Source organism: Lepisma saccharinum, chromosome 28, assembly GCF_977018435.1.
Source record: "Lepisma saccharinum chromosome 28, izLepSacc3.1, whole genome shotgun sequence".
In the NCBI taxonomy this organism is placed as follows: Eukaryota; Metazoa; Arthropoda; class Insecta; order Zygentoma; family Lepismatidae; genus Lepisma; species Lepisma saccharinum.
The window spans coordinates 30,764,909-30,836,997 of record NC_139256.1 but is presented as its reverse complement, the minus strand read 5'-3'; positions in this window follow the sequence as shown (position 1 = coordinate 30,836,997).

Genomic DNA, 72,089 nt, shown 5'->3' with positions numbered 1-72,089 from the left:
TAAACAACATGGCGAAAGGTGATAACTTAGCCAAGGGCGCCGTTGAATTAAAAGAAAATTATACTATAAGGATAACTTTTCATAGTCTTTCTTCCAAATTCGAACAATTTCTCACCTAGGAAGAAACCTAATATAGGAAATATTCTAGTGTTTTATGGGAAAAAGACCACTCTTGGCTCACAACTGCCACCTGTTGTTGTTTTTTGCATATTATTTATATTCATCCATAGTTGATAATAGAAGAGATGAGAAACTTTGTTGTAAATAGGGTTCTTTTGATTTCGTCAGGAACCAGTATAGTTGAAAATGTTACTTTCCTTTCATGAAACCCTTGAAAATTAATTGTAATGCACTTTAGATTGTCTACGTAGTCTATGTAAACTACAAACCAATGTAATTTACGCGTGGATTACGTGTAGACAACGCATGTAGACGTAAACGTATAGTGTACGGCACATCACTGACCCACACACACACACACATATTTATACATTTAAATATATATGGTGTATAATGGGTGACCCACAGACACCCGTCAACCTCCCTGCCGCGTAGTACACCCTAGAGTGCATTTTGCAGGCTAGCGAGGCTCTGACGTCTGGACCCAGAGCCAGTATAATCCTTTGGGGAGTTCGTGTTGTGGCCATATGTCTTTGTCATTGTCCCTTCATCCATTTCTTGCATCACCATTCATCCACATGTTCACAATAAGCCAAAAGTGGCAGAAACGCAAAGTAAAATAAACAGATCAATCAATATAAATACTTAACCATAAATATAGTTTTAATGTAAAACTATTTACTATGGTGTCTAATTAGTTCTATAATCTTTTAACGTTTCCTATCACTGGCTATTAATGTGCATATTTACAGAGTATCGTAGCTCGATGTTATTTTGAATTCAGAACTAAAGTATACAATGTACTGTTTCTGCATTATGCTTATGCATGTTCGTATATGTTTCTTTAATTTATAGCTCCATCTTTTGTTGTTTTTTTCAGGTATGTTTAACTGGAGGTCGTCGTACCTTATTCGTAAGTATTGTAAATACATTAGTATGTAATGGTAGCATGTTCAGTTATAATTTCTATTTTGATAATTTTTCTGTTATTTACCATGTTTGTATTCTACAGGGTGTCCCAGAAGTCACGCAACCGAGATTTTGAATGTACGTCTTAACGTTCTTCATGAACGTTCTGTATACGAAAAAAGTTACTAAGGTGTAAAAAAGTTTTTGTACGAAGTGAAGAAAACATGGATAAAGGGCAGCTGTGGAGACGCTTGCAATAATTGTCGATGTTTATCGATGGGCTGCGTGGGTATTTATCGAACTGATAAGAGAACGATGCATTACAGACGATTTTATGGGATTAGTTATGGCATATTCATAAAAAGGTATGTTTTCGAAATTACGAGGTGTACTGGCAACATTGGTCTTGTCAGAGGGCAGTTCCACGTGTCCCCGACTTCTGGCTATGTTATTCAAACAATGCCATAAACGATTTGAAATTTATCGTACAAAAAAACCTTAGCTACCTATCTTTCTGTAGATCCACTGCATGAAGGAAGTTAATGTAAACAAATCCACGTGACTTGAAAGAAATAGTTACATCCATGTGTGTTAGTTCTGGTGTCATATTGCCCATGAATACATTGATTGTAGTGTACAGCTCCTAATATAAGATTTAAATATAGCAGATGTATTGGATGGTATGGCTTTATCACGAGCACTATATTCCTGTTCGCAAGAGCCCTGCACAGCGGCTCTGCGAACAACCAATAGGATTTATCACAAGACACGAGTTTTGTTTACAGTGACTTCGTTTGTACAGCGAAGAGAGAATAGTATGTTCACTTGCTTGTCTCGGAAATGTACTAACAAGGGAGGTTATCTAAGTGTCCCCCTCCGATTTCCATGAAACTTGGCAGGTGTATAGAGGGGCCCAAAGGAAGAAATACGTGTTTTTGTGTTTCAGCTAAAAAACTGTTTTAGGGAGCAACCCCCCCCCCCTCAAATGTCAAGATGAGGACAAATTGAAGTGGGGATCTGACCCCTGTGTCCCCCCTTCCGATTTCCATGAAACTTGGCAGGTGTATAGAGGGGCCCAAAGGAAGAAATACGTGTTTTTGTGTTTCAGCTAAAAAAACTGTTTTAGGGAGCAACCCCCCCCCCCCCTCAAATGTCAAGATGAGGAGAAATTGAAGTGGGGATCTAACCCCGAAACCACGTATATATGGCATAGGAAGAAAAAGGGGGCATAGGACCCCTCTATACACCTGCCAAATTTCATGGAAATCGGAGGGGGACACAGGGGTCAGATCCCCACTTCAAATTTTCCTCATCTTGACATTTGAAGGGGGGAGGGGGTTGTCCCCTAGAAGAGTTTTTTAGCCGAAACAAAAAAACACGTATTTCTTCTTTGGGCCCCTCTACACACCTGCCAAGTTTCATGGAAATCGGAGGGGGAGACTTAGATAACCTCCCTTGTAAGTACCATTACGTGATGGGGATCAAGTGACGTGTATTCGGAATCCACTAATCCATGGCTATTTTGTTTATGTTTCAACTTTCGATCATCCATGGTGTACCAAGCCGAAATATGATAAGTGGTTATAAAGGTAGCGCTCTCATATTCGGTCAAGGGCGCCGACTTCCCAAAATTTCTGTGGGTGCATATCAATGGCGGTTAGATCTGTAATTATCAAGTATTGTATACTTTAAACAACTTGCATGCACAATGATTACAAGAGGCAATGATATTATCAACACGTTACTAAAAGAAAATACCACATTCATACAAATTAAAATGAAAAAATCTTCGTAAATGCAAATAATTTTAATTGTATTGCAGAAAGAACTATGCAAGGATTTTGTTGTGAACAGAAACTACAAAATGACTAACTTTATGTACCAAATAATAATAATAATAATCATGACATGTTAACTTTCAATATAAAACACATTCCTTCTTACGTCATTTGCACTTATGAATTTGTTTGCAATTTTGGTAATGTCAATATTTTTAGTAATTTCTTTATGAACATGCAAAATTGCCAAATCATTCAATCTTTTTTGGGTTATTGTTGACCGCAAAAACGTTTTCAATCGTCTAAGTGCTGAAAATGACCGCTCAGAGGTACAAGAAGTAACAGGTATAGTTAAAATCATCCGTACAAACTTCACAAATTCTGCGAACATTTCACGCATGGGACCACTGTTTTCTCTACTTAAAATATTTGTAATGTCTGACAAGTTGGCCACTTTTTCTTTGTTCGTTCTGCACACATCTAGAAACATGTTCCTGTGCAATGTTAGCTTGTCTTTATCAAAGTCTGTCCCGTAGAACTGCAGAATTCGATCAGCACCAATTTGACCGATAGCAAAAGCTTCAAGTGGTGAAATAAGTTCCAAAACCTTTGTTTGAAATCTACGATTTAGCGAATCCACAGCCACATCAATTATTTCAAAAAATATTTGTCTGTACATTTCCTCCGGCGTTTGATACGTATGAGGATCACTACCTTCGTCGTAGCGTTTTGACATCTTCCTTCTTCTAGGCAAAACTGGTTCATCAATGTTCAATTCCTCCGCATTCCTCATGGTTTCATTCCACAACTCAAAAAATAAATCCCTTTGTGAAGCTAAACTTGCAAAGTTTCCACCAAAGTTTTGATTTCTCGGTATGACAATGATTTCTTCTGAAAAGAAGAATGAAGTTGTTCAATCTTTCCGAAAACTGAAATTAACATTTTCAGGAAAATATGAAATCTGAATTGATGTAGGTTTGAAAAATATCCACTAGCCTTCCCGCCGACTTCACTTTTTTTCTTTTCTGACAGATCTTCCAAAAATTTCAAGAAAACGTCATAATTACTTTCCACCGATTGTAGTGATTTTACCCTCACACACCACCTTGTGGGACAGAATGGTCGAAAAGTCAGTCTGGGAATGTTTTTTACAACACCATCTTCGTTTTCTTGTAGCGATTGAAACACTGCTAGCCTGTTTGGCGAATGTCTTACAAATGATATTAATTCACGAAGAATCACCAGAAAGTCTCGCACATAACTGATACCTTGCATCGCATCTTGCACTTCCAAATTCAAATTATGCGGCGAACAATGAACAAATATAGCTAGCTCTCGGCTCCAACTGAGTAATCCTATTTTGTAATCCTGTTAAATGTCCACTGACATTACTCGCGCCATCATAACATTGACCACGACAGTATTTTATGTCGAGAGATAAACGTCTTATGACATCCTGGATGACTTCAAACAATGTCTTAGAACTTGTTGAAGCTACTTCATAGAAGCCCATAAACACTTCAACTTGCAGATTTTCATCGACAAATCTGAAGCATATGGATATTTGTTCCTTCACTGATAGAAACCCACTTATATGTAGTTCGCTGCAGCCAAGATTTCAACTCAGGAGCATCTTCTGCTCTAAGCAGCAGCAACTGATGAATATTTGATGCTTCATCGGTGTGACCCCGAATTGCTATTCCTTGCTGACTTAAAAATTGGAGGGACCTTATTATCTTTAAAATCGCCTTGCGTGCATTTTTCATATCTCTTAATTTATGTGTGTACTGGAATCAAAAGCGTTTTTACACACACTACGGAACACTTTGTCGTAATAAATCCAAGGAAATGTCTTTTTCCATCCTTCATGGTATAACCTGCCTGACGATTTCTTGACGCTTGCTAATGTACTACAGGAACTGGCAGAAGACACATTCTCGGGTTCCTTATTTTTTGACTGAACATGCATTTCACTATGTTCAGTGTCAGTAATATCCACCTGTGATGACGACAAACGTATGACGAATTTATCCATAGCGACTAGCAAACCTACTGTTCGAATTCGAAAGTATGTAAAGAAGCAATACTCAATATTGTGTTTCAGCTTTCCACACGCGTCCGGTGCCACGTTTGAAAATTTCAAAAATTTTTGCCCGGCGAAGAGCTTTTGCTCCACGCATCCGGTCAGTAGACCCTCTTCTTTGCACTAACTATTAACACGGTAACACCCCTTTTTTTTTAAAATGAGAACTTCCCAGTCTACAATCTAAGCTCCCGCGTCCTTCCAAGCCATTGTCTCTTGGAGAACAAACAAAACGATAACAATCCAGATTACATGAAAACAACTTCACTAAAATCGTAAACCACGCCGCTCTTATCTGATTGTAAACAAACAAATGAAGAAAAATCAACTATTGAGGTAGTCTGATGGCCGTGTGCACGAACGAAGATCAAATTTTAAACTCGGATCGGGAGACGATCACTGGAAAATTCCATTGCACGAAGACGGTTCAAAACTTGATCGCGATCTAGGAACATCAAAACGAGTTTATCTTCTGATCGGCCATTCGCGACCGTTTTGGTATCTGATCCTGGTTCACGATACTGACGCTTCGACTGCAGGCAGTTGTTTTTTAATATAAAAAGAGCGGAAAGTGATATCGAGGGCGTGCAAACGTTAGAGATGTTGGATGTACAATGCTGATAATTCGAGAACTATGTAAACTAAAAACTGCCAAAATAATAATAATAATTTGTGGTTCTGTGGTGCAAAGTCGTAATGTTTATAATACTGTACTTTCTATCCCAGAACACAAAACATATATAAATGTCATATATTACGTGTAAGGTAAATTATAACACAGCAATGTTTACGATATTGCTACATGCTGTTGGAAATATGATTGTATAAATTTACGAAAATACATGTTACTGGCTATTTACACCAGTGTACACGACACGACAATATAAATACATAAGAATTAAGAAATGAAAAATTCAAATACTTACCACAGTACAGTAATAATAGAAATAATAGTAACATATCTTTATTTAGCGGGCGAGGTTCACCATACGCTGTTCTCTCAAAATCATAGTCAAAATCGAATGCATTTGGTATGGCATTAAAGTCCCGTAGAAGAAGGTTCCATGTTTTCTCCTTCTCTTTTGTGTTGTACCGTCAGTTCTTTTTTAATATTATTATTCTTTTACACTCCACTACATCCTTGTACATATTGAGAAGGTTGATTAGTACATCTCTCAAATTCATAGAAGTTGGCAGCCCGAATTATTTTCTTCTCCTACATGTTGATACTTTAACACATCACATTACTCTATTGGGTTCTTGATTGTCATTTGTTTTAGCCAACCAATCAGGTACAGCCTTACAAATTAATCTCGGATCAGTTGAACGGAATCTCCTGAACGTCGTTTTTCGTTGGTGCAATGCAAATCTTTAAACCAAGTTCATTTAGAGTGGATTACAATTGATCTCGTTCATCTGAACTTCGAAATAATCGGCGTTGGTGCACGCGGCCATGACACAATCGGCTTCCTTGTGTTTCGGTTTATTCTTTATTAGTGCTCAATATCAGCAAGTAGTTATTTTAAAACAATTGTTGACGAATAGAGTGGGCGTATTGTAATGTGTCGCTTGTAAGGAAACATCAAAGCAAGCTGAAAAGACGGGATTCTATTCACAATACAATATAATTCCATTGTTATTGTGGGGACTGTCTTTGACTTGGCCAGAGACAAGCAAGGAAGGGGGGAATGTGTTGCTTGGTTGCCTTTGCACAAACACATTTGAAACAATTATGTTTTAGAGGTTAGAAATTTTAACTTCCATCTCAATGTTTTATTTGCTTATTATTTTTTTGATAATGGGAAGTGAGAAATATTTATTTTATTTTGTTTTTATCAAACTAAAAATCTTGTGGGTGCGGCGCACCCACAAGATTATTTATGTGGGTGCTCGAGCCCCGGAGCACCCACGTAGTCGGCGCGCATGTATTCGGTAAGTCACGGGTTCAAATCTCTTTACGGGTCGCACTGAGACGTAGACAGCCTTCTACAAACCTCGAGAAGAACGACATCACATCCTTTGACTCTTGTCAAGACGCGAATGAGGCAGGCCTCTATACCCTGCCTCGGGAATCTCTGGAGCAAACGAACGAAAACAAGGCTCTGCGCAGGTATTGACTCGAGAGCACTCGACCAATTAAGGGCATGCGAGACAGTCTCCGCCTGGCTTTTCCCTCCGAGTCAGTGTTGCCAACTTAGCTCTCTTGGAACCAGATCTGGCTCTTTCGTGCACTCGTTTGCCTGTGAACTGAAGCGCCCGCCCCGTGCCTCACTATGATACCATCACTGGTTCCGGCCCACATAGACCAACTTTTGCCATGATTATACATTTTGCACGTGATGTGATATTGTTATATTGGTTGCGTCGCCCTATCCCCTCTTATATCCCCAGCTACTTCTTTTATAGCGCCGTGTTGACGTAAAATTGGCATAATATTGATATCAGGGAATCCTTTATTTTCAATTTTGTACCACCATGAGATGGGTGATGCCGCCGGATCTAGATGGTAAAAACTAAGAATAAATTGTCATCAATTTAGAGTTAACGGTAATAGCAGCGCCCCACCCCTTTGACAACTAACATTACTCTAGGAAGCACTTCGCAAATCTAGCTCCTTTAAATCAGTTTTAACTCCATTTAAGGTGAAATTTAGCTCTTTTATGCGCACCAGGTTTGGCAACACTGCCAGGAGGCAAGGAGAAATGCATTGGGCATATGGGAGTATTTTTTGATTTGTTATCTTGAGAATATCAAACTTCCGATGGAATAGAAAAATATATCAACGAGAAGAGGACAGGTTGATGCTTTGACTGTCCTACGGACAAGTCGAAACTCCCAGTTGATTAGCCGTAACTTGATTCCCCATAAGGAATACATGGGATTCCGAAGAGATCTGCCACATGTGGAGAAATCCATACTGTCTTGTACCCCCACATTCTTCTTCAGTAGCATTGTCCACTCCGACGATATTCAGTTAAATGCACACATGGTGCGTAACTACATCTCCTCGCTTTAACTCGTGAGAAGGGAAGCGAGTGCAGCTACCAGCTGTTTGCAGCAGCGCCCACTCGCTTCCTCCTCTTTTCTTCCGTTACACGCTGCCGTGCTCCGCAGATTCCATATACAGAGCAATTTATACTGAATCGTCTAGCAGTCACGTAAGTATGCCACACTATTTGGCGCACTGTACACCGAGAGGTACAAGTAGCGAAATTAAACACACTTGGCCTTTATAGCTTCTTGTTTCATTATCTTGTACCATCAAATTCATTGCCGAAAATTAATTGAAAATGAGGGTGGGCCTATAGTTTAAAGTGGGATCCGAACCTATGTACGTCAACAGTGTATCGAACCCAGGAACCTTTGATTACAAGGCAATGGCTTTATCATTACGCCATCGGGGAGACGTAATTGGAGATTGAAATAATCTTGCCTTTGATTGGGAAAAAAAAGCGTCGTGTTTCTCCTTGGCTTGAGGCTTGCTTTTCTGTCCTTGCCTCGGCTTATTGGTGGAAACAAAACCTTGAAATTCCATTTAATGGGCATTGTTTCTCTGCATTACAGTCGCCATGTTTAATAGCAACTGAAGCGTGACGTTGCGCGCCGTTGATTCGCTTTGTTTCCGTTGAACACAATCTCCGATTTCGGGGAAAGTTTTCTTCAGCTTCTGTCAGCCATATCAACCACTCCTCCCCCTATCTCCCTCCCCCTTCCCTTTGAGCTTACGTAACGAAAAAGAGTGTTATTAGTGACGTCATTCTGTCTTACAGTGCGGTAAGATTTGTAACGGACGCTCTGTAAAAACATGGCTAAATTTGAAGTCAGATTAACCGTGAAGCACGATTTTGCGTACAGAGAAATCACGACTTGCTTCTAAGTGGACTGTCCTGCAACTCGAAAGCTTCTCAAAAGTCGAAATGCATTTATTTATTAATTTTTCTTTGTCCTATTTTGTATATTTGTAACCCCCCCTTTTCTAAATTAGCCCTAACTGGTAGAGAAGCGAAGTAAAATAAACTATAAATCAATCAATCAATTCTAAGCCTCCTATCCATAAGTTTTTGACTGTACTTGGATCTCTAAAGACTATTTGGTTCTCTGTAATCTTCAATATCTTCAGTACTCAATTTCTTTCCATTAAGAAGCTACTCTTTGCATTCTTTTCCTCTCTCCTCCTGTCCAGTTCCTGTTCCTTCTATCACTTTTATGATCTCTTTTCTTTAATTCTTTCAAGTACTTTTTCATTTCCACACATGTCGGTTATTATTTCCGATTTCCGCCAAATACATGTTTCAAACACTTCTAGTATCGCCCTATCTCGGCCACATTTCGCGTCCCTCCTCACATTTTCTCTCTCCGCATCTTTCGCCCTCTCTTTCTCTCTCTACATACACACACACACACACACACACACACACACACACACACACACACACACACATTATACGAGGGGAGGCTGGTAAGTATTGAGCCTTACCCAGAAGAAAATGAGCTATAACTGCCACACTATTCTACATATTCCCCCAGGAAGTCAATGCACTTACGACATCTGTCATGCAGCTTCTTAAGTACCTGCAAATAAAACTCTTCCGACTGTTTGTGTAACCACTCATTTGCAGCATTAGTTACCTCCTGAACACTCCCAAATCGTTGTCATTTAGGTGTGTTTTTTTCAGATGGGGAACAGATGATAGTCAGATGGAGCCAGGTCAGGAGAATAGGGTGGATGGGGCAACACTTGAAAGCCTAAGGAGATCAGTATCAGTGGCGTAGCGTTATAGTACGCCCGTACGCCCTGCGTTCCCATATTTAAAATTTCAAAAATGCTTAAATGCTGTGATTATAAAGTAAAACGTGACTAATTTCAAATATGTTTGACCTTCATGGCATTATAATAGCTATTTTTCGCGATCCGCTTGCAACGCTCCACTCTCAACACTCGTTCTAGCATCTCTTTTCAATGCCTTTCCCGGCCGGACGCCGAGCAGGTTCGGCGTACAGGACTCCTATATTCCTTGCTGCCTTTATGGAGGTAAAGCTTCGATTTCTACAGCACGCGCGTAAATGCTCTCGCATACGCCAGCGTACGGAGCAGAGAGGTCTACCGTGATTGGTTCATGTGACCCTTCCTGCCTTCTGAAGCAGACGACAGCGGTAGAATTCCTACCCGGTTCTTCGCTCTTCGCGCTCATGCAACTCGTGCTATGTGATGCTACAGTACGCAATATTGACTGACGTAACTTTACCAATCTCAAATATACTGCTTCTTAATGGCCACTGCATTGTATGATTTATCGCACGAACAGCGATGTGCATTAGAAACTAAAAGATCAATACAGTTTTTGTGAAGTAAGTTGGTGAAGTCCTCGTGGTAGAGCCTGTGGCTGCTCTACCACTTAACCCGCAAAACTATTATTTTTTTTTATTGCATTTTTTGTTATTATCTAACTACTTAATATTGTGTCAATGGGAATGTTTAGCATTCATTTGAAAACTCTTAACATCGAATGGTCTCTGGACAAAATTATTTTAAAATATTTATCAGCATTCTCAAGATGTAATAAACAGTGGTCTGAATTACTAATCGGCACTGTTACGTCAGTAGAGTGTACGATATTTGGAACTTCCACTCTGCTTTGCACAGTGCGCCAAGACGACAGAGGTCCCTGGTTCGAATCCCAGCGTGAGCATGGGTGTTATTTGTCAGTGTCCCTTCGTCAATATCATCACTCATATTCATATTCGCGATTAACCAAAAGTGGTAGAAAAGCGAAGTAAAATAAACCAATTCAATGAGTAGTTGGATCAACAACAACAATGACGTCTGCTGTCGTTGAAAGGCGCTTGTGATTCAGGTAGGTTTTCTAATGACTTGCGTCATGCAGAAAGGTATACAACACCAGAGTTCAAAACATTTGTGGCATAGTGAGGCATCTAATTTTCTAGCTAAAACATGCATGGATGATGTTTTATTGAAAACCCAGCTGACTTCAGGCAAATAAAAAATACCTGTGGCGACTAATACCAATAATAAATTATTAAGCAAGAAAGGGCCTACACTTCTTTCGGACTTGGCGTTCCCACCCGAAATGTCCATGCTACGCCACTGGTCAGTATCGCCATTGTTTCACCTGCAGTGTGTGGCGAGGGATTGTCATGCAACTTTTCTGGAGGTGCTGCCATTTTTACTTTGGACCTGAAAAACAAAGGGAAGTGAAAATCATAGAAAGTCGATTTTTGCATCATTACATGTAGAATAATTGACCAATACACCCTGCAAATATCAGAAGGCTCAATATCTATCAGCCTCCTCTCTCGTATATAGATATGTATCAGTGGCGTGCGGTGACATTTTTCGTTGGGTAAACAGATCCCGAAAAATTAAGAAAACCAAGAATTAATTGCTTCTACATGGCTATACTGAAATAATGAACACGCTACCTGATATTGTTTCCTTAACGTCTCTAGTACTTTAAGACTATCTTCAATCTCCGAGTATTTGAAGGGGAAAGATGGATGTCCAGGCGCGGTTGTTCATTTATTCGAACTTCATTTGGTCAAACGTATTTAATGCAACATACGAACGCGAATGATTGAAACAATTTTCACGATTTTCACACATCGCAATATTCACAAATCCACTTTGGTACCACGTAGTTCTTTCCGTAGAAAGTAGTACACAATGCCAACACTAAAGTTTCTGAAGCTTTGGGTTTCCACATTACTAGAACTACGAACAGTTTGAAATTTGGTTGCATTTGAAGCTCTTCTCTGTTGGTACAATTCTGGAATGTTTGGAGTTGGACGTTCACTTTACACTTCACATTTCACAACACACACACACACACCCACACAGACAGAGAGAGGGTGGGGGGTTACATTAACTCCAGATATCCACTAATTTATTTCAACTGTCTCATAAATAACATTATTGATTGTTCCAAAAAACCTTTTGATAATTGGTGGCTAATATTCCTACTATTAACTGAACTGAATACAATAGTATTAATTTCCATACTAGTAGCGAACTTCTTGAATCACTAGAGGTACTTAATTGGTACTTATCCGATAAGGCCCGAACACCTCTCACTCGTTTATTTCCTTAATTTTAGCATTGATACTTACCTGTTCTGCATTGCGGAAGATTCTTTAAGGTGTAGTTATGCCTTTTTCCATAAAATAGTGTCAACTTTTCATATTACGAGTCATTATTTGTCCTCCTTGTTATGCTTGGGTAACAGACAATATGGCGTGCACTCGTCATGGATCATCGCGCGTCGTGCTTGTGTTTTGTCGATTCGGAGTGGGTATGCAGTGTTTCAACCTTCTTAACCGAAAAATACCTACTTTCGTGTTCATTATGTCATCACAAACCATTCACGGATACCCCTAAAAACCATTCACGATAGCCCCAAAAACCATTCACGATAGCCCCACGAACCATTGACGGATAGCCCCAAAAACCATTGACGGATAGCCCCAAAAACCATTGACGGATAGCCCCAAAAACATTCACGATAGCCCCACGGACCATTTCCGGCAAGGTTAGATTAGGTTGGGTTAGGTTAGGTAAGCATAGTTGAAAAAAAAATTAAAAAAATTCTCGTAAAGAAAAAGGCACGTTTGGAAACACTGGCGAGACCTCGTGACTTTCGACGCTCGCGCCATCTGCAGGTACATAATGGAAACAACGGCCTAATGTTACAGAAGATGCAAGTTCCTTACGTAACAAGTGATTATTTCTTGTTCTGCAGAATTCTATGGTAAAGTTTTCAGTTTCCACAAAACAAAATACCTCCGTGAACTTCGACAATGCTACAGAAACTGATTTCAGTAAGTAGTTTCTCCTGTAAATTTGAAGAAATCTGTTCGGGCGATATCGGATAGTTACCATATTCGATGCTCCTTTGTCTACTACAACTAAAGTCTACCATATTCATCATCCTTTTGTTTTTTTACAATATAGCACTGTATCTAAATAACACAAAGATGGAATAAACAAATCGAAGATAATTTCCTTCAAATAAATTGCACTCCATTAGATATTTTAGTCGCATCAATATTAAACATGATGATGTTAATATCTTTGTAGAAATCTATGTGAATAATTATCGAAGGTATAGATAAAAACTTTCCTAAAAGAAAAAGAAACAATGATAAAATTCGTGTCGCTTGGATTACTTAAGTGCACATACATGTGTTTTCTGGTTTGGCAGTTTTAGATTTATTTCATTCGCCCCCTCTATTTTCACTCACTGAAGCAATCAGCATTAAATGAGACGCTACAAGTTATTGTTTCTTTTTCCACCTACCTTTTTTTTTATCCTTCTACAAATCTCTATTTAGGTGCTTCCTTCTATTTTTGTTCAAAGCTTTTAAAGTTTCCCCCCATTCTCACTGCCTGATTTGTCTCGAGTTTTTTTCTTCCCGAAAACAGCCTTGCTTTAAATCTGATCGTCCGGCTGTGGGGGAGAAACTTCCTTTTTTTTTGCCCCCCTTCCCCGATTCAGGAAAACTTTCGGAAGAGTTGTGAAGTTTTGTTTGCAGAATTTTCCCCTTCGTACTTCCTTCCGTGAACCGTTCCATTCAGCATAATCTCTAATGGAGAACCAGCTCGGATACAGGGACGGATCCACAGTATTTGCGTTTTTCATTCCGAGCACTGGAGGGGGTTGGGGGGGAGGGGGAGAAGTAGGATTAGAACTTGCCATTTACTTTTTTTCCTGCGAGAGGATGGAAGATGCATTGTTACTTCTGCGTCGGACTAGATTTCTTTTCATGCCATGATTAATCTTCTGTGGTACCGTTTAAGTTCGCCGACTAAACTTTCTTTTTTCCACAGTAAGTAGTTATGACTGATCCGTCATGCACTTCCCTTGGAAGTTTTTTTTCATTATTATTGTACGTTCAGTGTAAGTAATTTGTTGAAATTGTTGTACCGTTAGGAATAAAAGTCCGTTTAAGTCCACGTTATGCTCAGATCGGGTCCACAGTTTAAAGTGAGAACTGAAACACTGAATATATTATCCCCCCATCAGGGGTCGCGCAAAATCTCCCTTCCACAATGTAAACATTTCCTCGCTTCACTTCGAGTATATTATCTATTTTATTCACATGAATAATTGCAGAGTAAGCGCTGACCCTTTTCCAAGACACCCAAATGTCAATTGTCCACCCCCCCCCCCCCCCACGTTCCACATAGTACACCCTGTACTGCATTTTGCAGACTAGCGAGGATCTGGCGACTGAACTCGCAGCAAGTATGTGGGACTCGTGTTGTGTTCTGTTTGTGATTGATTTCATCTTACCGCCATTCATCCTCATCTTCGCGATTAGCCAAAGCGGCACAAAAGCGAAGTAAAATAAACCCAATCAATCAAATACATCATATTTTTTTGTACTTATAATCCGATCGAGTTGGTGTTTTAAGTCCACTTTCTGCACAGTAAGGCTAATCGGGACTTGACCTACAGTTGAAAGTGGGATCCGAACCACCATGTCCCTCCACCGGGTATCAAACTCGGTACCCCTTGATTACAAGGCGGCGACGCAACCACTGCGCGATCGGGGAGGCCCGTGTACTTATAACGCGTCACCTATACTGCAGGAGGCATTAGAAAGAGCGTTTCGCGGGCTAACAGCAGACGTCGCTCGCACGCTATTGCCGATGCTCTCGTGTCGTCTGCTCTTCAGCCGAACAAACAGACAGAGGTAAAGTCCGCGCGTTTATTATGTCCCCATCGGCAACCCTTTTATAAAACTTAACACTGACAACAATAGCAAACAATAGCCAAGCCGCTCCCGATAAGCGCGTGCACTCAGACGTTGTTGCCACATTTTCTTTACTTACATTTCTTGTAGTTGCAAGGCGCCTCTCATTATTTTTGCTCCATAACCACTTGCGGGGTTGATTCTTTTTAACTAGTTGTATGCTGTTTTGTTGCTTTGTTATAGTGTTGTGCTTTTAGTTTTTTCCTTAGACTTTGCATAATGCAAGTTATCACTCACGGCTGCTAGTGAAAATCCTAAGTATGAAGACAAAACTGCAGAATATTATTTCCTTCATGGAGAGCACAGATGCCCACCCCCCTCAAAGCCAATGGAGGATTCCCCCCAAAAATCATGTCATGCGTCCCCCCAGATTATATCATGTGCCCCCCCCCCAAAAACATCATTCGCGCCCTCAAACCATATCGTAATCCCCACAAAGTATTTAATTACGACAGTGTGTCTACCGAAATTAACTTTTTCTTAGCTTTACAGAACACTATACTTGATCTGCCCTTATTCCCTAAACAGGGGTGCCCATCACTCAAGACCACCCCTAAAATCGTTCATAAACCCCCGAAAATAGTTTGGATGAATGTGTAATAGATGATGTCTATTTGAATGAAATACCATGTTACATTGTCCATATTTTTTGATTGTTCGATTTTCGAAAAAACGTAAAGCTAGCACATTGATTGGTTAAATGTAGTAAATTAAAATATGTAAATATGCATATAAATAGTATTTTTGAGTGGGTTTATAAAACTCAATTTGAGTATTTAACACGTTCAATTCAGAATCCCGGTGTCAATTAAGGCCTAATATGTAAGAGTTGGATATTTCTCCCCCGCCCCCCTTCAATAATACCCTTAAACACTTCCTTTTTAATCTTTATCTGTATTTATTTTCTCTTTCCATATTCTTTAATCTTGTTTCTCTTTCTTTTTTCCTTACAATTTCCTTCTGCTTGGCAACATCGCTATCCTACTCCAGTTTGTTGCTTCTACCTCAAAAGAAAACCGCCAGCTTGGGTGTTTCTTTTAACAAAGAGTACCGCTCCCTTTGTTAACCGCTGGGGATATAATGAACGCGCGGACTTTAGCAAGAGGCAGAGAGAGGTCACTCACCCTTCAAGAAGGGTGCAGCGAGCTAGCTGTGGCAACAGAGCTCGCTCATTCGCGGACCTGATTGGTTCTCGCAGACACCCCCCCATATTGTCGTCTGCTGCAAGCCCGCGAAGCGATCTTTCTAAGGCCTCATGGAGTATAGTACTAAGAATGTGGATATCAAATTATTTTTGTTTGAAGATGTGGCCCACCCAACCACACACACGTTTTGCTACTTTTCTCCCCGCAGTATGCTACACCTTATCTACCAAGCAAGTATAAACTGTCCTTGCCCCTCAGTTTTGAACGCAACCGCTGCCACTGGCTACAGCCCGGCTCGGTCCCATCTGCTCCAGCATTACTTCCGCCTGTGTCGTGTTAATACTTAAACATGTGGCAGTTAACAGTCCAATTCATCGTAAAAGGAGGAAGTCATCCTGTGACAACGAGAGAACCGCTCCTTGGTTTCGAAGAATTTGTCCCGTCACGATCTCCCGCGGCAACGTGATTCACGCCGTCAAAAAAGAAAGCATAAAAAAGCAGCTTTGGACACATGAACGACTTCCGAAGTGTTGCAAACATTGTCCTAATAAGGGACTCCATCTTGTGGAAGCGGGGGATGCCCTGGCGTGCGGAGCTATGATTTGGCAGCCCACGCCTTCAGCAAGAGCTCGTAATTCAAGGACTGTAATTAACGTGGCGGAAAGGAAAGGAGAGCAAAAAATGGAAATGGCTTAGCAAACGAACTGTATTAGTCATCTCCGGGTGCTTACCGTTTTGGCGAACGTGGTTGCAGTGCTTGGAAGTTAGTTTTTTTGCCGCTTTCTTCGTTGCCAACGCGCTTCGTGTGTTGGAGGCACTGTTCTGTCAGCAACAGGAAGCTCACGCGTCTATAGAGTGTCTCAACCTTAAAAGTCAGTATGGAAGTAAATGGAGTATTTCCCTCTCTCTCTAATACATGAGTTTTGCCAATAGCTCTGTCCTTCTCTACCACCGCTGCGTTGCGAGATGTTACAAAATTTACAAAATGTATAAAAGTCAAAAATTTCAAACAGTGAAATCATTATCTGTAGAGTTTTTTATGCTCTATTTACTGACGGCATTACATAACCTGTCATAAATGCATGTGATCTGAATTTTTCATAATTATGCAATTTTGCAAAACGCTTAATTTTTTTCTAGTAAATACTTCAAAAGCCATAAATATCAAACCGCTTGAACAACTTCGCCAGTTTGTTTTTTTTCTACGGGATCTATGATGTTTGTAGATATGATATTCTTCGCCTGAGTGAATTAATTTGCTTACGAGGAGAGTTATATATATATAAACTTATATGAAACTTTTCGGTTTGTCGCGATACACATGCAGACCATGCGAGAAAAGTGTTGACCATTGTTTGAAGTTATTTTTAGAATGCATTGTTACTCCACAGCACCGTTATTTTTTCCGCAATCGTAGTTTGTTTATGCGGGCTGTCTTGCGTATCAAATTCATTGCGCGCCACCAAGGTTACAATTCAGTTATTGCCCCGGTTCGTAGAAAGTGCAGTGTGCTTTATTTTCCGTAAAAAATGTGAATGTTTGTTTTTGTATTTATTTAATTCTGTTTATGTAAAGGATACATCATTCAAAGAAAGAAGTTACAATAGTTGCGTGTATTACACATATAATGCAAATGTAAAATGGTAAATAGTTACGTCGAAATATAAACATTTACATGCAAATCTTGAGGTAACTGTCGTTTTTTTCTTCCAAAATGCATCAAATACATAGATTTTGATGATTTCCTATACGATATTAAGGAAGTAAATTTGTGGCAATCATTAGCGATTAACATCGACTCGATGCGACTCCGTTTTTTTCATCTGGCAACGCCGCGCTCCATTTAACCCATACTGACTTTTAAGGTTGAGACGCTCTATAGTTGGTTACACGGTGCAACACCGACTCGTCTACTGTGTTCATTCGCTGCCAAGTGGCGTATTTGGTGTCTGCACCGTTTACACTACGTTCTGGAGCGGTGTAGCGTTTGGTGTATGATCACTAATCAAACTAACGTTTAAAGCAGCTGACAGGCATTTGTTGAATCTTCTGAACTTGATCGCCGCTTTTCGTCTACTTGGTTGAAGGTCATTGTCTTGCTCTAGCCGGACACCGGGATACACCTGCACTACACCTAGTGTCAAAAAATGCAGTGGCGTCTCGTCTGCTCAAGGATTAAAACTGTCTCGTCTCTCGTTACAATAACGAGACGAGAGTTGGGCGAACCTTGCCTGATTGTAAGGAGGTGTGTCTTGTATCGGGTTGTTGGTTTGGTTTATTTTACTTCGATTTTCTGCTACTTTTGGCTAATCACGGAGATGAGGATATGTGATGATATGATGAAAGTGTTGAAAGGACACTCACAAAGAACCAGTATCGTAGCGCGCTCTGCTAACCACTCGGCAACGGAGAAACACCAGCCCATGCAGAATGTGGCGTCTCGTCGCGTCAAGGACGAGAGTTTGGCCGAATCCTGCCTAATGTATGAGGTCTGCCTTGTTGCCCGTCTCTCCAGGTACCATGGGTTTGAATCCCTACGTTTGAATGGATGTTCTTTGGGAGTGTAACTTCATCGATTTCATCATTCACCACTCATCGTCGCCATTAGCTAAGAGTGGCAGAAAGCGACGTGAAATAACATGAAATCACATGAAATCAGACGTTTCCGTCTCGTCTCGGGTTGTCATTCGGCCTCTCTGGGGTTCTATATCCGGTAGAGGCACACAGTGGTTCGGATCCCACTTTACACTGTAGGTCCAGTCCCGATTTGCCTTACTGTGCATAAAGTGGACTTAAAACACCAAATCAATCGATCATACAACCCAAAAGGGACATCAATTGCATATCCACAATGCCCCGATCAGATCCATGGATATTGAGGATATCCATTATAGTCCTTTACTGTTGGATGTACAATAGATATTGATTGGATGTCCATTCGATATCCATATTGGGTATCCTTTAAAAACGTCCAGTTGTGGATATCCAGGGGCCATCTTTTGGATATCCATGGACGTCTTTTGATGCCTAATATGGAATGTACCCTGTTTCTTCTTTCAGGTATTCCTCCTTTGCCAATACAGAATGCACACTGAACGAGATTGTAAAAGAAGACTAAACAAAGATTACATATTATATTAAATAATACATTAAAAGGAAGGAGGCACGCCAAGTCTTGTCTTGATGAAGCTGAAGTCTTGAACATAGTGCCAGTTCGGCATCTTTGACACAACCCCAGAGGAAGCTGACCTTAACCGTATCTGGTTTCGAGCCACCGCCTGTTTTTCTGTAAAGCGATGTTGTCACTTTTGCCTGAAGTGTTTAGACATCAATTCATTCACTGCCAGGTTGTACTCCCAAGGTCTTTATATTGTATAAAAAAGTAGCACAATACGATAACACAACCTAGCAAAGATAACGGAACCGCAACTTCCTGTTCAAAAATCTCTAAACAAACTGAATTAGCAACATCTCATTTACTCCACGTGGACTTGACGAGAGCTGTCATTTCTTGGACGAACGTTATTGGTGGGGAAGGTTTCAAGGGACGATTTATTGGACTCCACGTGGACCTGACATGTGGTTGTTAGGGGGAAAACTGATCTTTCGGAACTTTCTTTGAAGTGAGGTTGTAACTGCTGTAACTCCGCCCCTATTTCGACTAGGAAGCTCAAATAAAGCTTATTGTACAGGGAATTGAACAAGCTTTCAAGTGATATATAACAAGCCTACCTTTGGATAAAAATATAATTTTGTCACGTGACCTTGACTTTTGACCTTGAATATCTCAAAACATGTCATCACCAAAAATGGTGAAAAAAATCTATTTGGTCCCTCATGCCATACTATAAAACATATAATAAAATCATTCTGGGACTGCAATGGGATCAGAAGATACAAAATAATATGTGCAACTATGTGACTGATAAAAGACTCATTACATGAAGTATGACGAGTCAAATTTCCCTTAACACCCCCCTACAAAATGTAAAGGAGTTATCCTGGGTATAATTGGTCATGAAAGAAATAGGTTAGGCACAGGGAGATCCCTAGCCGTGTGTGTCAAGCGCAGGTCCGGCATATTGTTGACCGCCATATTGAATTCAACGCAAAAAAATTCAAAGGAAAGGGTGTGATGTGAAATATATGAAATCAGGCTAGAATTTCACGAGAAATGAAGTGACGAAGGTTTATCCAACATATATTTAACCAGCAAAAAGTTATTGCTGCATGCTTGTAATCATTTTCTCCTTTTCGAGGTGTTGTGTTTACGTGTTAACGTGTGTTCAGTTTCTGGCATGGTTTCATATCTGCATAGTGCAACACTAGCGCATAGATTTGGTCCCTCATACCATTTTTGGTGATGACATGTTTTGAGATATTCAAGGTCAAAAGTCAAGGTCACTTGACAAAATGATATTGTTATCCAAAGATAGGCTTGTTTTTATATCACTGGAAAGCTTCTTCAATTCCCTGTACAATAAGCTTTATTTGAGCTTCCTAGGCGAAATAGGGGCGGATTTACAGCAGATTTAGTATAGCTAAGCGGGCTCAAAAAGGGCAATTTACGCTAACTTTGACCTTGAATAATCTAACAATTAAGAGACGCACGAAACTAAAAATTTTCATAGTTACTAAGTTCCATTCATAGTTTCAACTCCCCAAATTTCATGAAAATCGGAGATGGTCAGGTTGTGGGCTGTGTTGATTTCATATGGAATGACTCAGATATAACATTGTCGTGATCGAACTATTTAAAAAGTTAATTCGTGTTTTAATCTTAAAAACTGCACATCATAAATATATATATATATACATGCTGCTACTATAGTCATGAAATTACACATGAGAGTTCTTTACAAAGCAAAATAATTAAAAAGACGAGCAGTAGTCTATTCCTGAGTTCAAAAGAAAGGGAAGGGTAGTTTAAAAAAAAGAAGAAGAAAAAGTATGAGAGGATCTCGACTTTCCAAATAGCTTCATGTTCGTCGCGTATTTATGTGCATTCCACCCCCTCAAGCGCTTGTTCAATTTCAACCCTTCTTCATCACCCCTTGCAACCCCCCCACTTCCCCCCTTCATGTGTGGGGAAGATGAGAAGGTGCAGGCAGCATAGAGACCAACCAGCTTGGGCCCATTTTTTTCCCCAGTGTATGTCGCTTGACTGAAGATGAATCACCACTCCTTTTTTTTTTCGGTTTTCAAAAAAGGGGGTGGAAAGAAAGGGATGAAATCTGGCGCAATTCCTTCCTCAATGAGTTTCCCGGTACATGAGGATGACGTCATTACCAAGTGCTTCCCCCCTGCGGAGTGTTCGTTGGAAGAGAATAGTAGAAGCGCTTGGTAAATCCATAAAATATGTACGCTTGTGCTTGTCATACCTCCAAGCAATTTGTCGTTAACTTAGGAAATTATTTTCGCTCTTAAGAGAAGGGAACCGTTTCGGATAAAGTATAGGGTTTATTTGAGACTGCCAGGAAATTCTGAGCAGTGTATAGAATATTGGGTTGTTCGGAAAGTAATGAGCTTTTCTGACAGCGTAGAATTGGCAGGCGATGAAGTCATCGAAGCTACGTTTGAAAGCGTTGGAGTCACGAAATGATTTTCCGTCCAACGAGTTCTGTGAAGACTGGAACAAGTGGATGTAAGATGACGCAATGTCCGGTGAATATGGTGGGTGGGTAATAGGTGTCAGCCTGACTCGTTCAATTTTATAGAAGCGGCCGAAGACATGCGGTCTCTCGCTAGTCTTGGTGGAACACAACGCCCTTCCCACTGACTACCTATGGCCTCTAATGCTGTGTTTTGCGTAATTTTCTCCAACTGACCGTAGTACACGTGTAAATTGATTGTCCGATTTTGTGGCAGCAACTCATAGTTACCGAATGTCCTTGAAATCCCATCAGACACAGAGCATGATCTTCTGTGAGTTGCGATTAGCCAAAAGTGGCAGAAAAGCGATGTAAAAATAAACAAATATATATAAACATATCATATTGATTCCAATGCAACCAAATTTGATTACAGATCTAAACATTACCATTATTTCTTGAAATATGAACTAAGTATTGAAAGTTTATGGAGAAGGAACATCCTGCGCCACCCCTCTTTTGCTGCCAAAACTTCGAAATAAAGAGACTAAAGTTTTCATCTGAACTAAATGTAATTGCCGATTCATGAAGGGTATACAGGAATTCCGGGCGACGGCCTTCTCGTCCAGACCATCTGGATGCCCTCTGGGTCTTCTGGAGAAGTTCCGTCTGTTTGGCTTCCAGTCCCAGCTACTGCGCATGCTCAGAATGTGGCGCACCTCGTAACAACAGAGAAGATAAGAGTTAATAATGAGCTTCACTAAACCTCATTCATTTAGGCAAGGGCTATCAGTACGAAAGTGTACCAAATTAAATCAGTTACATTTATTAGTATTGCAAGTAGCACCTCTTCCTTCATGTATGATTGCAGGTTTACGAGGCCATGGCGGCTGTATTGTTACCTCATCTAGATCCTTGTATTTCATCATAGACGCAGCAGCGTGTTCGAGGCCGTCGACTACAAGTATTGTACAGGGTGTCTATAAAGTCACTAACATTTCTGCATGAACAGGATTTATGGTACAAAATTCAATATGTACTGAAACATATATATCACAGTATAACTCAATGTGATCACCCCTCAAGTCTAGGCACATATGCCAACAATGCACCACAGCCCGAAACACCTTCTCCAACATAGCTGGTGTAATCTCAGCAACTGAGGCCGTAATGCGTTGTTTCAACTGGGCTATGCTGTGGATCCTCGCCCCGTACACCTTAGACTTGATAATTAAAAAGTCTAATGGGGTCAGATCGAGGGGGGGGGGGCAACTCCCCGTTGCGGGACACGACCAATCCATCTACCGGTGAAAACTTTGTTTAGGTGATCACGAACGATGATGGCAAGATGTGGTGGTGCCCCATCCTGTTGGTGCATAGTAAGAAGCTTGGTGTACCCCAATCCACCGTGATGTGAATCACAGTTGGTAGATACTGGGATTATGGATACTGAGTCGCGTGGTCGATGCGGTGGGGCTACGTGTGATCGCGTCCTGTACATTTTCCACAATTTGTGGTGTTATGGCTGGCCTACCAGGACGTTCTTCATCCTCAACAATACCTATTCACTTGAATTTGTTGACCAGGTTCTTAATAGCCAGCCTGGTGGGGCCTGGTTTTCTGAATTTCCGAGTGAAGTCCGTCCGCACCTGTTCATACGTCATTCCACATGCAGTAATAACTTTTTGCTGGTTAAATATATGTTGGAAAAACCTTCGCCGCTTCATTTCTCGTGAAATTACGCAGACGAGCACAAACAGCGGCTATTCTCTCTTCTATAGAGTACATTTTGTCAGATCACTTGGAAAAAAGAAAAGATTTGTCATTAGTTCATTGAAATGTTAAGTGACTTTATAGACACACTGTATTTCGTTAAGAGACAGAACGAGGGTAATATGGCTTAAGTATTCCAATATGGAAATAATTGTGGTTATTAATTATGCCATAGGGATTGAACCTGTACCTGAATAACTGATGTGAAAAGTTACATTTCTAGAGTGTCCGAGAAAAGATACATGTGACAAGCTGATTTATTTGTTGATTGGTTATACTGAATCAATTCAAGAAAAGTTCTATAAGTGTAATTTTATATTGGTGATGTGTAAAGATTGTAAACATTAACGATCCAACATGCATCATGTAATAGTTGGTATTAAAAATTATAAACGGAAATAACTGCCTGCTGTAAAATAGCATTTCTTGACAGCTTAGATTTGTTTACTAATATTTCTTGTCAAATGATGTGCCATTTTGATAGAAGCTCCCTCTATGCATAACCAAAATAAATTTATCTTTCGAATACTTGTATGGCAAATATTCATTATGAATTTAGATTATAATGAATAGATGGCAGACAAACTGCATTTTACATTGACTGCTAAGTTTAGTGAAGTGTATACTACTTAGAACTTATGAGTAGATTATTATTGACAGCATATTAAGTCTTAATCTACAGATATTTCTCATTCAACAGTGAGAGAAGGTTATTACTGTGAAGTGAACCTTTACTTACTTCTCGTGGTGTAGCACCTGGTGTACTTGCTCTTCAAAGAAGACTCCAAGTTACTGCAATATGGATGGAGTTGTGAATGATTTGCGTGTATACAGGATCTGTCCGGAAAGTAATAAGATTGGTTCTAGAAAACCCAATTTTATTCACAATACTTCCGAATACACTTAATAATCTTCACAATAGGACCCTTCCGCAGCGACACAGCGCTTCCAACGATCTTGCCATTGTTTGTATGCATGTCTTTTGCGGGATGCTGTTCAAGTTGTGTGCCACGACCTCTTGAATGTCATCTATGGTCGCAAAGCGGTGTCCTTTCAAGTCTATCTTCGGCCTGGGGAAGAGGAAAAAGTCGCACGGAGCCCGGGCTGTACGGTGGCTGTGGAAGCGTTGCTATGCCTTTTGCGGTCAGAAACTCCGTGACAACGATCACGGTGTGCGAGGACGCATTGTCGCGATGCAGGTTCCACGTCGTTGCGATCTACTTCCGTTCTTGGAATTCCCAACTCTTCTGCTATTACACGGACACTCAGGCGTCGGACAGTGTTCAACAACTTCCGCACACGATCCACTTTTCTTCAGTTGTCGTCGTCGAAGGGCGCCCGGATCATTGTTCGTCCTCCACGCCTTTCCTTCCGTTTTTAAAGGTTTTATGCCAGTTAAAAACTTGCGCTCTGGACATACAATCGTTGCCGTAGGCTGTTTTCAACATTTGCATCGTCTCGGATCCGGATTTATCGAGCTTCACACAAAACTAGAAGGCGTAACGCTGCTCCAACGTTCTCTGCATTGTTGTCATGACGCATCTCTCGCATAGAGCCGGCTGTCCTGTGGCTCTCACTGCTCGGAGAAGGAACGCGGTACCGTTGAAATGCTGAACTTCCCCTCTCTCTTTCTCCACCATCGCCTTCCCCTCCAAGTGCGTTTGCGCGCGACGCCAGAGCCAGTGTTATTACTTTCCGGACAGACCCTGTATACATGTACACAAAAACTTTTTTTGACTGGGTGTGGGATGCGCTGCCTGCATTTACTACATTTAATAGAGAGAAACTGCAATAATATCGTTCTGGCCACCCTGTTTCACTGGCACCGAAGGATCCAGGTTAGACCTGGGCGAGATTGTTCTTACATGAATGGGCGTTCATCTAACATCATTCAACTTCATTACCGCGATTAGCCTTGAAATAGAAAGAGAGCTGAGTTAAATTCGAGAAATGATGTAAGTCATCTGTGTCTTCTGTGACTATACTGAGTGACTGTGAATATGACACCACTATTGCATTCTGGTGATAAACATTGGAGCTAGTTTCTCTCTATTTGAGGGAGTCTCCACCGGGAACCCTTTAGTACAAGGCGACAACCTTAACCACTAGGCTGTCGAAGAGGCTCTAACTTGGGGTTTGTGTGTCTTCTTAGTGAAAGGGAAGGGCGTTATGTGAAGAATACAAGAGATGCTGCTATAATAATCAAATGGAGCTCTACGTACCTCTCCGTATGTATACTCACGCATTCGGTGCATTGTGAATGACCTTCAAGATGCGAGACCCCTAAGCAGTGAAGGAATCCTTTCCATTGAGTGGTTATGGAACGATTCCAGCTCCCCCAGGCGGTTGGGCCGATGACTTTCAGTGCTGAATTTGTGGATATATGTAAATAGAAATAAATATGACTCACTAGTCACCACCCGAAAAGTGATTCTTAGTTGATATTTTAATAAGATCAGTGAAATACCAACATCTCCACAGCAATGGATATGGCCTAATTCAGGTTAAGGAGGCCACCTTTCCCATACGTACCGTGTGGCCCACGGGACGACACCTGTTTTTTAACTATTTTTTGTAGTTCTAAATGTTTTCTAAATATTTTATTTACAGAAACTCTAATTGAATTTCTCTTTTAGTCTAAGAGGCTACGTTTACTATTTGGTAATCTTTCAGACTGTAGATTCGTTGATATCGAACCACGATTTCTAGTCGACCATCGGTACACACAGAAACATTTTGCATAGCTGAACTTATCCATGTTTCTTTTTACTTCGTGCAAGAAAACTTTTTTCCATGGTGAACGTTCATGTAGATAATCATTTTAATGTTTAAAAAATATCCACATGGACAGAGTTAATATACCCAGTGGAAGGTTCAGGCCTCTATCGCTTTTTGTACAAAAGTTACTTGACTTTTCCGGACACCCTGTAAAATCAAAGCGCATATGTATATGAGTGCTAATATACAGGGTTGTTAAGGGTTCATGAAACCATAAATTCTTCTCGCACAATTCAAATTCGGTCCAAGTTACATATTGTTTCATTTCAATGCGGAACTTGAACCGGATTTAAATTGGTCCGAAAGGAAAGGTTCCTGGACCGTATATAAATTCATGCGGAAAAAATATTCCTGGACCGTATTTAAATCGATCCGGATAAAGAAGGTTCCTGGACCGAATTGAAATACTTTACAGGTAAAAAGGTTCTTTACAGTCCAGAACCGATTTACGTTTGCTGATTTTCAAACTTGTACCGGAATTGAATTTATTTAAAATTCCTTTATTTACGATTGCTGATTTTCTCTCCTGTACCGGAATTGAATTTATTTAAAATTCCTTTAACAGCCCTGCTAATATATCTGCATGAAGTTTCAGCTTTATAGGGACACACACAGCACATGTAAATCCATATGAGAACCCAATAACCACGGCGATTACCCTAGCTGAAATGTGTCCCCTCTGATGTGCCGAGAGCATATGTTTTGTTCCTGGATGTACCCCTCATGCGTCTCGTTAAGGTCTCGCCTTCTTTTGTTTCGGGTGAGATGACTCTCGACCGCCTCCTCTTCGTTTCATTGACATTCCACCGCGTGTGTGATTCAAAGTTAAATATAGCATCGCGTGCCTGAGGGTGGGGGGAGTGAATGATCATTGAAGGAAAACAGCTGAAGCATGTGGAGCGTTCTCAAGGAATAACACGAGGATAGGATCTTTTTTGCCCGCTTGTGTCACGCGACCGCCTCGTTGTACGCGTTCAAAGAATGTGGTCTACGGGTGTTGGATCGTCTGTAGACAGTGGAAGGTTTTTGAAGATCTATTCTTGCTGGGATGTCCCCTTCAGATGTGAAATATGCTGCAGTCCTTTGTTCTTTTCCCGCCAAAACTTTTGTAGTAGCCAATCAGCTTGCCTTACTCATTGCTGAGCCGCGATTGGCACGCTCTGCTTTCCTTACTCGTTTATATCAATTGGCAATAAAAATTGTTTATTACTTCTATAAAAAGAAATTACATACATTCTTCTTCATGACAATTAGAAATTAAACTTTGTTATCTTCCTACATGTGGTTTATCTTCTCAATTTCAAATAAAATTCTAAATTCTGTAAAAAGATCAAGATATTGACTCATTTCCATCACAGTAAAATATTCAGAAACAATAAAGAAAAATGTTAGAAAAATACTCATAAGTCTAGAGCCATCTATTGTTCACCATAGCAAACCATATCCCAACATAGTTGCGATTTTTTTAAAATCTATTTTATTTCAAATTATTCAATAATAAGTTAAAATCAGACAATATTGTAAAAAAAAGCTATTCAAATTTGTTAATATAAAACTTTGTAGAAATTATGTCAACTTGTATTCGATTCTGGAAAGAAAAAATATCAATAAAGAATGAGGTAAAAATTATCATCAGCACTACTGAAATAAGATGGCTGAAGCCTGAAATCGAAAAATTGTAAGTAGTTTCTTATTTCTTTATCCCAGGTTGCGTTTGTGTTTTACCGAAGCAATGTGACGTGTAATATTTGTATACTACGCCTAGAGTGCTTGAAAAACGTCATACATTGCTGAGCCGCGATTGGTACGCTCCCATAGCTGAGGGAAGTTTTGGCGGAAATAGGGAAGCAGTTATCTCGTGGACTAAAATACGAATTTACTTATGAAGTTCGTATAAGTAAAGTCCTGGTAAAAAATAAAGTTCGTTGTAGGTGTCCTTTATGCTCAGATACACTAACTGGAACTGTACGTATAGTTAAAATTGGAATCCGAACCATTATGTGCATTCGCCAGGTTTCGAACCCGGTAACCTTTGAGTACAAGGCGGCTGCGGTCACTCAGACACTCAAAGGCCGGTTTTGTCTGGTTACCAAGGCCACAATTAGGATTTTTCTCAGTAGGGGTTGGGGGGGGGCAGAAATGCTTATAATGGGGGAAATGTGGGCTGATGCTTTCCGCCAGTTAAGAGAATTCTTATAAGCATCCCCAGCACTAGGATAATTTGCATGCGCACTTAATGTGCTGTCTTTCACAGTACCCCTCGTCCATATTTTCACGCTACAATTTCAAGATTTGAATTATGCAATGTCTTCCCTCCTGCCCCCCCCCCCTCTCTGCGGGTGTCCTTGCTGGTTACTAATTGGAGTGAACGACAGTACTGCTACGATTACGATAACAGTCCTTGCGTCGAATCCTGGAACCTACAGCCGGGAAGGAATAACCTGGCAGTGACGTCACTCCCTGCTAAGTCAGCGTTGCCAACTGCTATGAAAGGAATCATTGCACGAGTAAGAGTACAAGCAGTAAAGATCGCGGTGCAAACTAACAATCTTCAATTTAATGTTAGCACTTTTGTCTTTCTCCTTCAAAATTCTCCACACAGATCTTTCACTGACACCTGTCGCCACGGACGTTCTGTGAACAGCTGTTGTTTTGTTTTCATCGCAATCAAAGTACTTATACACATTGAGAACTATTTCTCTTGCATCGTTGTGCAAGGGCTTACCTTTCTTTAAGCCACTGCTCATTGCACAACAATGACAAAACCAGCACAAACAACTCACTTACAAAGAAACAAAATAGCCTGCAATCACTCGCTCGCAGCTGAGGATTGTTTCAAAAGACTAATGTAGCAGTGTGGGGGTTTGCACGCCTGCATCACCCCTCTCGGAATGATTTCCATTGGTTTGCACGTCACCTTGTCGTCCGCTCTAGCGAATGAGCCTTCGCTTCTGGCAGGAGAAGTAAAGGTGAGAGATGACGTCATTGCCAAGTTATTCCTTCACCGCTGTAGAATATGATTTTTTTCCATTTCACCATATAATTATTCTTTCTCATTGTCGAGATTAACTTAAAGAGGTGAAAAGTGACGTAAAATGAATAACTAAAAAGTAACGAAATACGTACATGAAGGGTTCGCACCTAATGTCTTCTTCTCTGCAGTGCAGTGTGAGATTTGTAACATGAGATGGGTTGACGACCGAAGCATTTCTATCTCGTGGTTCCACACCACATCCCTTTTTACTGTCTCTTCGTTCTGTTTTTTTCTTTCTTTTTTGCTTTAGTCTCATTGTTCTTTATCGTTTTTCCCACTTGGATTAGCTGTAGATTAGCTAATTGCTACCTTTCTCACACTGACGTCAGCAGAGAATTTCGCTACAGTGTTCATGGCTGCTAATCTATCTCCATCTCTTTTTCCTTTCTCTCCGTTTCTTGGTTCTTTTTCCGTGTCTCCCTTTGTTTCTTGTTTCTTAACCTCTTTTCTTTTTCTTTCTTTGATACGCTTTGTTTATTTTGACCATATGAAATATTTTATTTGTTTTCTGTTAATTTCACATTTGATTTATTTGTTAGTTTCAATACTATTGTTTGATATTTTGATATTGGCTTAAATTTGTAATTTTTGCTGTACATTTGTTACTCGCAATATCGGAAGCGGAAGTCATTTCCGGTTTGTGAAGATGTGTAGAACTGTCCAATCTTTTATTGATTCAGTTGCGAGGACAACAGTGAAAAAAGAGAAAAGAAATAAGTTGAGTTGCGGAAGATAACGTCTATTTTGTGAAAAACGCTGTTTTAAAGGAAAAGCAGCAACTTAATTCAAAAGCGATTGTGTTGGTGAATATTGTTATTAATTTGCAGTGATTGTTTAAAGGTAAAATGTTTTATTAAATTTGTAAAATAGTAAGAAGCTAATTTTTTGTTCAAATCGTTTCGTCCTGAGAACCAAGTGTAGTATACATTAAGGTTAGTCTCATAACTCCGCCGCACAGGGAGATTGGGTAGCTACCGTGACGTAGTAATCCGTGATCCAGTGGCGAACACCAGAAAGGAACGTCACATCTTGCTTACTTCGTTTCTTCGTCTCTCTGTTTCTTGACCTTCCTTCTTTTTCTTTCTTACTTACTTCGTTTCTTCGTCTCTCTCTCTCTCTGTATCTGTGTGTGTTTCATGATTTTCTTCTTCTTCCTTTCTTTATCCGTTTTGCTTCCTGTTTCTTGATCGCCTTTCTTTCTCCTTCTACCTTCGTTGCTCTCTCTCTCTCTCTCTATCATTTTCTTTATATTTCTGTGTTCTTTTATGACTCGTCTCTCTCTCACACTCTCTCTTCCTTGAACTCCTTTTTTTACATCCTTCCTTTCTTTGTTTCTCTCTTTCCTCTGTTTCCTTGTCATTTCTCTCTTTTTCTCTTTCTCTCTCTATCGCTTCCCCTTTTTGCAATTCTGCCTTCCTCTCTTTTATCTTATTATTACTAACTTTCTCCGTTGCTCTGTGTCTATTACTTTCTCTCTTTATTTCTGTTGCATTCTTTATGTTTTCTGTCTGTCTGTTTCTTTTTGCCATCTTTTCTTACAGTTTCTCTCTCTTTCTCTGATTCTTTGTCATTTCACTGACTCTTTCTCTCTCTCTGTCACTTCCCCTTTTTGTAATTCTGTCTTTGTCTCTTTTATCTTATTATTTCTATCTTCCTCCGTTTTTCTGTCTCTTATCACTTCTTCTCTCTTTATTTCTCTTTCATTCATTATCCCTTCTATCTCTCTCTCTCTGTCCGTGTGTGTACTCTTTTAGAAATAATTCTGATAATTTCTGACGAATTTTATTTGAGTAGGACTCAACACATCCTACCTTCCAGTTGCGACAACATCTGTCTCTTCGTCAATTTAACCCCTTTTTTGTCCCGTACTCTGTTCAAGATTTGAAATATTTCCTCTCGCGGTCCTGCCTCACCCGTGAACATTACCATATCCTGCACAAAACTGATATGAGTCGGCGATGAAAAGAAACATTTCCGCTTACTCCTGACTTACTTTACAGACGACACATCTTCATTGCAGAATCTTCCTTGGATCCTGACCTGCAAGTTTGAGCCAGGACCGACGTCAGGAGTGGAAAATTTGATTTCACACTCTGCGTCACTCGAGTAACTGTTCAAGAGATTTCGCTAATGGAATTAGGTGATTTGTCGGGACAGGGATATTGCAAGGAGGGGAGGACGCTGTTTCGAATTTTGACGAGACTTCCGGAGGTGCCTTGCGTAGCGTCTCCTGTGTCTCAAGGGAGTGTCACGGTGAAGTCATCGTGGTCCGTGGAGACCATAGTTGCCAGCAATTGTTGCCGAATCGAGTTTGAGGGGGGAGGGTGGGTTATGCTACAAGTGGACTCCTGTCTCTGAAGATCATCCACTAGTGTGCCCACTGTAAAATAGCTGAATCAGTGTTCCTGGGTAAGATTCAGATTTCTTATCGGTGCCAAATATATTATTTCCAATCTCAAATGTGTTTTGCCCTTTTAAAGAAATCTCCATTTCGGTTACACAACTACACCTCTTTGATAGTTTATGTTCAGAGAATATAATTGTAAACTTAAAAGAATACCATAGAAAATATGTATCTCTATCTCTCTCTCTGTTTATTTATCTCTTTATTTCTCCTTTTCTTTCTCACTCTGTTTGTCTCCCCTATCTCCTCTCTCTCTGTTTATTTATTTTTCCTTTATCTTTTTCTTTCTCACTCTGTCTCCTTCTAGGTCTTTCTCTGTTTATTTCTTTTTTCTATCTCACTCTCTTTGTCTCCCTCTATCCTGTCTCTCTGTATTTATTTATTTCTCACTCTCCCTCTGTCTTCTCTCTCTGTTTATTTATATTTTTATTACTTGCTGTTTGTCTCCCTCTATCTCTTTCTGTTCATTTATCTCTGTATTTCTCACTCTGTCTGTCTCCCTCACTCTGTTTACCTTTTTTCTTTATTACTCTTTCTGTCTTTCTCTCTCTGTTTATCTTTTTTACTCTGTTTGTCTCCCTCTATCTCTCTCTGTTAATTTATCTCTGTCTTTCTCACACACAAATAATTATATTCGGAATGCATGTAATTTCTGTCTTTCAAAAATACTGTTTGTGTGTTTGTTTTCCATTGTTGGCTAATGTGAAAGGGAACGTGTTGAAAAATGTTTCCATTCGTTTGTTCGAACACAAATGCTTTAAGCACCGACTTCTATTCCCTTTTTTGCGTGATTTACGAGGATAGGAACGTATTTCATATTAGCACCACTACTGCTACTACTACTCTACCACTAATAATGATAATAATTGCATTATTATTATTATTATTATTATTATTATTATTAATGGCATTATTATTGTTGGCACGTTTATCCTTGTGCTTGCCCCCCCCCCGACAAAAATTCGTGGTTGCGCCTCTGAGTATAGCCTGTAGCAACTGATGTACCAGTCTTGAACAATCCACAAACTCATACAGTTCATTAGGTTCACATTTACCCCCTGCAAAATTTATTTTCCAATCTTGCCAAGATTTCCACCACAGGAGCAGGGGAGCAAATAGATAGCTCCATCGATCGATTCTAAACCATTTGTCAGGGACGACAAGTGACAAAGGGAAACCAGATATACACCATGTAATGTGAATTGGTGGCTGTAGAGGAACGAGAAAAATATCCGTGATGATCTTGCCATTGTGTATGGACGTTTCATATGTGAGAATTCAATGGACGCGAGCTTGTCTGTAAACAAGCGTTGTGTACCGTCGACACAAAGGAGGCAAATTCTGCGCAGGTTCCAAGCGGAGACCCATTGTGAGTCCTCGCTTTCAAGTTGGACGCGGTGGATTAAATAATGCGAGATGGCATTGATTCGCGCCCATTGTTGCGAAACCTCGATTGTTGATGACGCTATTAATTATGGTAAATGGTGAAAATTATTTTGCAATGCAAATTTTAAAAAGTGAATTCCCTTTTATTTGCCTCTGAATGACAGTGGTGTTATATTTACCAGTCTGTCTCATTTGGACACGATTTTTGGTCTCCCTCATGTAATTTGTTTTAATTTTAACATGAAACCCAGTAGTGTGCTGTGAATTTCGTTAGGGAGTTATTTTATCATTTCACGTCTATATTTAAGAAGAGAAAATGGACCTACAACCCTCATCAATATCTCCGTCATGGGCACGCCACTGATAGAACCTGTGGATTATTTAATTCAGTCAATGACAACAGTCAACCTAATCTCCAGAAATGTGTAATACTTTCTGCCACATTTCAGTTATCAATTTTATTCTTTCAGTGGTGGGGGCGCATTGAATTCTTCTCTCCAATGGTTTGTTGGGTATTGCTTACGTCACGGAGGCTGTTTCTTTGATTGTCTTTTGTTTTCACTTCGCTTGCTCTATATTTTTATCTATTGAAAGCTCTGACTCTTCTGGATAACTCATGTCATTATTAATACGAGAGAACCTCTTCAATTCACTCCCTGAAGATGAAAGTTTTAATCTTCACTTAAGTTCCTGAAGATGAAAATATTTACTCTCAAAATCACTCCCGCGGTTGTTTATCTGAGAGAACATCTTCACTTCAGTCTCTGAAGATGGTAGTGAAGCTCATTCTCTCAACTATTCAGGTGGTTGTTAATCCGAGAGAACATCTTCTCCATTTTCTGAAGATGAAGATAACATATTCTGTAGAAGACTTCTTCGTATCGTTTTCAGAATTCAGCAAAAGTTGTTAACCCGATAGAGCTTCTTCACTTCAGTCCCTGAACATGAGTGAAGTTTGCTCTTAAATGTTAATGCGAGAGAACCTCTTCACTTCAGTCCTCTAGGATGAGTGGCGTTGGCTCTCAAAAGCTCAGAATAATCTCCAGATCTCACCATGTGTCCATCCCCAGAAAACTTCCTTCGTTTTGAAACAATTATTCGCAATAGATCATAAGACGAAATACGTCTGATGGAGCATAATAATTAACAATAAAAAATCAATGTCTGTGAAATTCGTAGCAAAATTCTTGAAGGTCTTTCTCCTCTAGGGAGACAGTCATTTGCACTCAACCGGGTGAGGATGTACCTTCAGTTTAGTCAAACAAACTGGGACGTCATGTATACCGAACTGCAGCACTATGCACGGATAAATTCCGTCAGGAACGATAAACCAACATTACGACCAATTCTCCAACACGATGCCGGCGTGAGATAAAGCAAGTTCTAAAGTAACAATCTCCTCCCCCTTCTCCCTCTGTTCTCGTATTTTGCCCGGGGACCTGAGGAAAGGGTGAGGTACACGAAGACCTGTCGCGATTTCGTCGTCTTGGGAGCAGTTAGGCGGTTAATGCCTGCGACAGCCGGAGATACAGATTTCGTGTACAGATGAAGTACGCGCGATGTGCTGCTCAACCTCCGTCTCCATGGACTCGTTTCGTCCTCCGAGTTCCGTGGGGTGTGCGTACATGGAGGACAGGTAGCGCCGAGTTAAGGGTTTGCTCAGGTTCCTCCCAAAGTGCAATTATTGTCAGATCCAAAAGTCTCTTATCTGGGACAGTTAGGGACAATATATATATATATATATATATATATATATATATATATATATATATATATATATATATATATAATATCAAAAACAAAGTTCAATAAATAAATATATATTTATATATATGCAAATTAATAATTTATATAGAAATAATATTTAAACATTGCAATTGTTATATATTTTTATTTATATATATTAATATTGTTTTTATTTTTTATTAAAGTTGTTTGTTGATAATTTTATAAATATATTGTTGATTTTAATATTGTTTATCTAAAATACAATAAACAAATAAATTGTAATATTGTTTATTTAAAATAAATATTTTTTTATTTTAAACACAATATTTAACACTAATTATATTTTGTACAATTTTATTGTATTTAAAAATATAATATTATTATATATATGCTACATTGAATTTATATAAAATTTATTAATACAAATTAAACAACCAAAATTATATATTTTTTTGTTTGTTATTGTATACACATTAAATGTGTGGAGAACAGATCGAGACTTATTATGCCTTATTATGTTTTGTCTTTTTCGAGACTTTGGTCAATTAGAACTTATTCAGACACATACCAAAGGTGTAGCTGTGTAAATTGTTTATTTATAGGGTTGTATATGTGTTGTTTAATAGGCAAAAGCTTTGTTAGTTTATTTGTTTTAATATTTACTTTTAATTTTTTTTCGTTGAAAAGATTGGGAATTTCCTTTTGAGGCCGTGATGTTATTGATAATTTCCCCTTGAAACAGTGACGTGGGGGTGATGTGATCAGCACCATGCCCCTGGCCGCCTTTACCCCCAGTTTCCTCCAGGTACCCAATTTATACGACGTTGTGTGGGTGCTGGAGCCGCTTGAACAGGTGGAAATATCTCTGTTCTCCCCCGCTGGGGATCGAACCCAGGTCTCTCGCGTGGTGGTCAGTTGCCCTAACGACTCATTTTTTTCCTTAAGGAATACTCCTATGCGATTGTATTCCCCGTTATTCACCATTTTATCAACTTTCACACATATAACTTTTTACTAATATTCTAGGTTTTTCTCATTACGGACATACATAAGCATCCATGTTCTAGCCGGGATTTGAACCCGGGATCCCTGGCATTGCAGCCTGCTGTGAAAACCACTCCGCCACGGTCCACAGGACTAAGCTACCGTGGCTCATACATGTAGAATAGGTATTATAATAAGAAATAAGCCCTCAAGTTACCTTCTAAGAAAGTTCCCTTGTCTTTCGCTCTTGCAAAATAGAGTGGAATTACTCTTCCTCTAGCACCCTAACGGTGCTTCTTAGAACAAAAATGCACATAACCTTTTTCGTAGAGAATTTTATGTAGATTATATTTTATCATAACCTCTTTTGCTGTAAAGTGCTTTCCAAGCGAGATATTTGCAAAAAAAATATTTTGGGGGCCATTTTTGAAAGATGGCGGCCAAATCCGAGGTGGTACAGGGTTGCAAAATTAATATGTTGTTAAGAATCCTTTTAGGAAGATAATAAAATTTGTTCCAGCTTTTTATGATCTTCATAAAATTCATATTTTGAAATTGTGCCGCGAGAACATCGACGAGGGGTGCTTTGCAATGGACTGCTTTATGTTAAGAGATATTGGCACTTTTCAAGTCGATTGTTATATTTAGCAAGAATTTATAATAAAGTCATCAGAGATTCTACTTTCGGCAATGAATAACGCGATATATCTTAAGTTACTCTACAAAACCCTGTGAAGCTGACACATGGAATGAAACCACAATCACAAACACTGTTGAAGTATGTAATGACTTGTATATAGAAATTCCTCCAGTCAAAATAAATAAGTGTCTCACCGACTAGATGATACGTAACAAAATTAAGTCCAGTTCATGTCAAAAGAGGAAGAGGTGTCAAATGCGTATGTATTGAATAGTTCTTTAGTAAACTGAATTTTGCTTGATAACCGAAAATGATCGATATCATAAAATCGACTAAAGTTTCCAACAATTCGACTGTTCTCTAGTTCGTATCGACAGAGCGGAGGGACTGGAAGGGGAAGGGGAGGTAGGGGACAGCTGCCCCTTCTCGATTCGAAATTGATGCAAATCGACAACAGCTGAGCCTCCAGAGATTGCTCGCACGCTTCCCTAAGCATTGCCACCCTCTGATGTTTTTTGCTTGTAGAAGTTATTGGTCATCTAAAATCAGTGTTTCCAACCTCTTGCAAGTTGTCTTCCTACAATCTTGTTATTCTCCTAGCAACGAGGATTCCGAGTGAACATTGGTCGCTCTCGTAGGCGGGTAGACAGAGGCTTGAACTCATGAAAGTAGGCTCATTACCATGGAGACGATATTTTGTTTGTTTTGTACTGCATTGCCAAACCTAACAACCGCAATAGGATGCGGGTAACTTCATGGAATGCTTCTGTCTGAGGTGAGAGGGGAAAATACATGTTACATTACCTGACCCAAGTTTAGTTTTTGACTCTAGGTCTTTTCTACTCTTACGACGGCCGGTTCTAATACTGGCAAGGAAATGGGGAGCTGGGATTACGCCACAGACCAACCAGACAACAGCGGTGGCGCCGAGAATCACGACGTCGAGGGGAGGAACTACCACGTAAACCTCGTTCTACTGACTGCTGCGTTTCTTATCGTGCTGGATTGGTCGCTTCCCACTTCCCTTGCCAGCATTAGGATCGGCCGCCGTAACAGTAGAAAATACCTTTAAGGATAGAGCAACACTGCGACAGCACTGTACCCAGGTCTGGGCCTATTGTTCATCAGAAGCTGGGAAGTCTACCTCTAATTCTTCCATTGCGTGGACTTTCATCAGGAGCTGGGAAGTCTAACTCCAATTCTTCCATTGGTGGACTTTCATCAGGAGCTGGGAAGTCTAACTCCAATTCTTCCATCGCGTGGACTTTCATCAGGAGCTGGGAAGTCTACCTCCAATTCTTCCATCGCGTGGACTTTCATCAGGAGCTGAGAAGTCTCCTTCTAATTCTTCCATCGCGTGGACTTTCATCAGGAGCTAGGAAGTGTACCACCAATTCTTCCATCACGTGAACTTTCATCAGGAGCTGGGAAGTCTACTTCTAATTCTTCCATCCGGTGGACTCTCATCAGGAGCTGGGAAGTCTACCTCCAATTCTTCCATCGCGTGTACTTTTATCAGGAGCTGGGAAGTCTCCTTCTAATTCTTCCATCGGGTGGACTCGCATCAGGAGCTGGGAAGTCTAACTCCAATTCTTCCATCGGGTGGACTTTCATCAGGAGCTGGGAAGTCTACCTCCAATTTTTCCATCGCGTGGATTTTCATCATTAGCTGGGAAGTCTCCTTCTAATTCTTCCATCGCGTGGACTTTCGTCAGGAGCTAGGAAGTGTACCACCAATTCTTCCATCACGTGAACTTTCATTAGGAGCTGGGAAGTCTACTTCTAATTCTTCCATCGCGTAGACTTTCATCAGGAGCTGGGAAGTTTACCTCCAATTCTTCCATCATCGCGTGGACTTTCATCAGGAGCTGGGAAGTCTACTTCTAATTCTTCCATCGCGTGGACTTTATCTGCATTCAAATAGAGCAAAACGATTGCTGAAACACAGACTATGTAAACATGTGAAATACATTTTTATACGCATGCTCGCAAATTTACGACATTGTTGCTTCTTATGTTATCGTATGTATCGTAACTAAATTTTCTAAATATCTTCGAGTTTATGTCATAGGGTTGATGACATTCTGTATGATATTTCCTGCAAATAATGGTTAATGAAATCTGTGAGGCTTCCGTTTTTGTGGACGATGTGTCACACAGACAAAAGTATTTATTTCCTCGCTTGTTTATCACATTCTGTTTCTCTTTCCTATTTTTCCCTTCTTCACTTGTCTCATCTTCTACTCTTCTCTATTTCTTTTTTCCTGTCTCTCTTCTTTCATCGTAGTTCTCTTTGAATTTTTCTCATATTTAAGCTCTTGTCTATTTTGTCTATCCCGTTTTCTATTTTTATTTGTCTCTAGTATTTTCTTTTTAATTTCTCATTCCTTCTTTCCTTACTGCCCCTTTTCACCTCTGTTCTGTATTTGCTCCTCTACTTTACCTTGTCTTTGATTTTTCTGTTTTGTGTAGGGCGCCGCGGTGCTCCAGTCGGTAAGGCGTTTGATTGCCACGCGGGAAAGCCAGGTTCGATTCCGGGGTCTAAGGTCTGAGATTTTCCGGCCTTGTCCCCACATAAACCGGCTCTGGGACTCAGCCTCATTCAGTGGGTAACTGGAGGCAGGCCGGAGCGTGGTGCTGATTGATTTGTTGCTTTAAGTCCACGTTATGCACAGTAAGGCTAATCGGTACTGGACCTACAGTGTAAAGTGGGATCCGAACCGCTATGTGCCACCACCGGAAACACTGTTGCCTTGCAATCTAAGGCCCCTGGTTTGATCCCAGTTGGAGGAGACACACATGGCTTCTGAGGAATATTATTGTCTGTTCGAATGGTAGCTGTGTAGTAATCTTGCGCGTAGTAGTGCATGTGCTGAAGCAATGCCACTCAACCTAGTTTCTGCATTAAAGTTGTACCTTATATCACGTGTATTCATGGGCAAAATAACACCAGAACTTAAAACATAGGAAAGGAACTATTTCTCAAGTCAAGTGTTTTTGTTAACACGAACTTCGTTCTTGCAGTGAATGGAGAGTAGTCACGATGTGGATTTAAAACTATTTTGTGTAGTTGGTATTTTTTAACTTTATCTATTCCCTCCCTCATCTCTCCTCTTTGTTATATTCGTTTCGGCAGCCACTACAGCCCACTTTTCCCTGACGTATCTGGATAAATATTTATGAGTGGGCAACACTAACATGTAGTTTCATCTCCTGGAAGAGATAATAGGCGGTTGGGGGGGAAACCTTGAGCGTCTGACTTTGTCGTCTTGCTCGCATGAGACCGAAGTCTTTAATTTCCAGCCCCTGACCAGTGAAAAGGGTAGAATTACCCGGCTAACTACGATACATTTTTTTTTTTTTGTATTTACATTGTTGGAAGGGAGAAGGTGAAGACGTCCCAATCCATGTAACTATGGCAACGGCGATGACTCATACGGCTTTTGAGGATCAATGCTGAGAGAGACTGTACGCTGCATTCTGCCAGAGCATTTTGTTCCGTTATCAGTGTTGCCAACTCTTGCTGCTCAAAAGTCACTAAACCACTTCATATATTACTAGGTGGAAAGAAGAGGAAAGTTATTCTACTGCTGCGAAAGAACAGTGTTGCTTCTGTTGAATGTCTGGTCTGTACATCTAAATTTCTTTTGTTCTGGTTTGTTAGTGAGATCGTATCGGAGTTGTTAGCGTGACGCTCTTCGAAGACAGAGATCTCAGGTTCAAACCCTGGCTAAGGCATGGATTTGCTCCATCGTCCGTTTCATGAGTTCATCATTCAACCTCTTCGTTGCGGTTAACCCAAAAGGTAGAATAGCGGTCTAAAATAAAGTTTCTCTTTGTTTCTTGTATAAAGGTCAGTCTGGCAGTATTGGCGGCAGTGAGTAGGCAGCAAAGGGTGGCGGGGTGTGTTTTCCCAGGGAGGGAGAAAGGTAAAGCTATCCCCTGTGCATCGCACCGTGCTGCGAAGGCCCATAGAAGGATTTGAAAACATTTTGCAACGTTTAATTGGCTGCAACGAGGTAGACCCCTGTTCGATTCCCGATGTGCGTGATCTAATGTTTGGCTTTTCACGACCCTATCCCTGCATAAAGAGGCTCTGGGGTTCGCCCAATCTCTAATTAATTAGTAAAAAATAGGACAACTTTTGAGGTAAAAGTGAACGGAGCATGGTTCTGAACACATCCAAAAATTAGCAGAACGCCTTAATATGTGGGGTCCTACCATATGGTACAGTGCAGTAAGCACAGGTAAATTTTTATCAAATTTTATCATAGAGAAATTATCAAAAATTTTCTGCTATTGCTGTCAAATAATAGACCAAAAACTTTTCAGTGACACCAGTCTCGACTCGGTACATTCAGTACTTGCGAGGTAATGGCATTTTTATTTATCAAAACCAGCCCATTTTTAAAATTTTCCAACAGTAAAAAAAAATAAACTTTTGTCCCCGCCCCTCCGAATCAAAATTTGCTGCTTTGTTTCACATCATGAGTAGATTCAAATAAAAAATGAGAATCTTGAACTAGGTAGTTCAATTTACATTAAATTTAATAGCCTTCTCTCAAGAGACAGTGGTGGCGATTGGGTGCAAAAACTGGGGAGGGGCGAGCTAGGACAGGGAACTCTCTCTTTATAGACGAGTCTTCTCATTAAAGAGGTCATAGTGCCAAACGTTCCCCTAATCGCGGCCACTGCTCAGAGAATGTAATTCCCTCCATAGTAACACAATATGCTTCTGGGTAGCAATTATGTCAACCATCCTGATTTGTCACGAAATGGCACTCATAATTTCCGGCTGCTCTCCTTTGCTAAACCGTAAATCCACCAGATTTAGCGCCAGGTAGATGGAGTTGGCAACTCTGCAGCAACTTCTCGTAGCAACCGGATTCGAATACCAGAAGGAATGGCTTTCTGCAAATCAGATAATTGCCGCTTTCTCCCGCGCGGATAATGGAAGCATGGAATTTCTGGGAATGACTTGGCAGCGTTTCAAAAGCGTGGATTGTTTTGGGGGGAAAGTTATGGAATTTCTACACGGCCGGCGCTAGCCCCTTGGTTGTTATGCAACCGGCAGTTCCGCCGTGTTATTCTATTTGCCTACGTCCCTGGCTTTGTTTCTTTTTCATTTTCAGGCCGCACGGTGAAACACATTCTTCGATGCGAATGTTTTCCGTTGCCATGGACACGGCCACATACAAAACAGGAAATTAAATCAGAGATGTCTGTGGGTATAGGTATGATTGAATTTTCCATCATTCAGTCACAGTTCATCTGAGAAAGAATGGAGAAATAAGCTCTTTATTAAATGCTAGGTCTCATGCAAGACAGAATTGTATTTCAATAAATTCCAGGAATATACGTGCTTGATAGCTGTTTAAACGAAGAGTGGCGGATACAATGTTTAAACCAAATGGCGTACTTTTTAAATTGCATTTTTTTTAAATCTGCTTTGCTGGCTAATTTACTCGTTACCGATATTTTTTACATACAATTAGGATATTTGACTGTTTTCACAAGTATCACACCTGTTCCCTGTGGTGATTTCCCCCCCCCCCCCCCAGTTCTATATATCCTTCAGTTCTGAATTGATTGATTGGTTTACTCCCCTTTTGTGCATGAAATTGATGGAGAGAGACACTCGCAAAGAACAGCCTTGCCTAGACTGGGATTCGAACCCGGGGTCCCTGCCGTCGTAACGCGCTAACCACTCCGCCACGGTGTCGGCTTCTTCACGTGTGCGTCTTTCTATCTCTGAATCATCTCTCCCTCTCTCTATTTCCTCGCTCTGTCTTTCATCCCCCCTCCCCCCGCTCCGAAAAACGTTCACTTCTTTGCCCCATCACGCCCCCCGAAGGGAAACGCGAGTGTGGGAAGGGTGGGAGCCTGTTTTACTGACGAATAAAACTAAGCGGGAGGGCAATCAATTTGAAACGGGGCCCCAACAGAGGTCCCGAAATCATCTCCTCTCCAGCGGGAGGCTCACAGTAAGTTAGGGCTGATTGCCTCGTTTCCATTATCTCCGTCCTGTGGTTCTTACTTGTTAGGACTTTGTGCCTTTTCTACCCTTCTTCTTCTTCCGAAGTCAGCGGCGAGGGTCTTATTTGTACAAAGGCTTCATTCACTTTCATTTCTCTATCTCCGTTCTTTTTACTTTCCATGCTTTCTTCTGTTATTTATACTCAGCGTGTATATAGCCTTTATTTCTCTTTTATTATAGTTTGTTAGTGTTCTTTGTTAGTTCATTTTGCTTCTTTTTTATTGTTTTTACGTGTTTCGCTTGTAAAGCATACACCAGTTTTAAGGAAGTGACGTCATAGCAATGAGAGTCACCCCTTCCTGGAAATTGGCTTTGTTCATTTCAAGTAAGAAATAGCATAAACCTTGTTATTTTTATTGTAGATATAAATATAGTTCATTTAGTTAGTATTCGAACCACAGTAAAAGCTGCATTACACGAAAAAAATAGTTTAAAATACAGGAACCAGGTTACAATTTAAATTTCTATCACATAATTCCAATTATAAATGGTTCTGCAGTTTCCCCAATTTTTAAAAAATAGTTTTTATGTGAGAGGTCGCACAACATAAACTTTATGAATAAAATTTCCTCTTAATTTTAAAGCTTTTTCGTGAACGAGGAGTGTAAAAGTTATAACTAAATACAATAACTATGACTGGCAACATGGCGCCTAACAAGGTAGACGTAGGTATCTCGTGCTCTCAGTTCTCAACGTTTTTACAAGATAGTAAATGTGGTAAATGTTCTCGTTCAGTGAAAAATGGAATTTTATGCGATATCTGTGATAAATGGTATCATTTCTCAAAATGTTCTAATGTTAATGAGGCCAATATACCAGAAAATATGTGGGCGTGTATAACTTGCGTAAACTATCAGAAAACTGTGACAAAGGAAAGTGCACAACGTGATGATTATAATACTCAGAGAGAAGACTATGAAAGTATAATTAGAAATCTTACGGAGGAAATGGAGTCTTTACGAACAATAAATCAAATCATCCAAAAACAATTAGAGTGCAAAGGAGGAGAATCCGAGGACCTTTACAGGTATAGTCCCAGTAAAGACTGGCCAACTCTACCGGATAGGCCAAATTCTAATGTTAGCAATACATGGACATCTGTAATAAAGAACAAGAAAAGATCTAAGAGCCCCCCAATTAAGGAAAATTCCGTCAATTTCCAATCACGAAACCGTTTCGAGATACTACAAGATTGAAGAAACAAACAGTTTAAAGTGCAAGGCAGACTCCTATAGTACAAAGCGCATTTCTGCTGGTAGAAAGTCTTCGAAGAACACAAGTTATAAGGGGAAAATATGCTTGTATACCGATAGTCAAGGAAGGAATGTAGCTACGCAACTTCAAAATCAAGTAAGTAACTCAATATTCAGTATGGTGAAACCTGGTGCAACTTTCAAGGAAGCCACAATGGAGGTGTCTCAAGAAAACAAGCAATTATGCTCAAAGGATCTCGTGGTTTTACTAGCAGGAACAAATGACATTGCTAGAAATGAAGCAAGTGTGTTTATGAGAACTTTGAGGAGACGATTACAACTTCTTCTGCACACAAATGTTCTTCTGTTCACAGTGCCTCACCGTTACGATCTCCTACCTTGGTCATGTGTAAATGTAGAAATAGATCGTGTGAATCAAGAAATTTATAAACTTAGCAAACATTTCAAAAATGTAAGTGTTGTAGACATAAGTTTGATAGGCAGAAGGTTTTACACTAGCCACGGACTTCACCTTAATAGGCTAGGTAAGAAATATGTCTGTTATGAAATACAGAAGGTAAGCAATAAAATATTTGCAAATATGTACAAGGAAATAATACCAATGAACTGGTATGAACAGGGAAACTCCCTTGTGAACCTGACTCCATAAAAAAAACTGCTTCAGTGTGGAGCCAGGTCAAACAATCAAATCTAACGAAACCACTTCAAGATAGCCTTTATAAAGTAGTACGTTCGAATAGTAATAGTGGCAAAAAACAAACTTCACAGCCTGAAAGTGCAACTAATTTATTACTTTTTCATATTAATCTACAATCTATTAGAAATAAATTACCGGAGTTGGAACTTTTTTTGGATGATTTTCCTTGTCATGTTTTTTCCGTTAATGAACATTGGTTGGTTAACGATGAAATAGATATGTACATCCCTTCAAATTACAAGTTAGCTAGTATTTTTTCTAGGAAGTCTATGATCCATGGAGGTGTTGGTATTTATGTACGACTCGATTTTAATAAGGAGTATCAACCGTTAGATATACATCACTTGTGTGTTGAAGGAGTATTCGAAGTTACCGGCATTGTATTTAACAGTTTGAAAGTTGTGGTCATATCCATATACCGCATTCCTAATTCAGATTTAAATATGTTTTTGTTACAATGGGAAAAACTTACAAGGTCCATTGATAAGTACAAGCAATTTGATGTTGTTTACTTGGGAGATATAAACATAAATGTTCTAATTGATAATGCTGTAAAGAAATCATTCTGTGATACTCTCAGGTCTTATGATTATTATTATGCTAATGATCATGTAACTAGAATGAAATCTTGCATTGATAATGTGATCACTAATGTTAACAGAAATATGATATCCTGTGGAACTATTGATCCCTGTTTATCAGACCACAGCGGTCTGTGGCTTATTTTACCAATTTTAATTTATACCACACCCCCCACCACAAAAACTACAAGTTTTAGATTGCTTGGTGAAACTAACATAAGAAACCTCAGAGATAGCCTTAATGAAATAAATTTCTATGAATTGTTAAGTACCTGTAATAATTTGACTGAAGCATGGAACAAATTTACACATACAATTGTCGATATTTATAATGAGTGCTGTCCAATAAAATACAGAACTATCATCACTGGTAAGAAGAAAATGAGAACACATCTAACATGGTTCACTCCTAAATTAGCAAACCTTAAAGCTCTTATGCTCAGACTACATGATAATGCCAAAAATGGCGATCAAACTTCTAAATTGAACTATAATGAGATTAAAAAAAAAATTTAGAAAGGAAATAAAATTAGCTAAGCTAAAAGCTAATGAAGAGTACATAGCTAAGGCAAGTAATAAATGCAAAGCTGCCTGGTCAATAATCAAAAAGGAAACAAAGATAACGGACGAAACAAAGTTGCCAAGTATCACACCCAATGAGTTTAATAGTTTCTTTATAAACAATCAAGAACATTTAAACAAAATTCCTGTGAACTATGAAGAAAATGTCAACAATGATCTTAATGACTATCTTGGTAGGCAAAGTTTCCCACAATTTAATCATATAAATTTTAAGTGGATACAGATTAGTACGGATGAAATTTTAATTATTGTGTCAAAAATGAAAAACTCCTATAGTGAAGATTTTTTCGGTCTATCAACATTTATTATAAAGCATATAATTGACATAATAGCACTTCCAATTACATATCTTATTAATGGGACATTAAATGATGGTATTTTTCCTGATAACCTAAAAATATCTATAACAGTCCCTATCCACAAAAAGGGTGACAGAGATAACCCTGGTAACTACCGACCTATATCCCTTGTTCCAGTGTTTTCTAAAATTATAGAGTACTGTGTAAAAAAAACAATTGACCCCTTATTTTGAACAGAATTCACTTATTAATGTAGCCCACTTTGGATTCAGATCGGGGCTATCTACTATTAATGCGGTAGAGACGGTCGTAAATGAGATAATTAATGGTTTCGAGTCTGGCTCATATACATGTACAACTTTGATAGATTTAAGTAAGGCTTTTGATACAGTTGCGCATGAAATCTTGCTTAAAAAACTACAGTATTATGGAATAAAGGGTATTGAACTATCCCTTCTTAAGTCTTATCTCACTAATCGACGACAGATAGTAAAATTTAATAATAAGAAATCTGATGAGCTAGACGTTTTGTCTGGTGTCCCCCAAGGATCAGTATTAGGTCCATTTTTGTTTTTAGTTTATATGAATGACCTACCTAATTGCCTACCGTATAAAACAGCTATCTATGCTGATGACACTACCTTTATTACAAATGATCATAGTATTCTTAACCTTAGTATCAAAAATAAAGAAATGTTAAATGCTTCCTCTTTATGGTTTAAAACAAATAGCTTGGTGTTAAATACGACAAAAACAGAAACTCACTTTTTCTGCTTAAATAACCCACCATGCACCTTAAATAATCAGGATTATGTAAAATTGCTTGGCATATATTTAGATACAAAATTAAGCTGGTCAATTCATACCCAGGAACTATGTAAGAAACTTGCCCGTGTCTTATATCTATTGCGGAAACTAAAAAGGTCTGTAAGTGAAGAAATGATGATCTCTGTGTACTACGCTCTTTTCCATTCACACTTACTGTATGGAAATTTACTATGGGGAAACTCTACAGGTGCTAAGGAAGTCTTTAAATGGCAAAAGAAGGCTATACGTTGTATTAAAGGAGTACAGGATATGGAGTCATGTAGGGAATTCTTTAAGGAATACCGTATTATGACAGTGCCCTCTATAAATATTTATCATAGTTTAATGTACATAAAGGAAAACCTCCCCAGTTTTAGGTTGCGTTCTAATGTACATGACTATAATACAAGGCACAATCTGAATATAGAAATGCCATACGCTAGACTATGCAAGACTCAACAAAATTTTAAACATAATGGAATGAGATTATTCAATTTGCTTCCAGCTTCTATACGTAATTTAGAAAACAAGCAGTTTTCTAAACACATTAATAATATATTAGTACGATATTGTGTATATATAGTGTCACGGAATTTGAAGAAGACTTCCGTCAGGGCCTGTAAAATGTAAATGTCTACTCATAATGCATCACAGAGCTGTAAATTGGGTTTTTGTACATGACTTGTATTGTAATCAAAATAGAGTACTATTTTCCAATTGCTTTCGCTGTAATAAACCATGTAGTGTAATTTGCAAACTGTATTGTTGAATGTGTAATATTTTAATATGTATTTTTAATTTTCTTTTCTTTTGTAATTTTTTATATTAGTATTTATATACTTATTATGACGAAGTCTATTGCAATCATGTTGTCTAATGACTAATAAAGTATTCTATTCTATTCTATTCTATTCTATTCTATTCTAATTTCAGTACACTAACTATATGCAATGTAAAAGGAAAGATAGGGAAATAGAGTTCTGGTACATATTCACTCATCTTGTGGATCGAGTAGCAAAGTCCCCTCATAATAATAATAATATTACAGTAAAACCTCGGTAATCCGGACTATTGGGGGGATAAGTTGACCGGTTTAACGAAATTCCGGAATAACTGAAATAACCTAAGAGAACAGTAGAAAGTGCATTAAAACTCCGTTTACAGCAACAAAACACGTTTATTATGGTGTATTTAAAGGGCATAGGCCTAAATACACTATACAGTACAGTAAAATGTAAATCAATACTGTACATACAATGCAGTACGTACATACGCGATACCCACATTATGATGATGTGCGATTGTTGACTTCTAGCCACATTTAAAACCTTGCATTCTGCTCCCCCCCCCCCCCCTCTTTGCCTTTTGCCTGTCCGGATTAAGCGAAGTTCGGCTTATCGAGGTTTTACTGTAATAATAAAAAAATGTGAAATGAAATTTTATCAATAGCTTGACCTTCCTACGCCCACAGTCATAGCTTTCATCGTTTTCCTCACTGTACTCAAGGTTATTCATCACTTCTTATTTAGGAAGGCTTTTAAATAAAGCTCTTCAAGCTAGGCTGTTGGCCAATCAGAGCACGTGGTACGATAATCGATTATTATCGAACAGCGCATCGAGGCGAAAGCGCTGTATAAACATGTCGTTCTGAAAAAGACATGAAATAATCGTACAATATAATCGAATATTACCCACAACATGCTTGAGCAGTATTTGATTAATCTGCATTTTACAGAGGTCTGTTAAGATAATGTTTAGTTAAAAGTATTATGCACCATTGTGACCACACAGTTTCTTTTCAGTATCTCATATTGTATTTATAATGGTAACAAAGGACGTCATATTTCTTTCAAAATTCTGATATGCTGTCCTCTTAGAAAGAAACTGTTCTCTGTGTCATTTGTTTCGTTGCGACAAATCTATTTATTTCATTCTTTTTATAGATGCTGCCATCTTTTGACAAAAAGTGAAAGTGTTGTCAAACCTTGTTAAAAGGAAGCATGTCTTGTTTCTGTGTGGACGGCAAGATTTCGACTTTGTCCAAATTTTCGAAATAAGCCAGGTTTTCTAGGTTTGAATCTTGGTCAGGGAAACAAGAGAGAAAAGGGGCTTCTCTACCTACCTATCTCTTTGTCTTGTTTACTGATGTGAGCCTGGGTGAGGCCCAGACCCTTTTGTGCAGGAACACCCGAGATGACCACACAAGGAACAGAACCGGGTCCCCCACGTGGTAGTTTGAAGTCCTAACTAATGGACCACCGCGGTTCTTTCTTCCATAATTAACGTATTTGAAATTCACAGCAGAGTGAAAGAATTCTCTTACTTTAAAAAGAATACAATAATAGCAGAATATAAGCGTAAAAAAAATTGAAGTTTTTTTCGACATGCTAAAAAAACACAGGTAATTGTTGCTTAGCCAACTTCCGGCGGCAAAGTTGGACATAAATATTTGAAGTTTCTTTTGGAACAAATCCCAGGTTATGAGGTCTGTTTAGTGATTAGGTAGCGTTTCGCCGCTACTTTGGAAGTTAAACTACTGTTTCCTATTTTTCTGGATGTTCTTGTTTTAACATGTGATAATAGAGGTTCCACTTTGTCACTTTGAAACAATACTAAGTCTATCTTTTAACATACACATAGTTGCACGTGAGAAGTCCTTTCAGCAGGGGTCGAGCGCCTCTAGCGGAGAAATGTGGACTTTCAGCCAGCACGCAAAATGGTATTTGCAACGGCGAAGCGCCGAGGCTGGAAGTATCGTAACGGGCTATGCTTTTACACGCATCTGTCCCTTTCTCGGTCTATGGGTCAACATATCTCCAATTGCTGGTCTTTCTCGGTACCATCCGTCACGTATTTATTACGGTTGCCGGACAATTTCGATGAACACAAAAGTGAAAGGGAGGGTGGACAATTGCAATGACATTATAAATCTTCTATCAAATTGAAGGGTGACTTAACACCCCGTACAATAACTCTTACAAGAGAATTATGTGAAACATTGATATTTTCGGCTGGGAATTTGGTTCAATGAAGTTTTTTGAACATGGGCTAGAGCCAACACACACCTTTTGAAGTGAATACACTTCCCAACTCTCTCGTCGAATTTAATGTCACGCTTCTTCCTTTTCTGACCTTCTAGATTAAGTTCCATACGCATGTACTTGATGTAGTTGTATTCTGCTTGGCTGTTGAGGCAGGCCAGAACATCATGAATGTTTGGACGCGGTCGTCCAAGCCATCTATTTATTTTTGTTGTTCCAACCTTCTACAGCATCATTAGTTCTGTGGCGCCTTTGGTTAGGTTAGGTCCTGATCGTCGTAATTGTCCTACCATTAATTTGTAAACTGACCTTCACCGTCAAAACCATCGCAATTGTCCGTGATTTTGACTTCATCGCAATTGTCCTAGATTCATTTATTACACTCTTTCCGTCATGATTGTTTACTGCACAGAGCCAAAAGTATTTTGGAATTTTGAGTTACAAACAAGGTTGATTTATTTAAATCAGGGTGATTTTTTTTAAAAAAAACACTAATTTAAATCACGTTGTATAAATAATTTATAGAATAATGTACATAAGGTTTTTGTACACATCAGAATCACTTTTCTTGAAAGTACATTAATCTTGTAATAATTTAATGGTGTTTATTATGCTCTAAGAAAGGAAACAAAATATATATATACTGATGGAGTGAAGCTCATAAGAAAGGAAGTGTAATAAGTAAACTGTAAAGACACATTTCTCTTGATTTAAAATTAAATAATTTTTATGGGCAAAAATTGTAAACATTTTTGTAGAATAGTATACAAAATACTAATCACGTTATACTGAAAATAGTGTCATCATTAAACTCTAAATAAATATGGAAGCTGATATTTTGCAAACCTATCATAAAAAATTAACAAAATTCAGCTACAAAGACAAGTTACAATTATATAGTACATCGAGTGTGTTTTATTTTCACTGCAAGAAAAGTTACTTAAATTTATTATAGTTTTATTAACACTCTCAACAAACATTTCCATAGAGTAGGTTCATGTACACAGTATCAGAGACAAAAGAAGATTACATTTACATGTAACTTTTATTTGCTTTCATCAAACTGTTCAAATATTTTACAGGGCCGTTTACTAGAAAAAAGCATTTCTATAAAAAACATATATCTTTATGTATGGTGCCTAAAACCATACAAGAAATTTTAAGCGTGGTTAAAAGAAAACGATTTAAATCCAAACAATCCGATTTGTCAAAAAAATCATCAAAAATGATTTTTTTAAAAATCATTATCTTTATTAACCCTGGAAACGAGCTCGTTTCCAGAATCACACAACTCACCTCTCACACAGTATTTCTACCCATAATCTGATTGATTGATTTTTATATGGCGCATATCACCACACAAGCTATTTTTACCCTTCACACAATACAGCGTGTTTCAAAAAGAATATACGTATTTCGCATGCATATATTTATTAAACTTTAAGACATACGAAGATGAAACTTGACACACATACTTACGAACCTCTCAAGTTCAGATTACAGATGTTCAATATGTCCTCCAGCAGTGACACGAACAATATCACATCGATACTCAAATTCCTCCCATACTCGGGCAAGCATGTCCTTCGTCACTGATGTTACGGCAGTACGGATCCGGTTCTTCAACTCTTCCAGGTTCTGTGGGAGTGGTGGTACATAAATATTGTCTTTAATGAAACCCCACAGGAAGAAGTCAGAGGGTGTCAAATCCGGTGACCGTGGAGCCCAGCTGATACATGCTAAGTCGCCAGCTCCTTGACGACCAATCCAACGGTTCGGTAGAGTTTCATTCAGATAATCACGCACTTGGCACTTGTTCAAAAATGAAGTTGTCTTCGTGCAGCCTCGGAAACAACAAGTTTTGTAGCATAGAGATATACTGCTGACCGTTAGACGTGTTTCCATCAAAGAAGAATGGGCCGTAAACAGATGATCGGGATATCGCGCAAAACACATTCACTTTGGGCGAATCTCGTACATGTTCAATGAATGCATGTGGGTTCTGTAGGCCCCAAATGCGAACATTATGTTTGTTTACCTGACCACTGTCATGAAACGCAGCTTCATCACTAAACACGATGCGTTGTGCGAAAGTGTTGTCATTGTCAATAGCATCAAGAATCTCGTTACAAAATGCCACACGTTTGCGTTTGTCATCAGGACGCAGAGCTTGTAACAGCTGTACCTTGTACGGCTTCATAACCAGCCGACGTCTCAAAACACACCAAATTGTTGTTGTATGAAGTTGTAACTCCCGACTGGCACGACGAGTTGATTTTGAAGGGTTACGTTGGAAAGCAGTTTGAATTCGTGCAACATTTTCTTCAGGAACACGAGGGCGGCCCGGACTCTTTCCTTTACATACACATCCTGTATCTACAAACTGTCGATACCATCTGCGAATGTTCCACCCATTCGGAGGATCAATTTGGTACCTCAACCTGAAACGTCTTTGCACTGTAATCACGGAATTGCACTTCGCAAACTCGAGAACACAAAATGATATCTGCTGCGGAGTAGCCATTTCAAACAACTGACGGTTACCAAGCAAAACAGAACACAACTGACATCTAGCGGCTATTATATAAACTAGACTATGTATTCGTTTCTCTAATAGCCGAGCCGGGGCGCAGCGATTGATAGTTTGGACAAAATAATACTTTGTAATACGTATATTCTTTTTGAAACACGCTTACATGCTCCTTAACAAGAACAAAACTCAGGATAGAGAGCTAACATGAAAAGAAAATATGTCTGCTAAAAACTTTCTCACTCAGTTTTTAGAGCATACAGTCTTAGATTCCTTGGCAAGAACTAAAGCTAGACTGGCTGAGAGGATAAAATCTCTATGCTGTAGTTACAAGCTGAGGCTGTAAGCAGCATACAAGCACAAACACAGGACAACTCCACAAAGGATTTAACTGGCAGTGGGTTCAGACGCCATCGCCTCGTTTGCCTGAAATACTGTATTTACCGGGGTGTACTATGTGGAAGTAAGTTTGACTTTTGAGTGCTCCCTCAGCAGTGACATTTATCTGAAAATTTTGAGCTGCTTTACTGCAATAATTCTTACTTATTGTATACATTTTATTATACAGTTTAAGTCAAAAGTCGGGAACCATAGTGTTACTCAGCTTATATTGTCTACAATGTCTCAATATGTTGACCCTCTTCAGCAAGGCACATGTTCAGTCGACGCTCTCATTTCTTCAGGACACTGAGGATTGTGGCAGGCGGTATTTCCGCGACACAATCCGTTATCCTCCCTCGCAGATGGTGTACATCGCGAATCTGGGTGGAATACACCATTGCCTTCAAGTGAGCCCATAGGTCCATTGGTGTGAGGTCCACTCAGCGGGGCCTCGCCGACCTTTCCACCTCCCCGGAAACTGGTCATCCAGCCACTGACTTACGATTAATCTATTAGTCATATGGTTGCTGACTTTTGACTGTAATTTGATATAATACAGTGAGTTTTTCCGTCCTTGGTGCCGTTGTGCGCCTGTGGGAAGCCCGCTTGGCAACTCCCGCTAAATCGCGTGTGATATCTCCGCTATGGAAACGGTTGGCTTCGAAATGACTCCAATTTCTCAGAATTACCGGTCATGGGGATGTTGGAAATGTTGTCCGGGCGCCAAGCGGACCGCCGACAGGCGGCACAAGCGACTGAAAAACGCACTGTAGAAACAAGAAGTCCAGGCATGCGAGGAAAGCAACAACAGATGTCCGACAACTTCAAATTTTCTGGTAATTTCTATGTACATGAATAAATTGTTTTAACGGCGGTAGACCAGATAACATGGGATAATACGCCACTGCTTCTCAGGTCACCCCTTATTCTGATATCTGTCTCCATATTCGCAAAGTTTCTCGCGCTCTTCCCTGCAAAAAAGTTTGATTGCTCAAGACGGGTGGTTCTTGACATCAATAGAATATGAAGTAGTTGTGTATTAAATGATATCAGATGTGAGGGCGTTATCACCAGACTCCCCCTTCTTATTCAAACTTCTCCCTTTCGCTAAGGGATGCTGGTAGGGAACACCATACACTCTATTAAATTAGATTCAACCTCGTGGGGACATTCCCTTTCATCATTTTAAGAAAAGGGGGAGGATTTTTTGCCAATTCTTGTACCTTTCAGGGAAGATTTGCAAAAAGTTGTGCGTACGTTATCGAGTATAGTAGTCGTCAAAGTAGTTGTTTGTTTCACAAAGGATTCCAAATATAGCGTCAGTAAAATTATATGCGGGAAAGTGACTTACAAATTTTTACGCAGCAGTTTCTTAAAAATGTGTATTTGGTTTGCTATATTCTTGCATTGGCTGCGCAGTCTGTGAAACATGGAACGCTGGATGAGGTAGAATGTAGGAGGGTTCTGACAATCTTTTTAAATATATATTTTTTTAAAATTACGGCAAAACCACTGACATTATCGGAAAATTGAACATAATATTTTTTGTAGGCCATCTAATAAGGATTAAGATTGAGAAATATTATCTTCCTCTGACCATTGGTTACGGAGATGTAGGTCAATAACTGACAGTCTGCGATATTGATGTTTGGGGAGCGCTGGGGGGGGGGGGGGCACCGCGAGGATGGGCGTGGACTTTTGGGATTTTGCACTACTAGTAGTGTTCTAACAACTTACCAAAATTCAACGTGTACGGAATTATTCCCCACATTAGTCGTTTTTGTCCTTTATTGACTGGGCTACAAGCACCGTGTGGTGTTTCCCCGCTTGATGACAGGAGTTCCGGGTTCGAATCTCGGCCTGGGCATGGCTTTGTGAGTGTCCCTTCATCAGTTTCATTATATCATCACTCATCATCGTTGTCGCGATTAGCCAATAGTTGCAGAAAGTCAACGCTAAGTAACAAGAATCAAATAAAATAGACATTTCTTGGAATAAGCGTTCACTTCTGATGTTAGCTTTGGCTTTTTATGATGGAATGTGTGATCTGCCAGTTTATCTATCTCGTGGGGAATGTGGATATGTAACTGTTTCAGAAGGATGGGCTTTTGCAGATGTGTTGCAGATGGAGCTCGGTGACACACATAGGCGTAGCTAGAACATTATATTTGGATGTGCACAAAGAAAAAATGAGGTCTTGTACCTTTTTAATAGCATATTTTGCAACACAATCACTTGGCTCTTTAACTGCACTGGTGTTTGTAAAGGAATATAAAATCACTAAATGACAGTGTTGGAAATTTCTGAATATATGTAGTAGAAAAAATCAAATTGCATAGAAACAGACACAAAATGTTCAAAAATGTTACAAACAAATACATCAAAATACACGTCATCTATAACAAGAGGCGTCTGTCAAAAGGTACAATGTTCTTAAACTCATCAATAGCTTCATTTACATCAATAGACAGCTTTTTCCTTGATATGATCCACATTGTTATGTGACGTCATCAGTAGAAGATATGTCACTAATGTATTTATTTTGTAAAAGAAAGCGTAATTTCTTTGTTATTAAAGGTAATAATGCACCTTGTTTGTAATATATATCTTTTGTTTAATGTTTATTGTATTTTATGCTCTGTTATGAGTAATTTAATGTATCTTTGTTTGCAAGAGTGCTCTATACGAATTTGTATTTCTAAAGATGTATAGATGTCAGTCTTGTTGATAGTATCCTTTTGTAGATAGTGAGTGATTCATCTGTACTTTAATCTGTGTTCTCGAAAATAGTATAAAAGCGAGGATGTCGCGTAAGAATCATCACACTTTCGCCACGGATCGTCGAAGTTTTTAAACTAAAAAAAAGAACTCCTCGGTGTTGTGCATACATCCTGGTATGGTAGTTCGGGGCGCAAGCTAGGCCTATGTGAACATAGGTACGCCGATAGCCATGCATTGATGCTATGCACAATACTGCAACCATTCTACGTTAAATAATAAAGCTAGCCTAAGGGTTAATTTGAAAATAAAAGGCTAAAGAGCAAATATTGGCTCAGTTATTATTGCATATCTCTTGGTGTGGTAGTTCGGGGCGCAAGCTAGGTCTATGTAATCATAGGCTTGCCGATAGCCACGCATTGAGTTCATGCGTTTTAGTTGAGTCAATTCATCGACAAAGCGAAATCCTCGCCTTCGTCTCAAGTATAGTTGCATTATAATTGCAAGAAATAAAGAATAAAACCTTTCAGTTGATATATACTGCAGTAATGTGGTTTTATTTCTCTGTGCTGTGAAAATTGTCTTTGCCTAACACTATCCCTGTACCTGAGAGGAGTCTGTGTACTTCACCGAGTCTCATCGTTCACCGCTGAGTATTATTAAGTTAATATTAATAGTAAAATAATACGACGCGTGAAGTAATTGTGCTTAGAACGTATCAAGTGGCAGCTCAACGTGTTGGCTCGATTTTGTAGTGTACAAGGGCAAGACAATTGTTTAAAGTTGAGATTCACTGTGCAAGAGCACTAAACTTTTATATTTGTTGAAAAGCACAGAACTACTTAGTTTGAAATGGAAAGAAAACATTTGCGTAGCGCAAATAAAAGTCTTGCTTCAAGTTCAGAGCTTAATGTTCCCGATTGTTGTCGGAACATTGATAAAGATAAAACCACATTTGTGTGCAAGAAATGTACAAAGTTTCTACATTATGAATGTTGTGGCTTAGATGTTCGATCTGAAAGCCACGAAGTTACCGATTTCGTTTGTAAAGAATGTGAATCATTGTCTACAACTATTACATCTGATCCATTAAATATGTTTGAAGCTTTAAAAACCATGATTGAAGGAATTAGCAAGCAGCAAGTTGAAAGTATGGAAACATTACAGGCTGACATTAAACAGCAGGCTGATTCCATTAATAACTTGAAGGCTGATATTAGCAAACAGTCTGAAGCACTGAAAGCTGATATCTGCAAACAGTCTGAAACATTGCAGGCTGATATGTGTAAACAGTCTGAAGCATTGAAAGCTGACATTAAACAGCAAGCTGATTCCATTAATAACTTGAAGGCTGATATTAGCAAACAGTCTGAAACACTGAAGGCTGATATTAAACAGCAAGCTGATTCCATTACCAGCTTGAAAGCTGATATCTGCAGTCTGAAACATTGCAGGCTGATATGTGCAAACAGTCTGAAGCACTGAAGGTTGATATCTGTAGACAATCTGACATATTAAAGGAAGATATCCTCAGACAATGTGCGTTGCTAAAGGATGATATCGGCAAGCAGCACGATGAATCTATAAAAGTATTAAGAGCTGAAATAGGCGAGATGGCCTGTGAGATTCAACAACTGAAGTCTGAGAACGAGGAAACTAGAGCGCGATTCTCTGAAGAAATCCGGCAGGCTAGAGAGATAGACTTTGATAACTTCGGTCGTAGCTTGGCAGCCGATGTAAATAAAGCCACGGAAAATGTTCGCACAGATGTGGAGGATATTAACTCGAGATTCACTGGAGAGTGCAATAGGATTATTGAAAAACAGCTGACAATAGAACAGATGTTGGCCGAGGCCGAGACTGACAAAATACAGTTTCGGGCTGAGGTCCAAGAAAATATTAGTCAGATTTCCGTCGTTGTGTCTCAAAGAAGCAAGGATGTTGAGGAAATAAAGACTCAGGTAGAACAACTTACGAATCAGTTAGAGACTATGCACGTTTCCCGGCAAACGGAAACAGAAACTGGATCTCGGACAGCTGGTCACCCGTCTGCAGTTGCTGAGAGTGCAGTGTTGCCAACCATTAACATTGAACTAAATGAAGCGATGGACAGAACAGGTGGAGAGAGAACTAGAAAAGAGAAACAAGTATGTCGCCCACGAGTTACTGCTGATTCAAGGGCTAATGAAGTGGCCTCTGCTGTTCCACCTACCTTTAGTCTTTCGGGCGATGATAGAGGTTACAGAGAGCGTGAATCTCCCAGGGCACGGCATCGTCGTTATGAAGAAGGGGCAAAGAGGAAACGTCTAGCAAGGAAGAAAGATCGCAGTTCCTCCTCTTCCAGCACCAGCTCGGACTCTCAGTATCAAGCGAATATCAGGAAGCGAACACGAAGGCATGGAAATGTGAGAAGCGGGTCAGATGAGTCACCACCGCGAACTCAGCGATCAACGACGACAGGAACCCCAAGGACCTTAATTCCTTGTCCAAGTTCAAGGGAGACCTGGAAGCCCAGAATGCTGAACAGTATTTAAAAGAACTCAATATCAACTTTGATTTAATGCAAGTTCCATACGAATACCGATTGGAAATTATTCCTCGGTTATTCAAAGGCCAGGCTGAGCATTGGTTTCGAGCAAATCAGTTGGAGTTCAGATCCTATTCTGATTTCTGCCGCCGTTTTTGCAAGCAATATGCTTCTGAAGAGGCCAAAGAGAGGCAGCTGACGGCAGTGAGATCTCGCAGGTATTCAAAGCAGTTTGGTGTGAGTATGGAAGAATACGCATGGTCCATTTACTCAGCCTACCGCAATCTGTCTGCCCGTTATGTAGAACCAGAGATAGTGAACTTAATTATCTCTCAGCTTCCATATAGAGCCCGCAGCCTGAGTTTGGCTAATTCTCCTCGAACTGTACGACAGCTTGCTGATTTTTTGAAAAGATTCGAGGTGCTTGAAGAGCAGGACAGTTGGAAGCCTGTGTGGAATGGGGAAGGTGCAGGCCAGGGAAATGCTCCCAGACAAAATAGAATTGGAAACCAACAACCCAGAGTCAGACAAGTTATGCAGAACCAGAGGAATGGATATTCCAATTACAACAGACGACGTAATCCTCTCAGAAGGGATGGCAGGAACAACTACGCACGTGGGCCGCGTCGTTCCAGATCTGATCCAGAAGACCATTCCCGTGACTCTTCAAGTAACGGCTCTGAACCCAGTAACTTCAGAGCGACGGCGCCTCCGTTTGAACCTTCTGCTTCACGTTTGACGAACGAGCAACGTCAAAGCGTCGACATAACAAGAGACTTTTGTTGGGCACCATCGACTAAAGTTGGTGTCAGCGTAGGAACCGAGCACTTCGAGTTCCGTCGTGCATCCTGCTTCTTGGAGGGGGGTTGTGAACACGGTGCCAATCAGAGTTGCGACGTTGCCGTCATCGCCTACCGCTTTGCCGCAGCGCGGTTACTTCTACCGTCAATACTCCGAAAGAAGAAAAAAAGGAAGACACGTGTACTTTGTTTATATTTTTTCTTTATTTATAACTTTGATTAAGACAGTAATTTTAACCGCTACCTCAGCTCGTTCAGAGTTGGCTAAGTACAGATCAGTTATACTCAGTACATCTCTGTCTCTCTCTCGCGCGCGCACACACACATGCATACAACACGAAAAAAGTTACTGAAGGTTACCGGTAAATATTTATAGTGTCAATTGATGTCTTTATTAGTTTTTGAAAGTTTATCTTCCGCCGTCAAGTACCGAGTCAAGTTGCTAACATTCAAAGTCTCGTCTTTATTTTGTTTAAATACCAATGCTAACGTATGGTAACCTTGTGTAACTCCCAATCTGTTGTTTACCGTATAAGAGTGTAATTAACACATTTTAAAATCAAGCGCTATTACAATTTAAAATAATAATAAATAGAATGAGTCTAAGGATTATAATGCAGAGTTTCAATACCCCTTCATGTACCGTATGGTGCATTGTAAAGGTACATGATTTAGAGATACCCCTTGGGAGGGGCAACTCGGGCACTCACCCGAGGGTCCGCGCTTTAAGGGGGCCCGCGCCAAGTAAAATATTTGTTTGCTCACTGTTTATTACGAGTTTATGGGACACTGGTGCTTGCAATTTAACAAATTAACCCGATTTCTCCTAACTTCACGTGCATGGTTTTGACATACTTAAAAATATCCCAAATTACTGAAATCACATTCCAAACTAAGTACTGTATGAAAATCATGTTCAAATATTTCAGCTAAAAGTAGTTAATATACAGAATTCGTTTAATTATACGTCGAATGAAATCATGGAGTGGAAATATTTTTATACAGAAGACCCTGTAAATTCACAACAGCATAAAAATTTAATGAGAAGTAAACAAAGGAGAATCATGCTGGAGAATATTATTGAATATGATTAAAAATTGCCACTTGGATAGTTAAAATAATAGTTTACTATTGAACACATCCAGTTTTGCGCCCCAGTGGCACATTTGAAAGGAATGGAAACAATAATTTAGAAACTTTAATTAGTCCACTATAATTTTTGGGTTAAACCTCCAACAAGTTCTGTTTATTGCAGCTTAGGTAATAATACGATATATATATATAAATTGTGTATTAATTATGATAATTTTTGTATTGCGATTATGTAGGACACCTGTACTTCATACTAGGGAGAAAAAATATTTGATTTTCTCAGACCTGGAAAATTTTGGTTATAGGCCCTGCGTATATTGCATGTCCTGGGTCTCGCACCCACCTCGGTCCTGCCCTGATGTGTATGAATACAGAACAGTGAATAGTACTTTCATGCTTTCCTATTGTCTATTTCATCATTATCAGCATAGCGATATAATAACATCGACAAACAAAAATCTTTGTTAAAACAGACATACGTATCGACGACGATAAATAGTTAGAGCAGACTCAACCTATTGCTTCGACTCATAACTTGTGCATCACCCTCCCTCGTTTTTTGTTATTACGTCTATTGATTTGAACCAAAACTTTGCGATATTATCGATGTGGGAGAGTTTTGTAAATTTTTATAGCTTGCATTAATTTAGTGTCCGGCAGCACGTATTATTAGCGAGCGTATCGGTTGACAATTATTTATATATTATGAAATGTGCAGAATAGAAAAAAATAGCTACATTGTACTCACCGAAATGAAGTTCTTAATCGTCGTCTGCTAATGTTGACACTCCCAAGTCGTCACTGTCACTTCCTTCACTACTTTCGTTATCTGTATCCAAATTAATGATAACTGTATCATGCACACGCTCAATCAGCCCATCAGCTTCCCACATTCTTTCCTCGGTTTGCTTTACTTTCTCCACATCTCTTCGCCACTGTTCAATGCTCACTTTTTCTATTCCTTCTTCCATTAACTGCTCTACTTCGTCCAATCTGAATTTAGCATTTTCCATGGCGATGTGGTTCTTCACGGAACTCCAAACGTATTCTATGGGATTGAGCTCGCAGTGGTATGGGGGCAAGCGAAGAACTTCGTGACCAGCAGCTTTAGCTAATAAGTCCAATTTATAATTGTTCATGTATTTAATTTTCTCGTTCTCTAAAATTTCGCACAATTCAAATTTGTTCATGTGTGCTTCCCACGAAATCCCTTTCTCAGTAAACCAATTTTGAATGTCTTTTTTGGTGCTGCTCTTTGTGGGAATTTTCTCCGCCCTGACACTATGATACGGTGCATTATCCATCACTATTACAGAATTGGGGGGGGGGGATATTAGGTAACAGCCTTTCCGTGAAATAACGTTCGAACACATGCGAATCCATTTCGGAATGATAATCGCTGTTTTTGTTCCCCCTTTTCCCCCGGAAAATCAACTTTGCCCCCGGAACAAAACCATCTTCGGATCCAGCATGGACCAATATCACCCTCTCGCCCTTCCCCGTGGGCGCTTTTGCTCCTACCGAGAGACCTTCACGCCATGCTTGGGCCGCAGACGTACCTTTGGAGTCCACCCACCTCTTGGATTTGGTATGGCCTTTGTTTGCCCAAGTTTCATCGCATCGGTGTAGATGATCTTTCTACCTTCGTTTCTGAAACGCCTAATTGCACGAAGATATCTGTGCCTCCACGCTATAATATCTTCCCTGTCAATTAGCATTGACTCCCTTTTGTGCTTAACAAATTTGAAGCCAACGTCTTTTAAGAGACGATATAGTGTACTTCTCGATATCGACGGAAGTTGGTCGTCTTTTTTTAGGACATGGAGAATTTTATTCAGTGTTGGCAGTTTATTTTCTTTGAAAAAAGCGTGCACATGTCTTCTTATTGCTCCGCGAGCAAAACTGTCGTAATTGTCCAGCCGTGTTTTACGCTGGTCTCTTGGTGTTTTCTTGTTAGGGGTGTCTAACTTGCCTTCCTTATCGACAAATTCCTTTTTTATTTGAAATACTGTGGAAGGGCTAACACCAGTTGCATCAGCTGTCATTTTTACTGCAGTTCTTACGGAAGTAGGTGAATTGTTTGTTATTTGTGAGCGAAAATAAGAATATACATTTAAGATTATGTTTCTTTCCCCGCCCTTTAACACACGTTTCCTCGTCCCCTGTTTATAGCACTCAGGTGATGTTGGCTCCATTGCCTATATTATATTACACGAGAACACAAATTTCAGTCCAGGGCACAGTACACAAACACAAATATAAACAATCAAACAAACACGCGCAATCAAATAATAAAAATGTGCCAGTTCCTCTTATTGCATATCACCTTCACCAAACAATTCTGCAGAAAATAACACAAGAATTAGCTATAACAAGCCGCACTTATTAATAGCCAATATTTTTACACGAAAACGCACTCTGAATACCGATGGGCGAAGCTACTTAGACAATTGGCAACTCTGTAGAGCTCTGCGGAAGGTTCGTTCCTTCCTGCAAGTATTGCCACCTCTGGAACGGAGTTTTGTCGCCATCATCAAAGACTCGTCAACACATAGCCATGACACATTATACGGAGGACAATAACCATCGCAAATACGAAGAAACTTGCAGTATATCCAATATATTCACTGTAAAACATCCACAGATGTTTATTCGGAGTGTGACGCTCCATGATAAACATCACTATTCTCAAGTTTCTTCGACTGCACTGTGTAAAACATTAGAATACTCCAAAAGCTGAAACTGCTCTGCAACGAAGATAATACGCATATGCCTCGCTAAATTAAGGAAAGTAATCAGTGTACTTTTGTTAAGTTTATAAGTTTAGTACGGCGCTAGTTTTTCAATAATTCTATTATAATATAATAATATTTTCTTCCTATTTTAAATGAATAAAATTAATGATACTTTAAACAGTGTCGTGTCCCGTATTTTCTTAAAGTGTGTGTGTGTGTTGGGGGGGGGGATATACTTTGTTTAGTATTCAGCCCTCATTTTGACGACTTTTCCCGCTTCCGACGTTCCTTTTAGGAATACTGGACTAATGGGGGAGGGAGTTATAACCCCCACCAACCCTACCTTCCTTGGACACGCCACTGACTTTAAATAACAACGACTCCATGCCATAAGAACATAATTATTCTTTAGATGCTCGAATATATGTGCAACCCCACACGCCTTTCCAGTGGCGTATTTCAGGGGCGATGTATACAAACTTAGGAGCCAAAAATGGCAACAATAACAAAAAAGTTATAAAAAACTGTATTTACATATGTTCAGAATTTAATTTTTTTATGGTTGGTCTTCACGAAATCGGATAAAATTACTCTGAACCTAAGAAATCATATCGGAAAATTTATGAAGATAATTACTATTAACATGTTCAGAGTTCTACAGGGTGGCTCAATAAGTCACTTAACACCCTCAGTACAAGGCCACTGCGGCATAGAATGTGAAATTGGCGATGACCAATCATTGCCTGGCCAAGGGGGAACCACATTGACGCCACCCACACGGTCGGCGGCCATTTTGATGTCCGCCATCTTGAATTCAACTTCAGAATTTTAAATGGAAAGGGGGTCGTGCGACATATTAAAATGGGCTAGAATTTCACGAGAAATGCAATGGTGAAGGTTTTTTTCGACGTATCTTTAACCAGTAAAAAGTTATGACTGAATTCTTGTACCAATTTGCTCCTTTTCGAAGTGTTAGAAAAATGCCTTAAAATTTGTTTAACGCATCGGTAATGCATCGAGATCAAAGTGACGTCTAGGGAGAGAAGTTCGCATGCCATTGCACACGATTTTAATCGGATACATCCATGAAGAGCTGCGCATTATAAATGGTTGTCGCGAACAATTTACAGTGTGACGCTTCCATTGAATTAAAAGTCCTTCACGGTGACAAGGCTAATGTTTATGTTCAGAAGGAAGTTCATAAATAGAATATGCGACCCTTGTTATATGATAACTAACTTTGGACAGAAACTGCTTCATAACGTTCACATAAGTGTTCTGGTGTTCTTCCCTATTGAAAAACTCTGTAAAAAGTACCTTCTTCCATAAGCAAGGGTGAAAAAAACTGTTTATTTAACAAATCCAAGTAGCCCTAAGCATTTAAGGTTCCGTTGATGGAAAATTGACTAACCAATCGTGTTCCACACAGCACGCCACACCATTAACTTACCAACACTAACCATTCAGCTTTGATCTGTCGAAAATGAGTTGTCAGATAAAAAGCATCGAATATTCTGTTTATCCTTATGAACATAAACATTAGCCTTGTCACTGTGAAGGACTTTTAATTCAATGGAAGCGTCACACTGTAAATTGTTCGCGACAACCATTCATAATGAGCAGCTCTTCATGGATGTATCCGATTAAAATAATGTGCAATGGCATGCGAACGTCTCTCCCTAGACGTCACTTTGATCTCGATGCATTACCGATGCGCTAAATAAATTTTAAGGCATTTTTCTAACACCTCGAAAAGGAGCAAATTGGTACAAGAATTCAGTCATAACTTTTTACTGGTTAAAGATACGCCGAAAAAACCTTCACCATTGCATTTCTCGTGAAATTCTAGCCCATTTTAATATGTCGCACGACCCCCTTCCCATTTAAAATTCTGAAGTTGAATTCAAGATAGCGGACATCAAGATGGCCGCCGACCGTGTGGGTGGCGTCAATGTGGTTCCCCCTTGGCCAGGCAATGATTGGTCATCGCCAATTTCACATTCTATGCCGCAGTGGCCTTGTACTGAGGGTGTTAAGTGACTTATTGAGCCACCCTGTATAGTGGTACGTTCCTATTTTTATTTGGTTATTTGGTGCCGGCTCCCGTGGCGGAGTGGTTAGCACATCGCGCTACGACACCAGGGACCGGGTCCAAATCCCGGCATGGGTATGGATGTTTGTGAGTGTCCATTCATCAATTTCATCATATCATCACTCATCCCATCTTCGCAAATTAGCCAAAAATTGCATAAAAAGCGAATTCAAAATAAAGCCAATCAATCAATCAATGGTTATTTAGTGCGAATACTACTACTTGCTCGGAGATATGATAATCTGCACAGGCTTCCCCGCCATTATTATCCTCATTTGGCGGTGTGTTGCGCTCTGTCTGATTTGGTACTGTGGTAACTGTTTGTATGTGTGTGTTTACTGTTGTAAAAGTGTTGCTCTTTAATTTGGATACAAACTACTTGAGCTGGATATACTGCTTGCAACCAACGCGGCCGCCCCAATGACACCCGACCCTCATGTTGATGACTTACGAGCGGGGGAGAAGGCCACTCCTTAAAATTTCCGAAAAACATCGAAGTGCTCTGTTCCTACCCTGACACCCAGTTTAGTGCTAATCCGAGTGGTATGCAGTCGGATTTAGCCAGTCGCCCAACGTGAATTCTTCGTTCCCGATCACGGTTGGGCTAAAATCTTGGACTTCTCTGGGAACCGATGACAGCGTTATAACTAGTGAAGATAATCATCTTTTTGTTGTGCTGACTCTCAATGAAGGAGAACAAAGTTTAGATAGAGCACTACAACAGGCAGTTAGAAAGGAAAATTTACCCAGGGCTCCATTAATTAAGGCAACTGTAACAGGCGTCGATTTTATTTGTGTTCTGGACACTGGCAGCGAATGTAATCTCATGATCTACGCCATTTGGAAGAAGATTAAAGAGAAGCTGCCGTCATTGCAGTTACAAACTTCTCCAGATGTTAGGCTGACTGATTTCACTGGGAGAAACAAAACTAGAGTTGTGGGATGTAGACAAGTATATCTGGAGATTGCTGGAAGAAATTTATTGGAGGACATGTTTGTCTTGAAGGGTCTCGAAGCTGACTTTATTTTGGGCTACCCATTCCTCAGGAAATATGAAGCAGGAATTGACCTACAGCGCGAGAAGTTATCCCTCACCGTAGACGGAGTTCCGGTAGAGCAGGACCTCGTGAATAATGGATCTTCGAAAGGGACGTATGTAAGAAAGGTCCGTGAAGATTCCCATGTCGATCAGTGGACGGCTAGTCCTGACGACATTCTGCAGAAGGTCAATGCGAATGAGATTTTATGCGAAAGGGGTAAAAACCAATTGAAAGAAGTCTTATTGAAGCATAGAGATGTATTTTCCGAGAGACCAGGTACTATTAAAAACTTCCAGTGTGAGATTGAACTCACCACCACAGAACCTGTGTATCGATCTCCATATCCCATACCTATAGCAAAAAGGAAACTCCTGGAGGAAGAATTAGAAAAGTGGAGACAATGGGGTGTTATAATGCCCTGTAATTCCCCTTACTTGAACCCTTTAATTGTAGTCGACAAGCCTGACGGTACAGTACGCCCATGCATTGACTTCAGAAATTTGAATAAAATTGTACGTGTTCCACGGAATTCAGTTGAACCCATTTCGGATGCCTTACAAAAATTTAAAGGTGCTCGTTATTTTACAAATCTGGATCTGGCTTCTGGATATTTACAGATCCCTGTAAAAACTGACTGCCAACCATGTACTGCCTTCTCCTATAAAGGACGTCAGTGGATGTTTGCTCGAATGCCTTTTGGTATCTCTAGTGCTGTGTCAATTTTCATAGCTGCCATGCATGCTGTATTTGGTTCTGAAACCGAAGAGTATCTAACTCAATATATGGATGACTTGCTGATTTTCGACAAGGAACTCTCCAAGTATCTCGAACATCTGGACGAAGTGTTGCAGCGACTCCAAGAAGTGGGGATGACTGTGAAGCTGCGAAAGTGTGAATTTGTCAAAAAGGAAATTACCTACTTGGGTCACATTGTTTCTGGAGATGCTATAAAAATCCAACCAGACAAAAATTCAGCCGTTAAGCTATTTCCTAAACCTAAAACTAGAAAGGATGTTCGGAAATTTCTTGGCCTCGCCAACTGGAGGCGGAAGTTCATTGAAGATTTTGCAGCTAAATCTGAACCGCTCACCAAGCTGTTAGGTAAAAATCAACGTTGGATTTGGGGAGACGAGGAAGAACAAAGCTTCCAGCTACTGAAGAATGAACTTGTAAGAGATGCTGAATTAGCACAGCCCGATTTTGAACAGGAATTCTGTATCCAATGCGATGCTTCTGGGAAAGGATTGAGTAGTATTATTTTCCAAATGGATGGTGAAGAGAGAAAGGTCATTCAGTATGCAAGCCGAAAACTGAAGGAGAACGAACGCCATTACTCCATCCATGAGTTAGAATGTTTGGCCATAATCTTTGGAGTTGAGAAGTATGCTGTTTATTTGAAAGGTAGGCCCTTCACTATCTACAGTGATCATAAAGGGTTGGTATGGTTACAAGACGCCCGTAACTGGAACAGTCGGTTGACTCGCTGGTCTTTAAAACTCCAACAGTACCAGTATAAAATAGTATACGTCTCTGGTCGCCAAAACGATCTGGCAGATATTTTATCTCGGTATCCTGCTAATGATATACCCCAGATTCATCCTGAAAATAGCCAGCAGACATTCAGAATAAACTACCTGTGGGCCGAAAGAGGAGAAATAGATGACGTCGACAAGTGGAGAGAGGCACAATCTGAAGATGAATTCTGCAAAAATTTACTCCAATCTCTAAATTCTCAGGTACCTAACCTCAGATTGCATCGTTCCTATCGCATTCAAGAAGGAATTTTATTTAAGAGAGGATCAGACAATCAGTCCCTTTGGAAATTGTGTGTTCCGGTGGTAATGAAGCAACCTCTCTTGAAAGTAATTCATGATGAAGCTGGACATTTTGGAGTATCCAAGACGTTGAAGCGACTTGCAGTACGATACTTCTGGAAAGGCATGAAGGATGACGTGATACAGTACATCCGAGATTGTGAAATTTGTGCCCAAAGTAAACCAGACAAATTGGGGATACTCAAAGAGACCCTTCATATCAGTCCCAAGCAACCTCATGAGATGCTTTCTCTGGACTTGATTGGGAAGCTTCCTCGGTCTAATGGATACCAGTACATCTTGAGCCTTATTGATGTGGGTACACGTTTTGTCTCCGCATATGCTTTACGGACTGCCAGCACCACAGAAATTATAAACACGCTTCAGAGAGGATATTTTGCTCACTATCCAAACGTTACGTTTACCCTGAGCGACAGAGGAGCTCAGTTTACCTCTAAGCAGTGGAAAGAATTTACCAAAAGCCGTGGGATACATCATGTTTGCACAACAGCTTACAATCCAAAGGGGAACATGGTAGAACGAGCAAATCAAGAGATAGTCAGATTACTTCGTTTATTTTGTTATCGAGAACATCAGACTTGGTCTCGATACATATCAAAAGTTGTTTGGTTAATTAATTATTCCATTTCTGAGACTACTGGATATTCATCTGCTGAACTATTCTTCAACCATCCCATACCCAGAGAGATCCTAACCCATTTCAATTGGCCCGAACGGGAAGAAGCCCAACCGGATTGGAAGTCCAAATTATTCTTAGCCCAAGTCAGGGAGAAGAAGAAGCTGTCGAAGAATTTAAAACAGAAAGGAAACGCCAAGACAGTGACAGTTGGAGACTTCGTGATGGTTAAAAACCATTCCTTAAGCTCCTCACTAGATAGGACCATTCAAAAGTTATTTATGTTGTGGATAGGACCTTATCTAGTGGACAAAGTGGAAAATAATGTTGTGACATTGCTAATTCCAAGGACTAAAGAATTATATGGTAAGGTTAACTTGGATAACGTAAAACTGGTGCGTTCTTCGGAGGATAAAAAGAAAGAATTTGTAATTTAAAACTAAGTTTCCTCCAGGTAGATAACTTCCTTCCTGAAACTTAGTTTCCGAAAGGAAGGGGCAGATGATATGATCCACCACATTGTTATGTGACGTCATCAGTAGAAGATATGTCACTAATGTATTTATTTTGTAAAAGAAAGCGTAATTTCTTTGTTATTAAAGGTAATAATGCACCTTGTTTGTAATATATATCTTTTGTTTAATGTTTATTGTATTTTATGCTCTGTTATGAGTAATTTAATGTATCTTTGTTTGCAAGAGTGCTCTATACGAATTTGTATTTCTAAAGATGTATAGATGTCAGTCTTGTTGATAGTATCCTTTTGTAGATAGTGAGTGATTCATCTGTACTTTAATCTGTGTTCTCGAAAATAGTATAAAAGCGAGGATGTCGCGTAAGAATCATCACACTTTCGCCACGGATCGTCGAAGTTTTTAAACTAAAAAAAAGAACTCCTCGGTGTTGTGCATACATCCTGGTATGGTAGTTCGGGGCGCAAGCTAGGCCTATGTGAACATAGGTACGCCGATAGCCATGCATTGATGCTATGCACAATACTGCAACCATTCTACGTTAAATAATAAAGCTAGCCTAAGGGTTAATTTGAAAATAAAAGGCTAAAGAGCAAATATTGGCTCAGTTATCATTGCATATCTCTTGGTGTGGTAGTTCGGGGCGCAAGCTAGGTCTATGTAATCATAGGCTTGCCGATAGCCACGCATTGAGTTTATGCGTTTTAGTTGAGTCAATTCATCGACAAAGCGAAATCCTCGCCTTCGTCTCAAGTATAGTTGCATTATAATTGCAAGAAATAAAGAATAAAACCTTTCAGTTGATATATACTGCAGTAATGTGGTTTTATTTCTCTGTGCTGTGAAAATTGTCTTTGCCTAACACTATCCCTGTACCTGAGAGGAGTCTGTGTACTTCACCGAGTCTCATCGTTCACCGCTGAGTATTATTAAGTTAATATTAATAGTAAAATAATACGACGCGTGAAGTAATTGTGCTTAGAACGTATCATCCTGTTCCACAAATAGCAAGAGCAGGGCTTCCAATCTATCCTGCTTCTGAGTTGCTCTTACATTAGTTTTAACTTGGGTAAGCTTGGAGAAAGCTCTCTCTCACACGTTCAGCTTGTGACAGGTATAGAAGAAAAGCGCTGTAGTGCAGAGTAGTATGCAGTAAATATCTTCCTTCTCCAATGACATCACAAAATCGAAAAACTACAGACACTCATTTGAGTAGCGATAATGCACACGTTTGTACCAAGTAATGACGTTTTCAACTTCTTACAAACTGCCGCTTATTTTCTCTCTTATTGAAATATCTGTCTTTAATTCTCTTTGATAAAACAGCCCATTAGGGTGTGCCTAGGCACACCCGGCACACTCCGTAGCTACGCCTATGGTGACACACTATAGCTGAGAAGAACATAGAACGGAATTTTAGTGTAACTACAGTGCTCAAGAAATTGTTGCATAATTTGGTATTTACAGAATGCATTGTAGCTAGTATAAGGGTTGCCCAAATGAAAGTGAGACTCTTTTTTTTTCTCCTGTAATGATTTATTGGTTGGAATGTAATATGAACATACCGGAAGTAAAAGTGATCCATGGGTGATATATCCTATACACATAGTCACCTTGTCTCTTCAAGCAAGTGTCCCAGCGCGTCACAAGGGTACGGATACCCTAAGCGAAGAACGTCCGTGGTTGGCTGCGGAACCAATCTTCAACGGCATCACGGACCTCAGCATTGTTGGCGACCCTTCAGATGTTTTTTTAGTGGCCCGAAGATGTGGTAGTCGCAGGGCGAGAGATCGGGGCTGTAGGGAGGATGGTCTAGAACTTCCCAGCGGAAACGCCGCAGCAGATAACGGCACACCTTCTGCCTTAACAAATTGAATAACTGCTCGCTGGGCCAGTTTGGACGAATTCATGTTGTGAACGTGCTTCTGCACACGTGAACAACACACTGCGCCGTCAGACCATACACTGTATGCTTTCCTACATACAAAGCTCTGCGTAGTTAAGCTACGACGCTACGATAAATGTCTTGGTTTTACTTGTCTCGAAATAAATAGGATATGGTAGGAAATGAGGCAGAAGCAAATACCTTTACTTGAAAGTAAAGGCGAAGTGTTTTACACGAAACAAGAGGGGGGAAAGCATACAGAAGCACTGTTACAAAGCGAACCAAAACAACCGAAGTGCAAAAGTGTCAGAAGTCTCTGGTGGGCCGGACGATTGGCGATAGTTGTCTTCGGGAGTGCACGTGCATTTTCGATGCGGTTGAAGTTGGGTGAATAAGCTGGCCATGTCATGTAATGGATTTGACCTGTCCACTCTGCATTCTTCTTTGGACATACGAATAAGGAACACAAAACAGTTCTGTGGTATGTCGTTGGTTCCTACCGTCCCTAAATGCCTTAATCTCTTTCTGCATGTCCTTCTCATTCCACGAAGTTGAAGAATTCCTCATATATTTATCCATCTGTGGAGACGAATTAATTTAGAAGCCCTTTCAGGGCAAATTGACATATGTGTTGACCCTATTTACACGATTTTCGTGATCCTATTCGCCCAAAAGTGCAACATTTTTCTGTTCATGAGTTGGACACACTGTATCAACGACGAAGATGGCGGTAAATCTTATAATCTCTTCTACGACAACTAAATACCATGTTATGCACAAATGGTCTTTAAAATATCGCATGTGGTACAGTACAACGCAAATAAATGCAAAGAGCCATTTGAAAAACACGCTTTTCCTCATTTACTTACATGTAACACGAGTATTATCTGTAATTTTTGGCAGCTCCAAATACAGTACTTCTTGGTAGCTTCTAAGTTCAACAGATACTACAAGTTACAAACTTCACTGCGAGATCGAAACATTTTCTTCAGTTCGTTACGTTTTGAGTTGGGAGATAGAATTTCAAGAGTGAGCCGATTCACCCTAACTTACCCTATAGTTTTCATGATCTCATGACTAGACCTCGGATGTTTACGTTCTAAAAAGTGTGCTTTTAGGTTCCTAAAATAGGCTCTAAAAATCCTAAAATAGGTCAAAAAAGTCTTAATGTAGGTTCGAAAAATCTTATAGCAGGTTCAAAAAAACTTTGAAAAATGCTGATTAGGTATAGTCGCCGGCAATGAAAATGGGACACCTATATCCTGAAATACGCACAATCTTGCATAACGTTATGTGTATTGCCTAACCCTAAGACAATGACAGAACCTACCATTGGGAATTTGCTATTAGAATCCACTCTTCGCCGTATAGTTAGGCAGAAATCTTTTTCATGTTATCCCCAATCGAACTCCGCAAATTTGTCTGTTAGGATCATCTTATATGCTGATAATAATCTTTTAACAAACACACAGTCAGTGGTGAAAACTCCAATGCTGAAATGTTATGAAAAACTCGATATGCTGACCAAGGCAGAAATTTATTTTATTATAAAACATAAACTAAACGTAACGTTTCAACCGCTAGCAAGGTCTTCTTCAGACTCTGCTCCAAGTACAAATGTAACAAGGTACAAAACAGGACGATATATATATACAGACACATTACTCCCCTCCAGACTATTAGAAAGTTATTCTGGAACATTCTAGCAGGTGGATTTCCCTTGTCTACTGTACTTTCACCTAAAAGGCTAAACATATTTTCTTCCATATAGAATGTGGTTGGACTCTTTATCTCACGCTCTTTTTCCTTCATTCTTCTTCCTTCTTCTATCCCCTTTCTCTTTCGTTTGCAAGGCGTGAATGCCACAAAGTACCGAAGTGACGCGAAAGTGAGCAAGACCACACGGATCAGACCACTTTGTATTGTACAGGTAACAGTGGCATCAGACATTTTGCTTTGTTTGGAGCCTTGAAAAATTACCTT